This window comes from Hemitrygon akajei, chromosome 2 (genome assembly GCF_048418815.1).
Source record: "Hemitrygon akajei chromosome 2, sHemAka1.3, whole genome shotgun sequence".
Lineage (NCBI taxonomy): Eukaryota > Metazoa > Chordata > Chondrichthyes > Myliobatiformes > Dasyatidae > Hemitrygon > Hemitrygon akajei.
Window position 1 is genome coordinate 192,015,532 of NC_133125.1, and position 60,948 is coordinate 192,076,479.

Consider the following 60,948-nt stretch of genomic DNA (forward strand, 5'->3'; position numbering starts at 1 on the left):
ATTCCGCCACCTGCTGGCCGGACGGGGAAATGCACCTTCTTCTCCAGCAGTCTCCCAGATTTGGCTGTGAAGCTCAGAGGATTTCAGAATTATTTTGAGAACAGAAGTATAATTAGGGAAATTAAAATGTTCCCTTCAGGATCAGTATCTGTGTGTGGAGCTATGGGAGATTGCTGAGGTCTGATTACTTGCCTGTGTTTAAAGTGAAGATGGGTGTGGGAGCTGGGGAACTTGTTGAATTTTCCATCTCCTCTGATGTCCTATTGCTTTGTAAAACGGTAGTATATCGTTTAAATGTCCTGAATTCAGGACTCCGTCAATCCAGCTGATAGATATCCGGAAGTTCGGTTCGTGCCGCCTTCGAATGGAGGATGGGGATGATATGCAGAAGATTTGTGGTTTTGTGTCGCAGAATAAGATCATAACACCATAAGATATAGGAGCAGAAGTAGGCCGTTCGGCCCACCGAGTTGGCTCTGCCATTCAATCATGGGCTATCCAATTTTTCAAATCATCCCCACTCCCCTGGCTTCTCCCCATACCCTCTGATGCCCTGGCTAATCAAGAACCTATCTATCTCTGCCTTAAATGCACCCAATGACTTGGCCTTCACAACAGCTTGTGGCAACAAATTTCACAGATTTGCCACCCTCTGACTAAAGTAATTTCTCTGCATCTCTGTTCTAAATGGACATCCTTCAATCCTGAAGTTGTGCCCTCTTGTCCTGGACTCCCCTACCATGGGAAGTAACTTTGCCATATCTAACCTAGTCAGGCCTTTTAACATTTGTAGCGTATCTATGAGATCACCTCTCATTCTCCTGAGCTCCTGGGAATACAGCCCAAGAGCTGCCGGACGTTCCTCATATGGTAACCCTTTCATTCCTGTAATCATTCTCGGGAATCTTCTCTGAACCCTCTCCAATGTGTCACGTACCCCGTGACCGGGTTAAAGAACCAGCAGAAATGGAAAACACTTGGGAGTCTGGCATTACTATAAACTAATAGTGTTTATTAGGAACTAAGCAATACAGTAATATAAATTCAAATATATTGAACCGGTTAGCAATTTATATATATATATATATATATATGTATATAAATATATATGTGGAAATAGGAACAAAACTAGGCTCTTTCAAACCCAGCAGTAATTAGGTACAGTCTTACGATGATGAAGAGAGTTCAGTTCAGTTCGTGGTATTTAGTTGAGTAACGTTGGAGAGAGAGAGAGAGGTGAGAGGTGATGCCGTCGATCTTTCCGTTGTTTTCCGAAGTCCCGTTGTAGTCACCGAGTATGACCAGAGCACGTACGACCGTTCTTCAGTGGTGGAATTATCACCCAGGCAAGGGAGGACACACAAATAATTCCCCACCGGTCGCACCTTTTCACACTGTGAGCCACTGATTGATTTCCCCGAATCGATCCTCCAAAACCCCACCTTCGTGTGGGTGCAACAAAGCTCATTCAGTGTCTGACACTGTGTGTGTGTCGTGGTTCGCCCTCGGTGTGTCTGTCTGTGGCCCAGCGAGTCTACTTTTTATCTCCACATGCTGGACACCAGCTGTCCATCAACCGGCTCCGCCATTTGCTTTCTGCAGGAATTCTACAAGCAGGCAAGTACTTGGGAAAAGGTAAACACGCTGGCAGAGAACCATAACAATCAACCTTTCGGGCAGTTTCAGTCTCTCTCTCTCTCTCTCATTGCTCTGGACGCCTCCCCCCTTCTCTCTCTTAATAGCAGCACAGTTCATAGGGTCTCTTCTGGACCCCTTTCCTAACTAGGGTGATCCTTAACAAATGTCAGTATATGCTTTCTAAAATAAGGAGCCCAAACCTGCACACAATACTCCAAGTGTGGTCTTACGAGTGGCTATACAGCCTCAACATCACATCCCTGCTCTTATATTCTATACTTTTAGAAATGAATGCCAACATTGCATTTTCCTTCTTCACCACCGACTCGACCGAGAGGTTAACCTTTAGGGTATCCTGCACAAGGACCCCCAAGTCCCTTTACATCTCGGCATTTTGAATCATCTCCCCATCTAAATAATAGTCTGCCCGTTTATTTCTTCCACCAAAGTGCATGACCATACACTTTCCAACATTGTATTTCATTTGCCACTTCTTTGCCCATTTCCCTAAACTATCTAAGTCTCTCTGTTTCCTCAACACTACCAGCTCCCCCCATCTACTTTTGTACCATCATCAAATTTAGCCAGAATTCCATTAATCCCATAGTCCAAATCATTGACATACATCGTAAAAAGCAGCAGTCCCAACACCAACCACTGTGGAACTCCACTAGTAACTGGCAGCCAGCCAGAATAGGATCCCTTTATTCCCACTCTGTTTTTTGCCGATCATCCAATGCTCGACCCATGCTAGTAATTCCCCTGTAATTCCATGGGATCTTATCTTGCTAAGCAGCCTCATGTGCGGCAACTTGTCAATGTCCTCTGAAAACCCAAGTACACCACGTCTACTGCGTCTCCTTTGTCTACCCTGCTTGTAATTTCCTCAAGAAATTGTAGTAGGTTAGTCAGGCAGGATTTTCCTTTCAGGAAACCATTCTGGGTTTGGTCTATCTTGTCATGTGCCTCCACGTACTCTGTTATCTCATCCCTAACAATCGGTCCCAACAACTTCCCAACCACTAATGTCAGACTTCCACCCTTCTTAACTAGCGGAGTAACATTTGCACTTTCCCAGTCAATGATGGAATCTATCAATTCTTTAAAGATCATTTTTAATTCCTCCACAGTCTCTCCAGCTACTTCCTTCAGAACCCGAGGGTGCATTCCGTCAGATCCAAGAGATTTATCCACCCTCAGACCATTAAGGTTCCTGAGCATCTTCTCAGTCATAATTTTCACCGCACATACTTCACTTCCCTGACACTCTTGAATGTCCGGTATACTGCAGATGTCTTCCACTGTGATGACTGATGTAAAATACACATTCAGTTCCTCTGCCATCTTTGTTTTTTCCATTACCAAGGTGATCCAAGGGGACATTATTTTGTGGATCCAGAACTGGCTTGTCCACAGAAGGAAAAGAGTGGTTGTAGATGGGCCATATTCCGCATGGAGGTTGGTGATCAGTGGTGTGCCTCAGGGATCTGTTCTGGGACCCCTACTCTTCGTGATATTTATAAATGACCTGGATGAGGAAGTGGAGGGATGGGTTAGTAAATTTGCTGATGACACAAAAGTTGGGAGTGTTGTTGATAGTGTGGAGGGCTGTCAGAGGTTAGAACAGGACATTGATAGGATGCAAAACTGGGCTGAGAGGTGGCAGATGGCGTTCAACCCAGATAAGTGTGAGGTGGTTCATTTTGGTAGGTCAAATATGATGGCAGAATATAGTATTAATGGTAGGACTTTTGGCAGTGTGGAAGATCAGGGGGATCTTGGGGTCCGAGTCCATAGGACACTCAAAGCTGCTACACAGGTTGACTCTGTGGTTAAGAAGGCATACAGTGCATTGAGCTTCATTAATCGTGGGATTGAGTTTAAGAGCTGAGAGGTAATGTTGCAGCTGTATAGGACCCTGGTCAGACCACACTTGGAGTACTGTGCTCAGTTCTGGTCGCCTCACTACAGGAAGGACGTGGAAACCATAGAAAGGGTGCAGATGAGATTTACAAGGATGTTGTCTGGATTGGGGAGAATGTCTTATGAGAACAGGTTGAGTGAACTTGGCCTTTTCTCCTTGGAGCGACGGAGGATGAGAGGTGACCTGATAGAGGTGTACAAGCTAATGACAGGCATTGATTGTGTGGATAGTCAGAGGCTTTTCCCAGGGCTGAATTGGCTACCTCAAGAGAGCATAGTTTTAAGGTGCTTGGAAGTAGGTACAGAGGAAATGTCAGGGGCAAGTTTTTTCCGCAGAGAGTGGTAAGTGCATGGAATGGGCTGCCATTGTGGAGGCAGAAATGATAGGGTTTTTTAAAGAGACTCCTGGATGGCTACATGGAGCTTAGAAAAATAGAGGCTATAGGTAAAGCCTGGGTAGTTCTAAGGTAGTGGCATGTTCAGCACAGCTTTGTGGGCAGAAGGGCCTGTATTGTGTTGTATGTTTTCTATGTTTCTATGTTACAAGACCTCCAGCGTCATTTTCTATTGGTCCTATATCTACCCTCAGCTCTCTTTTACCCGTTATATACTTAAAAAAAGCTTTTCGTTTCTTCTTTGCTGGTGTCACCACCTGCTGTTGTAAACTGGTACTGCAGGAAGGGTCAGAATAAAATGCTGCAACCCTCAGCTTGATCAAAGTTCAATGTAAATTTATTGTCAGTGTTTACAGCAAAATAAAGAAATTCAATAGAATTTAGGGAAAGATATACGTAATCAAAAAGAAGCACAAAAGGAGATCATTGCTGCTAATAGGTATAAACTCACAGAGAACTACAGCAGGCAAACAGGCCCTTCGGTCCATCTAGTCCGTGTCAAACTGATATTCCAAATCAGGCATCCCCAATGTTTTATACACCTTCAGCAGCACATCCCAACTCCTGTACTCAGTAAATACTTTGATTCCGAAAAGGGCAATATGCCAAAAATTCCCTTCACAACCTTTCTACTTGTGATGCTACTTTCAGGGAATTCTGGATCTGTGTTCCCAGATCCCTCTGTTCTACAACACTCAGTGCACTGGTGAAAGTCCTACCCTGGTTTGTCCTCCAAAATGGGCACCACCTCAGCTGTTTGCATTAAATTCCATCTTTCAGGTCCCGCTGGAAGCCTCTGATATTCCTTTCCACTACGTCCCATTCTTAGTGTAGTCTGCAAATTTGATTAGTCGGTTGACCATACTATCATCCAGATTGTTGATGTTGAAGACAAACTTTATTTCCCTCAATCGCAGGACTCTGAAGACAGTGGTGTGGACAGCCCAACGCATCTGTAGATGCAAACTTTCCACTATTCAGGACATTTACAGAGACAAGCGATTAAAAAGGGCCCACAGGATCACTGGGGACCCGAGTTACCCAACCACAAACTGTTCCAGATCCCACCATCTGGGAAAAAGTAGTGCAGTATTAAAGCCAGGACCAAAAGTCTCCGGGACAGCTTCTTCCACCGGGCCATCAGACTGACTAACTCACGCTGATACAATTGTATTTCTATGCTATATTGACTGTACTGTTGTACATAATATTTACTCCTACTATTTATTACAAATTACTATAAACTGCACATTGCACGTTTAGACAGAGACGTAACGTAAAGATTTTTACTCCTCGTGTATGTGAAGGATGTAAGAAATAAAGTCAGTTCAATTCATTTCAATTCATTCTCTCTGCTTCAGGTTTCCTTTCCCCAGGAAAAGGGTTCTGGCTGATTAACATATCGGCCGTTCCTTCATTGTCGCAGAGTGCAAATCTTGCTGTCGAGCAACAGTTTGCGAACTCGTTCACCACGCAGTAAATGTTGGTCCTGCTGACGACGTCCACATTCCATAAAAAGTAATTTCTTGGTTCTGTTCCAGTCCAGAGTTAACAGCATTTTGGTTCTGCTCCTCCTGCAGTACTGGTTTTCAGCAGCAGGTGCGGCCCTGCACCGTGAAACTATATATCTCTTTGTGATCGAGACGCTGTGAACCGATTGTCCGAATGGTTACGCTCTCAAATACATTAAGTACTTGCACAGAAAGAGAACATCAGAGTTCCGTAGAGATCTTTTCCTGCACTTTACGTAAGGATCGCTCTCTACGTAACTCCCTTGTGCACTCGTCCACCATCACTAATCTCCCCACCTGCAAGCGGGACAATTGCGACACCTGCCCCTGCCCCTCTTCCCTCACCGCCATTCATGACCAAGCAGTTACACTTCACCTGTGAGTGACACCTGTCGGGGTCACCCACTGTATCCGGTGCTCCTGGTGGAACCTCCTCTGCATCAGCGAGACCCGGCGTAGATTATGCCTCCCCCCCCCCACCCCCCACCCCCCCCAGATGCGCTGAACAAATTCCACACTCATTCTGAGGCGGAAAATGACATGGTGGCGACCATCCGTCCTCCCAATGACCAGGTGATGTGTCTCACCGTGGCCGATGTAAGAAAAACTCTATGCAGGGTCAACTCACAGAAGGCTGCTGGACCAGACAATATTCCTGGCAGAGTGCTCAGATGATGTGCAGACCAATTGGCAGATGTTCTCACTGACATCTTCAACATTTCCCTGAGCAGCGCCACCGTTCCAACGTGCTTCAAGGCCGCCACCATCGTCCTTGTGCCGAAGAAGCCTTCAATGTCCTGCCTCAATGACTACCGTCCCATTGCACTTACATCCATCATCATGAAGTGTTTCGAGAGGCTCATCATGAGGCACATCAAGACCCTGCTGCCTCCCTCACTGGACCCCCTGCAGTTCGCATATTGTCCCGACCGTTCAACAGAAAACGCCATTGCCATCACCCTCCACCTGGCCCTAACCCACCCGGACAAAAAAGTCACATACGTTCGGATGCTGTTCATAGACTTCAGTTCAGCATTCAACACAATCATCCCTCAGAAACTGATTGGAAAGCTGAGCCTGCTGGGTCTGGACACCTCCCTCTGCAACTGGATCCTAGACTTCCTGACTAGGAGACCTCAGTCAGTCCAGATTGGGAGTAGATCGGGATCTCCAACACCATCACACTGAGCACAGGGGCTCCCCAGGGTTGTGTGCTCAGTCCACTGGTGTTCACTCTGCTGACCCACGACTGTGCTGCAACACACAGCTCGAACCACATCATCAAGTTCGCCAATGACACGACCGTGGTGGGTCTCATCAGCAAGAACGATGAGTCCGCTTACAAAGAAGAGGTGCAGTGGCTAACGGACTGGTGCAGCAGCCAACAACCTGTCTCTGAATGTGAACGAAACAAAAGATATGGTTGTAGACTTCAGGAGATCACGGAGCGACCACTCTCCGCTGTACATCGAAGTCTCCTCGGTAGAGATCGTTAAGAACGCCAAATTTCTTAATGTTCACCTGGCAGAGAATCTCACCTGGTCCCTCAACACCAGCTCCATAGCCAAAAAAGCCCAGCAGCGTCTCCACTTTCTGCGAAGGCTGAGGAAAGTCCATCTCCCACCCCCCATCCTCACCATGTTCTACAGAGGATGTATCGAGAGTATTCTGAGCAGCTGCATCACTGCCTGGTTTAGAAATTGCACCGTCTCGGATCGCAGACCCTGCAGCGGATAGTGAGGTCAGCTGAGAAGATCATTGGGGTCTCTCTTCCCACCATTACAGACATTTACACTGCACGCTGCATCCACAAATCGAACAGCATTATGAAGGACCCCACGCACCCTTCATACAAACTCTTCTCCCTCCTGCCGTCTGGCAAAAGGTACCGAAGCATTCGGGCTCTCACAACCAGACTGTGTAACAGTTTCGTCCCCCAAGCCATCAGACTCGTCAATACCCAGAGTCTAGTCAGACACCAACACACACACACACACACACACACACACACACACACACACACACACACACACACACACACACACACACACACACACACACACACACACACACACACACACACACACACACACACACACACACACACACCACTCCCTTTGCAATTTTTGCTCATTTCTTTCTCAATTTCTGCTAAAACATTGTTTACATATACATTTACATCATTTATTATTATATTGTAATTTGTCTTCTACTGTGCCTATTGTCTTGTTTATTAATTATTGTACTGTCTTGCACTATTTTGTGCACTTTATGTAGTCCCATGTAGATCTGAAGTCTAGTGTAGTTTTGTGTTGTTTCAGGTAGTCTGGTGTAGCTTGTATTATTTCATGTAGCACCATAGTCCTGGAGGATCATTGTTTCGTTTTTACTGTGTACTGTACCAGCAGTTATGGTTGAAATGACAATAAAAGGCGACTTGACTTGACTTGATTTCTGATGAAGTGCCTCAGTCTGAAATGTCGACTGTTTATTCCCCTCCATAGATTCTGCTTGACTTGTTGATTTCCTCCAGCACTTTCTGTGTGTTGTTCAGTGTTTATAGCATCTGCAGAATCTCTTGTGTCAGATACATTTTGTTGTCTGAATCAGATGTTTGAAGAACTAAAATAAAGCGGAACAGTTGAAACCCGCAGCAGGTCAGGCAGCATTTGAAACAATTCTGTGAAGGTTATCCATGGTAACGCGAACCCTGTTCCTTCCCCAATGGACCCTGACTGACCTGATGCACCTTTCATGTATTTCCTCTGAATTAGATGGGCTCAAAATTGAAGAGAAGATTATCTGCGGGAATCCCAGCTCAATTTGTCACTCCCCACTGAACTACCAGGCACTCATTCCTGAAAATGGGACAAGTGTTAAACCTCCCTCCTCTCCACCATTCAGACCCCAAAACAGTCTTTCCAGCCAAGGTGCTACCTGACCAGTGAGTCTGAATCCGGTGTGGCATCCTCGACATCAGTGAGGGACCGTTTCACAAAGCATTTTTGCTCCATCCGTCACGGAGAGCGGGATTTATCCATGGCTATCCATTTCAATTCGACTTGCCATTCCGATCCTAATATGTCTGTCCAGAACCTCCTCAACTGCTATGATGAGGCCACACTCAGGTTGGAGGAGCAACTCTTCATATTCTGTCTGGGTAGCCTCCAACTGAAGGACATGATATTCTCTTCTCCTCACCTACCCATCACCTCCTCCTGCTCTTTCCCTATCTCCCATGGTTCACTGTCCTCTCCCACAAATTCCTTCTTCAGCACGTTATCTCTTCCACCCATCACCTCCCAGTTCCTACCCACCCTTCTACACCAGTCTTCTCCACTCTTACTTCCAGCCCAGATAAAGAACATCGAGCCCAACCGGTCCATTTGTCCATTTCCCTATGTCGATGTTGCCTGAATACTTTACCCGTGAAGGAATGGGCCGTATCCACTACTTTTGTAGGATTTTCTATTCATGGGCTTTGGTGATTCCATACCAGGCCATAATGGAACCACTGAACATATCTCTCACCATACATGTGCCGAAGTTTGTCAGGGGTTTAGATGCCATGATGTATCTTCACAAGCCTTTAAGGAAGTAGAGACTCTGCTGTGCTTTCTTCATAACTACAATTACATGCGAGGCCCAGGGCAGATCTTCTGAAACGATAACAATGAGGAATATAAGGTGGCTGACCCTCTCCTCCTGAAGTCAATAATCAGCTCCTTCCTCTTACTGACATTGAATATGAGGTTGCTGTCGTGACTCCACTCAGCCAGACTTTTACTCTCCCTCTCATAACTCACCCCATGGCTACGGCCTGCAGTCATCGGGCTCCTGAACCAGTTTCCCTCGCCTCAGTCAATGTGCCAGTGAATCGTGACCACAGCTGTGCTTGAGCTGAAATTGATCCTCAGACTCTGAAAATTAAGCAAGGAATCCTGAATGGTTTGACAGCAGAGAAAACAAGTGTGGATTCCAGGTATTGATTGTACTTCCAGACTTTGAAATTACTCTCCTCCATTGCTGGGTCGTTGCTGATTCATAGCTTCCATCACTCCACCGCTGGCGTTCCTACCCTCAGGGTCTGGTTAGATCCCAAGCCCTGGAATTCTGCCCCTTAACTATACCACTTCTGCATCCTCCGGAATCTGATTCTCTTTATCTTCTGATCATCTGGAGAACAGTATCATCTGGAGAACAGTATCACTGGGTCCCTCCTGTAACTAATAAAGTGGCCACAGAGTGTATGTTCATGGTCTTCTGCTGCTGTAGCCCATCCACTTCAAGCGTTGACGTGATATCCATTCAGAGATGCTCTTCTGCACACTGCTGTTGTAACGTGGTTATCTTTACTGTCTCCTCCCTGTCAGCTTGAACCAGTCTGCAAGTCTCCTCTCCCTCTCTCATTAACAAGGTGTTTCACTTACGGAACTGATGTTCACTGAATGTTTTTTTGCGTCATTCCCTGAAATCTCCGGGGACTGTTGTGTATGGAAATCGCAGATCAGCAGTTTCTAGACGGTCAAACCACCCCATCTGACACCAACAATCATTCCACAGTCAAATTCGTTAACATCACATTTCTTTCCCATTCTGGCGTTTGGTCTGAACAACAACTGAACCTCTTGACCATGTCTGCATGCTTTTATGCATTGAGTTGCTGCCACACCATTGGCTGATTAGATATTTGCATAAACAAGCAGGTGTACAGGTGTACTTGATGAAGTTGTCACTGAGTGGATTTTAACAGGAATTGGTTGTTCTGTGAACCAGTGAAATTCATGATTCCATTTGAAAAAGGACTGGGTATTTGCCCAGTGTTCTGAGTCGTATCAACCCCTCAATCAGTTTTGATTAAGCAAATATCCATATCTCTGTATAAATAAAATACAGCATTTGCAGATTGTTACATTATAGTTACGATAGTTACGACAGTAGATTGATAACTTTGTTCCTACATCCCACATCCATGGCAGCGGCTTTAAGATCCTTCATCGAAAATCTCACTGGAACATCGAATTAGATGGGAAAGGTTCCATAAAATACACACTTCCTGTCTTAAGCCCATCACGCCTTCTGGCCATTGGCAGCCGATAACAGATCGCCAGACTCCTCTGTCCTGGGACAGTCTTTCAATCTTTTATGGCAAAGATCAGTCCTCCTGGAGGGAAGCAGCCATGTAGCATCCACGCCAGAACCACCAGGCTCAAGAACAGTTACTTTCCCCGGCAGTAAGACTGATCACCACCTCCACCCACTAACTGTACCACTGCTATATCATTTCCCATCAGACACCTCATGTAGGGCCTTGAGTCACTTTATGGACATACAAACAATCTCTGTATTTACTGTGTCTTGTTTTAGTATGATTATTATTAAAGTCATAGTAAAGTACAGCACAGAAACAGGCCCTTTGACCCATCTAGACTGTACCAAACCATTTAAACTGCCTTCACCCGTCGACCTGCTCCCGGTCCATAGCCCTCCATACTCCAGCCATCCATGTACCCATCCAAACCTCTTAAACATTGAGATTGAGCTTGCAAGCACCATTCGTGTTGGCAATTCCTTCAACACTCCCACCATCCTTTGAGTGAAGATGTTTCCCCTCAGTTCCCCGAAACCTTTCACCTTTCACCCTTAACCCATGACGTCAACTGGTAATCACACACAACCTCAGAGGAAACAGCCTGATTCTATTTACCCTATCTGTACCCCTCAGAATTTTATGTACCTCCATCAAATCTGCCCCCAATCCTCTACGTTCCAAGGAATAAAGTCCTAACCTATTCAATTTTTCTTTATAATGCAGATCCTCCAGCCCCGGCAACATCCTTGTAAATTTTCTCCAGTCTTTCAAACTTAATATTCCTGTCTCACACAATACTGCAAAGTAAGCCTCAGCAACATCTTATAGAGCTTCAATATTACATCCCGTTTTCTGTACCCAGTACTTTGATTTAGGAAGGCCAATGTGCCAAAAGCTTTCGTTATGACCCTATTGACCTGTGAGGCCACTTCAATGAGTTATGGACCTGTATTCCCGGATCCCTTTATCTGCCCACTCCTCAGTGCCCGACTGTTCACTGTGTAATATCTACCCTGGATGGCCGTACCAAAGTGCAACACATCGCACTTCTCTCTAATAGATTCCACCTTCCATTTTCCAGTCCATTTTCCCAGCCAGTCCAGATCCCGCTACAAGCCATGGTAGCCTTCATTGTCCATTACACACACAATCTTGGTGTCATCCGCAAATTTGCTGATCCAGTTAACCACGTTATCATCCAGATCACTGATAGAGGTGACAAACAACAACAGACCCAGTACTGATCCTTGCTGCACACCACGAGTCACAGGCATCCAGTCAGAGGCAACCATCTACTACCACTCTCTGGCTTCTCCTACAGAGCCAATGTCTAATCCAATTTACTGCCTCACCCTGAACGCTGAGCGACTGAACCTTCTTGACCAACCTCCCATGCAGGATCTTCTTGAATGTCTTCCTAAAGTCCCCGTAGACAACATCCTGCCCTTCCTTCATCAACTTCCCTGGTAACTTCTTCAAAAATCTTGATAAGATTGGTCAAACACAACACCATCATGAACAAAGCCATGCTGACTGTTTGGAATCAAATACTCATATACCCAGTGCTCTAACCTTCCAATATCTTACCCACAAAGGATGTCAGGTTCATCGGACTATAAATTCCTGTTTTATTTATAGAGCCTTTCTTAAACACCGGAGCAATATTAGCTATCCTCTAATCCTCCTCCGATACCTCACCTGTTGTTAAGAATGATGTAAATATCTCTGATCGGGCCCCTATAATTTCTGCACTTGTATCCCACAGGGTCCAAGGGAACACTCTGTCAGGTCCTGGGGATTCAGCCACCATAGTTTGCCTCAAAGACAGCAAACACCTCCTCCTCTTCAATCTGCATAGGGTCAATGAACTCGATGCTGCTTTGCCTCACTTCTATAGACGCTTGTGGTCTTCTGAGTAAATATGGATGCAATAATTCCATTTCAGATCTCCCCCATCTCGTTTTGCTCCACACATGGATTAACATTCTGATCTTGGAGCAGACCAATTTGCTCTTCGCATATGTGCAGAAACCCTGAGGATTCTCCTTCATTTTGTCTGCTAGAGCAACCTCATGCCTTCTTTTAGCCTCCTGATTTCTTTCTTGGGTTCTCTTGCATTTCTTATGCTCCACACATGCTTGTTCCTGCTTGCCTTTACCTGCTATGCACCTCTTTTTTTTCCTTAACCAGGACCCCGATATCTCTTGGAAACCAAGGTTCCCGAAGGCAATTATCTTTACCTTTTATTCTGACAGGCACACACAAACTTTGTACTTTCAAAATTTCACTTTTAAAGACTGACCACTCACCAAATACACCATTGCCAGAAAACAGTCTGTCCCAATCCACACTTGCCCTCTCCTTTCTGACAGCATCAAAATTAGTCTTTCACCAGTTTAGAATCTCAACCCGAGGACCAGACCGATCTATTTCCATATTTACTTTGAAACTAATGGCATTATGATCCGTAGATGAAGTCTTCCCGTACACAAAGATCTATCACTCACCCTGTCTCATTCCTTAATAGCAGATCCAGTATCTCACGCTCTCTCGTTGGGACTTCCCTGTTCTGATAAAGGAAACTTTCCTGAACACACTTGACAAACTCTATCCTATATAGTCCTTTAACAGTATGGGAGCCACAGTCAATATGTGGAAAGTTAAAGTAATCTACTTTAACAACCTTATGTTTCCTGCAACAGTCTGTGATCTCTAGAAATCTGATCGTCTGAATCCCATGGACTACTTGGTGGTATGTAATACAGGCCCACTAATGTGGTCATACATTTCTTATTCCTCTATTCCACTCATAAAGCCTCACTCAAAGTTCTCCAGTCTGTCCTGGCTGAGCACTGTCCGGACATTTTCCCTGACTAATGACACCATTCCTCCTCCTTTAATCCCTCCCGCTCTGTCATGTGTAAAACAACAGAAACCCAGTTTAGTGAGCTGCCAGTCCTTTCCCTCCTGCAAATAAGTCTCACTAACGGCTACAATATCGTAATTCCATGTGTTGATCTAAGCCCTGAGTTCACCTACCTTTCCTACGATACTTCCTGCATTGAAATATCCACACCTCAGGACATTAGACGCACCATGCTCAACCTTTTGATTCCTGACTTTGTCTGAGGATTTAGGAACATCTATCTCCACAATCTGGTTCCCATTCCCCTGTAACTCTAGTTTAAACTACCCCCACCCTCCACCCCACCCCGTGCAGCACTAGAAAACTATCTACTGCGATATTAGTCCCTTCCAGCTCAGGAGCAAAGCGTTTCTTCTGTACGTTCCCACATTCCCTGTAAGAGTGCCCATTGGTCGAAAAATCTGATGACCTTCCTCCTGCACAAACTCCTTCTGCCCTCACGAGCACATTGCACAGGTAGCATTCCTGAGATCACGACCCTGCAGTTCCTGCCCTTTAACTCCCTGAACTCACCTGGCAGAAGCTCGTCACTCTTTGTGCCTCTGTCATTGGTACCTACGTAGACCACGACCTCTGGCTGCTCACCCTCCCACTCAGTCTGAGATGTCCCAGGCCCGGCATCCAGGAGGCAACATATCACCTGGCAATCTTGTTCTCATCCACAGACCACTTCCTGTTCCCCCCAAAAATGGATCTAAATCCCCAAACAGGAGGATGAGAAGCAGTCAGGAGGGAAGCTCCCCAGTTTCACGTGTTTTAACTGTGGGAAGACCGGTCACATCGCTTCTAAGAGTTTTGCTCCAAAAAGAGAGAAAGGAAAGGGAAAGGCGACAACCCCGACTGCCTGCGTTACGCCGGCTGAAATTCCGCTAAGGGAGGAGGGGTCAAGCCGAGTTCAGGAAGGATGCGAGAGGTTTATTTCGAATGGGTTGGTATCGGTAAAGGAGGGGGCACCCCAGTTCCAGTGAGTATCTGGAGAGACACTGGGACTTTTCAGTCCTTAATCCTAAAAAAGGAGTTGGAATTCAGTGCTGAGACAGAGATTGGTGACTTGGATGTGATAGATGGTATTGGGAAAGGGACCGAGGCCGTATTGTTGCATAAAATATTTTTGAAATGTGACTTGGTATCCGGGCCAGTCACGATAGGGGTGCGGTCTGCGGATGTGGATGTCTTACTTGGGAATGACCTGGCAGGTGGGGATGTGTACTCAGCCGTTCAGCTCACAAGCAAGCCTGCAAGTGCTGAGGACCCGCCCATAGATTCTGAAGTTTATCCCGCCCGCATGGCGAGAAACGCTGCTGAGACAAACAATGATCTCTCCGAGAATTTCTTACCGTCCCTGTACCAACAGGATTTAGGGGACAGTAAAGCTGAGGAGAGGAAGGGGAACGAGGTCGATTTATCGTTGTTAAGGAAAGGCTTTGTGAAGGAACAGAACAAAGATGCAGAACTCCTGACTTTGAAAGAGACAGCTCTCTCCGAGGAGGGAATTCAGAGTGAGCCAGTGGGATACTACATTAAAGATGGAGTATTAATGAGAAAGTGGAGGCCGGCTACAGTGCCCGCAAATGAAGATTGGGCGATTGTACACCAGGTGGTGGTTCTGAAGGTTTATCGGGATGAAATTTTGAACCTGGCCCACAGGATACCCCTAGGTGGACATTTTGGAATAAAGAAAACGGTACATAGAGTTATAAGGGAATTCTATTGGCCGAACATGAGGAGAGATATTGTTAATTATTGTAGAAGGTGTCACACGTGCCAGGTGGTGGGCAAGCCGAATCAGGCCATCCCCAGGGCACCCCTGCGACCGATACCTGCTTTCGCGGAACCATTTTCCCGAGTCGTTGTGGACTGTGTGGGACCCTTGCCAAAGACTACGGCTGGTCGTCAGTATGTGCTGACCATTATGTCTGCTGCCTCTAGATTCCCAGAGGCTGTCCCTCTTGGGAGCATAAAAGCCCACATTGTGGTTAAGGCACTGTCAAGTTTTTCACCATGGTAGGGTTGCCTAAGGAGATTCAATCAGATCAGGGGAGTACTTTCACATCCCGCACATTCCAGCAGATGGTTTCTGAGCTGGGAGTTAAACAAATTGTGTCCTCCGCATATCACCCGGCGTCTCAAGGGGCTTTGGAGTGGTTCCACTCGACTTTGAAAACTATGATTAAAACCTACCGTCAGGAGAATGTTAGAGACTGAGATGATGGATTACCTCTCTTGCTGTTCGCTGTGAGAGACATGGTTCAGGAGTCTCTGGGGTTCAGCCCTTTTGAGCTCGTTTTCGGTCATAGGCCCAGGGGACCTCTGACCCTACTTAAAGAGCAACAGTCTAACCCGACAGTGCATGTCAATGTGATTGACTATGTTTTGAAATTCCGGGAGAGTCTTAGTAAGATCTGCGACCTTGCAAAGAAAAATCTACAAGACTCCCAAGTCAAAATGAAGCAGTGGTATGATAAACGAGCATGAGAACAGGTGTTTCAGGTTGGCGATAAGGTCCTGGTTTTATTCCCTTTAATGAGCAACCCCCTCCGAGTGAGATTCCAGGGTCCATACAAGGTGATTAAGAATACTGACTCTTTGAACTATGCTATTGAAACCCCTGATAGACGCAAGCCTAATCAATTAGTCCACGTAAATATGCTTAACCCTTATTATGACCCCAAGGCAGTAGTAGTCGGTGCTTTCATGAAAACAAATGAGGTTGTGGAATCTGATAATGAGGGGCAAGAGCATCTTAATAAGTTAAATATTGTGTCCGCCAGACTGGAGAATTCTGTTATTTTGACCAACTTTACTGATAAGGTCCGTCACTTAGAGACCACACAAAGAGAGCAGCTGACAAAGTTAATTAACCGGCATACAGATTTATGTCCAGATGTCCCGAGGCGATGCACGGTCGCAGTACGTGATGTAATTGTAACATCAGCTCAGCCAATTAAGCAACATCCCTATATAATGAATTTAGAAAAGAGCAAATTAGAGGAAAGAGAAATTGAGCACATGCTAGCTGCAGGTATTATTTGGAGATCTACCTCAGATTGGGCGTCGCCGTGCGTGATTGTGCCGAAGCCCAACGGTAGTGTGAGATTACAGAAAAGTAAATGGCATCACAAAGACCGATGCCTATCCTATCCCGCAGATAAATGATTGCATTGATAGAGTGGGGAAGGCTAGGGTACATCACGAAGATTGACTTGCTGAAGGGGTATTGGTGTGTCCCTTTAACTGACAGGGCGAGGGAAATCTCTGCGTTTGTAACACCGTCAGGGCTGTATGAGTATAATGTTTTACCTTTTGGAATGAAAAATGCTCCAGGGACATTCCAAAGGATGATTGACTCAGTGATCAGAGGGTTACAAAACACAGGCGCTTATATCGATGATTTAATGGTCTGGAGTGACACGTGGGACGAGCACATTGTGGCTGTGGAAAAACTGTCCGAACGGCTGTCTGAACCTAATCTAACAGTGAACCTCGCCAAAAGTGAGTTTGAACACCCCGGAGCTTATTTCTCCCGAAAATTCAATGTACACCAGAAGAACTATTCCATTGCAGAGAAAGAATTACTGTCACTTATTCTGGCACTGCAGCATTTTGAGGTTTACATTTGTCCGGCACAGAAGCCACTAATAGTTTATATTGACCACAATACGTTGATATTTCTGACTAACATGAAAGATAAAAATCGAAGGTTGCTGAGTTGGAGTCTGGTATTGCAAGAGTTTGACCTCAAAATAAAACATATAAAGGGTATTGATAACGTGATATTGTTTGTCCAGATGTTAAGTTTGAATTATACCTGTGTTACTCTGTAAAGTGATGATTACCTATGTATTGTATGAGGCTCTGTAATGTGCATTCACGTTTGAATTTTTACCCCCCCCCCCGCAAAAATTTCCTAAAGGGGGGGTGTGATGGGCAAACCAAGTTTGAGAAGGGGTCCAGCATTGAACTATGCTGCTAATGAGAGAGAGAGAGAGAGAGAGAGAGAGAGAGAGAGAGAGAGAGAGAGAGAGAGAGAGAGAGAGAGAGAGAGAGAGAGAGAGAGAGAGAGAGAGAGAGAGAGAGAGAGAGATATATTATGGCTCCTCGGCTGATTGTTTACCTTATCTTCAAGGACTTTGCCTGCTTGTTAAGATTCTTGCAGAGATGGCGGGGAGGAGCTGATTGATAGACAGTTGGTATCCAGAATGGGAGATAAAAAGCAGGTTTGTTGAGACACAGTCAGACACACCACGAGACACTGAACGAGCTTTGCTGCATCCACGAGTAGGTGGGGGTTTTGGAGGATCGATTCGGGGAATCGATCAGTGGCTCACAGTGTGAGAAGGTGCAGCCGGTGGGGAACTGTTTGTGTGCCCACCCTCACCTGGGTGACAGGTCCACCACTGAAGAACGGTCGTACATGTCCTGGTCCTAGTCGGGGACCATAACAAGACATCGGGAGACACCGGGAAGATCGACGGCAACAGCATCACCTCTCATCACCTCTCATCACCTCTCTCTCTCTCCAACGATACTCAAACAACTACCTCGAACTGAACTGAACTGTCTTCATCATATCGTAAGACTGTATCCATTTACCCCCTAGCTCTGAAAGAGCCTGGTTTTGGTTCCTATTTCCCCACGTCTGTAGATATCATTGCTAACCTGTTTCATATATTTGCATTTATAGTACTGTATTACTTAGTTTACTAATAAACATTATTAGCTTACAGTAATAAAAGACTCCAAAGTGTTTTCCATTTCTGCTGGTTCTTTAACCCGGTCATGGGGTATGTGACAGTACTGTTGAGGGAAATGGCGATGATGATACTCTTGAGGGAAATGGCGACGGTGATACTCTTGAGGGAGATGGCCCCGGTGATACTCTTGAGGGAGATGGTCACGGTGGTACTCTTGAGGGAGATGGCCACGGTGATACTCTTGAGGGAAATGGCCACAGTGATACTCTTGAGGGAGATTGTCACAATGATACTCTTGAGGGAGATGGTCACAGTGGTACACTTGAGGGAGATGGTCACGGTGATACTCTTGAGGGAGATTGTCACAATGATACTCTTGAGGGAGATGGTCACAGTGGTACTCTTGAGGGAGATGGCCACGGTGATACTCTTGAGGGAGATGGTCACGGTGATACACTTGAGGGAGATTGTCACAATGATACTCTACTTGAGGGAGATGGTCACAGTGATAGTCTTGTGGGTGATGGCCACGGTGATACTTTTGGGGGAGATGACCACAGTGATAATCTTGGGGGAGAAGGCCACAGTGGTACTCTTGAGAGAGATGGCCATGGTGATACACTTGAGGGAGATTGTCACAATGATACTCTACTTGAGGGAGATGGTCACAGTGATAGTCTTGCGGGTGATGGCCACGGTGATACTTTTGGGGGAGATGACCACAGTGATAATCTTGGGGGAGAAGGCCACAGTGGTACTCTTGAGAGAGATGGCCATGGTGATACTCTTGAGGGAGATTGTCACAATGATACTCTTGAGGGAGATAGTCACAGTGGTACACTTGAGGGAGATGGTCACAGTGGGATAGTCTTGAGGGAGGTGGCCACGGTAATACTCTTGAGGGAGATGGTCACAGTGATACAAGGGAGGTGGCCACGGTGGTACTCCCATTGAGCCAATGTCTAATCCAATTTACTACCTCACCATGTATACCTAGCAACTGAATCTTCCTAACTAACCTCCCATGCAGGACCTTGTCAAAGGCCACACTGAAGTCCATGTAGACAACATCTATTGCCTTCCCTTCATCCACTTTCCTTCTAAAGACTGACTCTTTGAACTATGTTATCGAAACCCCTGATAGACGCAAGCCTAATCAATTAGTCCACGTAAATATGCTTAACCCTTATTATGACCCCAAGGGAGTAGTAGTCGGTGCTGTCATGAAAACAAATGAGGTTGTGGAATCTGATAATGAGGGGCAAGAGCATCTTAATAAGTTAAATATTGTGTCCGCCAGACTGGAGAATTCTGTTATTTTGACCAACTTTACTGATAAGGTCCGTCACTTAGAGACCACACAAAGAGAGCAGCTGACAAAGTTAATTAACCGGCATACAGATTTATGTCCAGATGTCCCGAGGCGATGCACGGTCACAGTACTTGACGTAATTGTAACATCAGCTCAGCCAATTAAGCAGCATCCCTATATAATGAATTTAGAAAAGAGCAAATTAGAGGAAAGAGAAATTGAGCACATGCTAGCTGCAGGTATTATTTGGAGATCTACCTCGGATTGGGCGTCGCCGTGCATGATTGTGCCGAAGCCCAACGGTAGTGCGAGATTACAGAAAAGTAAATGCCATCACAAAGACCGATGCCTATCCTATCCTGCGGATAAATGATTGCATTGATAGAGTGGAGAAGGCTAGGTACATCACGAAGATTGACTTGCTGAAGGGGTATTGGTGTGTCCCTTTAACTGACAGGGCGAGGGAAATCTCTGCGTTTGTAACACCGTCAGGGCTGTATGAGTATAATGTTTTACCTTTCGGAATGAAAAATGCTCCAGGGACATTCCAACGGATGATTGACTCAGTGATCAGAGGGTTAGAAAACACAGGGGCTTATATCGATGCCCCCCTACACCAGTTCCTCAGCCACGAGTTCATCCTCCAGAGCATCCTATTCTTACCCTCACCGGCACGTGGCACAGGTAGCAATCCTGAGATTACCACCCTCGAGGTCCTGCTTTTTAACTTCCTACCATGCTCTCTATATTCACTCTTCAGGACCTCCTCACTCTTTCTTCCTACATCATTGGTACCGATGTGTACCACGACATCTGGCTGATCACCCTCCCATTTCAGAATGCTGTGCACGCGGTCAGAGACAACCCTGCCCCTGGCACCCAGGAGGCAACAAACCATCCGGGAGTCTCTGTCACGACCACAGAACCTCCTGTCTGTACCTCTAACTATCGAGTCCCCTATCACTACGACTCTCCTCTTCTTCCCCCCTCCCATCTGCACTGCAGAACCAGACTCAGTGCCAGAGATCCAGCTGCTGCAGCTTGTCCCAGGTAAGCCATCCCCCCCAACAGTATCCAAATCGGTATACCTGTTCTGGAGGGGAATGGCCACAGGGGAACCCTGCACTACCTGCCCTTTCCTCTCCCCTCACCTGACGGTAACCCAATTAACTGTGCGCTGCTCCTTTGGCGCAACTGCCTCCCTGTAGCTACTATTTATAAGCTCCTCATTCTCCCGAATGATCCGGAGGTCATCCAGCTCCTGCTCCAGTTCCCTAACGTGGTCTGTTAGGAGCTGCAGCTGGATGCACTTCCTGCAGGTGTCATTGTCAGGGAGACCGGAGTTCTCCAAGGGGAGCATTCCAACATCCTGCCTGGCATTCTCTCTACCTTAAACAAAACAAATCTTACTGGACAAACACGAGGAAATCTGCAGATTCAAACAACACACACAAAATGCTGGTGGAACACAGCAGGCTAGGCAGCATCTATAGGGAGAAGCACTGTCGACGTTTCGGGCCGAGACCCCTTGTCAGGACTAACTGAAAGGAAAGATACTAAGAGATTTGAAAGTAGGAGGGGGAGGGGGAAATGCGAAATGATAGGAGAAGACCGAGGGTGTGGGATGAAGCTAAGAGCTGGAAAGGTGATTGGCGAAAGTGATACAGAGCTGGAGAAGGGAAAGGACGGGAGGCCTAGGGAGAAAGAAAGGGAGAGGGGAGCACCAGATGGAGATGAAGAACAGGCAGAGTGATGGGCAGAGAGAGAAAAAAACAACTAAATATGTCAGGGATGGGGTAAGAAGGGGAGGAGGGGCATTAATGGACGTTAGAGAAGTCAATGTTCATGCCATCAGGTTGGAGGCTACCCAGCCGGTATATAAGGTGTTGTTCCTCCATCCTGAGTGTGGCTTCATCTTGACAGTAGAGGAGGCCATGGATAGACATATCAGAATGGGAATGGGACGTGGAATTAAAATGTGTGGCCACTGGGAGATCCTGCTTTCGCTGGCAGACAGAGCGTAGGTGTTCAGCGAAACGGTCTCCCAGTCTGTGTCGGGTCTCACCAATATATAAAAGGCCACACCGGGAGCACCGGACGCAGTATACCACACCAGCCGACTCACAGGTGAAGTGTCGCCTCACCTGGAAGGACTGTCTGGGGCCCTGAATGGTGGTGAGAGAGGAAGTGTAAGGGCAGGTGTAGCACTTGTTCCACTTACAAGGATAAGTGCCAGGAGGGAGATCGGTGGGAAGGGATGGGGGGGGGGGACGAATGGACAAGGGAGTTGCGTAGGAAGCGATCCCTGTGGAAAGCAGAAAGGGGGTGGGGGGAGGGAAAGATGTGCTTGGTAGTGGGATCCCGTTGGAGGTGGCAGAAGTTACAGAGAATTATACGTTGGATCTGGAGGCTGGTGGGGTGGTAGGTGAGGACAAGGGGAACCCTATCCCGAGTGGGGTGGCGGGTGGATGGGGTGAGGGCAGATGTGCGGGAAATGGGAGAGATGCGTTTGAAAGCAGAGTTGATGGTGGACGAAGGGAAGCCCCTTTGTTTAAAAAAGGAAGACATCTCCTTCGTCCTGGAATGAAAAGCCTCATCCTGAGAGCAGATGCGGCGGAGACGGAGGAATTGTGAGAAGGGGATAGCATTTTTGCAAGAGACAGGGTGGGAAGAGGAATAGTCCAGGTAGCTGTGAGAGTCTGTAGGCTTATAGTTGATATCAGTAGATAAGCCGTCTCCAGAGATGGAGATAGAAAGATCAAGAAAGGGGAGGGAGGTGTCAGAAATGGACCAGGTAAATTTGAGGGCAAGGTGAAAGTTGGAGGCAAAGTTAATGAAATCAACTTACCGGAACCTACCCTCGCCTCTGCCTGTTCACGCCGAAGCCTGCTGAGCCAAAGCCGGTCCACTCCGACGATGGCCGCTGTATACGGCGGTCTTTTCTTTAAACCTTTGGCGTGCTACGTCACGCGCCTGCGCAGTCTAGCCTCCTTTCTCCGATCAGTTAAAAAAAAGACTTCTCTCCGAGATGCCTTTACTTCTTCACTCTCCGCCTCTTGCTTCGATTGCTCCCCCTGCTGGTTTCACCAATCACCTGGTGTTTCTCTCTCCCCTCCCCCCAAACTTTACAATCTGCTCCTCAGCTTTTATTTCTCCAGTCCTGCTGAAGAGACTCGACCCAAAACCGCGACTGTGCTTTACCCTCCAGCATTTTGTGTGGTGAAGTCAGCGGCCATGCAGCATCTATGGAAAGGAATACAGTCAGCGTTTCGGGCTGAAACCCTTCAACAGGATTGGAAAGGAAGGGGAGAAGGTGGGGAATGTGTGGAAGATGTACAAGGTGGCAGGTGATAGGTGGAGACTCCAGGAGAGGGAATTGCCATTGAATACAAACTCCATGGATTCGGACTGATGTGATGCACGTTTCCTGCATTTCCTCGAACAAAAATGGGTTCAAAACCAACTAACTGATTCCTGCTGGGATCCCGGTTCTATTTGTCTCGTTCTGTCTGGGCAGCCTGCAACCTAGCGACATGAACATCAAATTCTCAAACTTCCCGTATTTACTCCATCACCCTCTCTGTCACTTTTCCTTTTTAATTCTCTCTGCCCTCCTGATCCACCAACCCCCATCACCCTCTCTCTTTCTGCCCATCCCCCAAACACTCCCCCACCTCGTTCCCTTTATTCTGGGCTCTACTTTCCTCTCCTAACAGATTCCATCATTTTTGTCACTGCCACCTCTCACCTCCCAGCTTCTGTCAAATTTCCAAAATCTACCCCTCCCTCATCTGTCTATCACCCCTTCATCTGGATCCACCCACCACCAGCCAGCTCTTACCCCACCCTTCCCTTCATCATTCCACACCGGTCACCTCTCCTTTTCTTTTCAGCCCAATTGAAGGGAACGGGAACCAAAATGTCAATTACCCACTTCCCTCTATAGATGCTGCCTGACACGCTGAGATTCTCCAGCCTGTTACCATCACGTGTCCCACCTCTGCAAGAGTCACCTTGGCCTCCCTGTCCCTGTCAGCATCACCCCCACTTGTCCCACTTCACCTGTCTCGGTGCGGGTGGACTTTAGCACCCGGGGGAGCCGGGGAGCTCAGGACCCGCCGCCCGCGGCTGCTGCTGAATCCGCAGTGTTTCTGTTCCGTTGACAGATGCGGTGAACGGGTTAAAATTAATGGATCGATAATTCTCACGTCGTGTTTATTTCACTCTCTGCACATTTATATGTAACCCCCTCGCTCAGCTCGTTCTTGTCTAGGGGGAGCAGCCTTCGGCCCCGCCCAACTGGGTAATCAGCTTGTGTGGATGTTGTGTGATGTCCCCACCTCGCCAAAGAACAAACAGGACACCATATGCGATTAAATTATTACAATTTATAAAGATTACTATAACTGATTAATAACCATACAATATATATGAAGGAAAAGAAAATAAAGAAAAGGCACCAAACTTATCAAAGTCCAAACCACTTCGTGCACAACCGTTGGAGCTCAATTACTGAATCTTCTGGCCTCCATTCGATCCCCTCCGAACTCCTCGACTCGCAGCTCAGGACCACCCGAAGTGGTCAACCAAGCACATCTATCTTCGTCTCCTCTCCTCGGGGTACCTCCTGGCCTCGGACCCCCGCTTGGGGTCCGTTCCTCGCCCAGTTTACAGCATCGCGTCCTCTCTCTCTCTCACCCCCTCACGCCGATCTCCCCAAAATGCCCGCCAACAATAGCTTACAGACTCAGAAGAAAGAACAACATTAATCCCAATTGGTTAACAAAGGAATACAATTCTCGTTATCAGTAAATTTTAACCCAAACAAGCTTCCAGCACTCTCTCGCAACAAAGAAGCATTCCTACTTTTAACAAAACAAATGTCATTTTGATTAACATACGCAGTAACATATAACATTTATCTACTCTGACTTACTCCTGACGCCGGTCTCGGGATCCGACACGTTTACAGATCCGGAGCGGAACCGGAGCAGATTCTCAGCCACTCGTTTACATTCCAACTCCAGAAGAAAGGATAAAGTTTCTCCGTGAATTTATTCCCAGTGAAGGTGTGCAGATGAGATTTGGTCTCCGCGTTGTAAAATGAAACTGTCCCGGACTCGTAACTGAGATAAACTCCCACCCTCCCGGGGATGGGACCGGCAGGGAGACGGGACTCAGGGGAGGTGAAACCCCACATCCCGCCATCACACAGTTCAGGTGGCATGCCCAGACGAATAATTGTTGGGGCAGGGAGATAGTATTCAGGGGACCCGAAAACCCACGGCATGCCATAATGCGGCTCATGAGAGATAAACGGACTCTCCATGGACTCTGGGGCACGGAGATGGGACCCAGGGGAGGTGAAAACCCGCATCTCGTTATCACGCCGCCCGATGATCCAGAATCCGGTCTCCGGACTCGGTCTGACCCCTCTCTTCCTCTCCACAGACTCTGCAGCGACTCCCAGACACCAGCGCCGATTCCCCGTCACCTCCACCTCCCAGTAATGTCTTCCCGATATGAATCCCTCCGATCCCAGCACACAAGGCCGGTCTGTGAATCTCTTCCCAGTGTCAGGGAGATTCCTCTGGGTCCCGGTCCGTTTCACACTCTTCAGATCCTCAGACACCTTGAGCCGCGGATGTGCCGTTTCCACATCCAGGGTGACAGAGACTGGGGGGAGAAGCAGAGAATTAGAGAGTCCCCGGGGATCGGGGGGAGACTCGGGCAGCGTGGCCCCGGGATCGGGAGAGACTCGGGCAGCGTGTCCCCGGGGATCGGGGGGGAGACTCGGGCAGCGCGTCCCCGGGGATCGCGGGAGACTCGGGCAGCACGGCCCCGGGAATCGGGGGGAGACTCGGGCAGCGCGGGCCCCGGGTCCGGGGATTGGGGGGAGAGGCCGCTGGGCCTCAGGTTCAGTCGGGTTGCCGACAGGACCCTTTTCCGGGGTTTTACCCAACTACAGCGGATGGCAACCAGCATCTTCCCGAGGTTTTTCCTCGACATGGAGAGTGGATTTTTCCCGATGAACACACAAAATTCTGGAGGATCTCAGCGGGTCAAGCGGCCTGTGTTAAGGGAGATGTCCACTCGATGTGTCAAGCAGAGACCTTTCCTCAAAATAGGAAAGAAAGACGGGAGTTAGCAGTGGAAATGGGTATGAGGAAGGGGTGGAGCAACAACTGGATCCAGATGAGGATGGGGTGAGTAAACACTGGAGGCATTTAAAGAGGCAGAATTCATCCGTGCCGACCAACTCGCTTTAATGAACTAGTTCCATTTACCTGTATTTGCCCATTATTCCTTTAAAACTTTCCTAACCACGTACCCGTCCAGGTGTATTTTAAATCGTTGTAACTGTATCCACCTCCACGGTTTCCTTTGGCAGCCTCCTGAGCTCCAGGAAAAAGACCAAGAATATTCAGCCTCTCCTTATAACCCAAACCCTCCCGTCCCAGTAACATCCTTGTAAATCTGTTTTATACCCTCTCAGTTTAATGACATTCTTCCTGTAGAAAGGTCACCAGCACTGGACAGAGTGATCCAAATCATAAAGACAAGAAAATCTGCAGGTGCTGGAAATCCAAAGCAACACACACAAAACCTTCTCCCAAATCATTGAGTGTTTATTCATATCCAGAGCTGCTGCCTGACCTGCTGAGTTCCTCCAGCAGTTTGTGTGTGTTACTCTGCTCCAAATGTGGCCTTCCCAATGTCTTGTACACTCATAACGTGACGTCCCAGATCCTGTACTCAGTATTCTGACTGATGCAGGCAATCACCTCCTGGTCTCTCTGTTCCACAACACTCTCCAGGGCCCCACTGATTCCTGTGTAAATCCTGTCCTGGTTTGCCTTCCCAAAACCCGTATCTCTCTGAATTAAAATCAATTTCCAACCAATGGCCCAGAGACCCAATTAATCAAGATCTCGTTGTAATCTTGGATAAATCATGAGCAATGGGTTATGTATTAGATAACACAATACTGTTGCACCTCGGGGCGATCCGGAGTTCAGAGTTCAATTCCGACACCATCTGTAAGGAGTTTGTACTTTCTCCCCAGGACCTCGTGCCTTTCCAATGAGTGCTCCCGATTCATCCCTCAGATTGGGGAGGAGTGGACAGCGAGGAAGACCATCATTGCTTGCAGTGGGATCTGGGGCAGCTGGGAAAATGGGCTGAAAAGTGTCAGCTGGAATTTAATGCAGACAAGTGTGAGCTGTTGCTCTTCGGTAGGACCCCGGTGTAGGTCTTTCACAGTGAATGGTCGGGCACTGAGGACTCTGTTCTACAGCAGATCTGGGAACACAGGTCCAGAATACACTGAAAGTGGTGTTACAGGTAGATAGGGTCATTAAAAAAGCTTTTCTTTGGCCTTCATAAATCAAAGTATTGAGTACAGGAGATGGATGTTATGTTGAAGTTGTATGAGATGTTGGTGAGGCCTAATCTGGGGTATTGTGTGCAGTTTCGGTCACCTTCCTACAGGAAGGATGTAAACAAGTTTGAAAGAGTACAGAGAAAATTTCCAGGGATGTTGCTGGGACTGGAGGACCTGAGTCATAAGGAAAGATTGAATAGCTTAGGACTTTATTTCAGTAACATAGAAGACTGAGGGGAGATTTGATAGAGGTATACTAAATTATGAGGGGTATAGATTGGGTAAATGCAAGCAGGCTTTTTCCATTGAGGTTGGGTGGGATTACTACCAGAGGTCATGGGTTAAGGGTGAAAGATTTAAGGGGAATATGAGGGGAAACTTCTTCATTCAGAAGGTTGTGAGAGTGTGGAACGAGCTGCGAGCACAAGTGGTGCATGCAAGCTCGATTGAAACACTTGAGAGAAGTTTGGACAGGTACATGGATGGTCGGAGTTGGAGGACCATGATCCCGGTGCAGGTTGATGGGAGCAGGTAGTTTAAATGCTTCTGTATAGACCAGGTGGGCTGAATGGCCTGTGCTGTTAGTTTCTATCACTCTGTGAAGCTCGTACAAAGACATAACGGCTTGTAGGTTAAATGGTCATTGTACCGTGATTAGGCTGGTTTTAAATAGTTGGGGTGCTGGGTGGAGCGGGTCATTGGTCTGTGATGGCCTGTTTCACACTGTCTCTACATAAATAAATAACCTCTTCACTATCCATGAAACCACCAATTTCAGAGTCCATCACAAACCTACTAAACACGTCACCTACATTCTCCCCAAATCATTCATATGAATGATGAAAAACAGTGGACCCAGCACCGATCCCTGCATCACAACCACTGGTCACAGGACTCCACCCAGACAACTCTGTATCCTATTCCAGATCGTACTGTATCCCATGTGATCAAACTCTGCTACCTTGTCAAATCCCTCGCTAAACTACATGGAGACGATGTCTACTGTACTTTCATCAGCTGTAATTTATTTATTGAGATACAGCACGGAATAGGCCCTTCCGGCCCCCACCACCCAGCAACCCCTGATTTAATCCGAGCCTGACCATGGGACAAGTTACAATGACCCCCACCACCCAGCAACCCCTGATTTAATCCGAGCTTGACCATGGTACAAGTCACATTGACCCCCACCAACCAGCAACCCCTGATTTAATCCGAGCCTGACCATGGGACAAGTTACAATGACCCCCCCACCACCCAACAACCCCTGATTTAATCCGAGCCTGACCATAGGACAAGTTACAATGACCCCCCACCTGCCAACTGGTACGGGTTTGGACTGTGAAACCGGAGAACCCAGAGGAAATCCACACGGTCACGGGGAGAACGTACAAACTCCTTACAGGCAGTGACGGGACAAGAACCCAGGTCACTGGTACTGTAAAGCGTCGTGCTAACCAGGCTTTTCCCAACAGCCTGTCTTCAATAAAGTTTCAACATTAGTCTCCCTCCAGTCTTCTGGCCTCTCACCCACAGCTATCAATGACACACATATCTCCAAAAGGGCTCCACACTTTCCTCCTGAACTTCCCACAATGTCCTGGGATACTCTTGATCAGGACCTGGGGATTAATCGACCTTTCTGCATTTTAGGACCTGCAGCACATTTGCTTCTGTAATGTGGTAGAAAATGAGGTCGATCATCTTCTGTAACACAGGGGGATTGAGGGCCCTGTGGAACTGGCACAGAAGAGGAATTGAGACCTGGGATAGAGAAATGATGACAGGGAAGGTTTAGAAGGATACGAGCCAAATGCAGGTAAATGGGCCGATGGGTGATTTGCCAGAAATATATAAGGTTATGAGGGAAGTAGATTGAGCAGATGGTTGAAATCTTCTTCCCACAGGAGGGGGATCAAATACAAGAGCTCACATGTCTGAGGTGAGAGGAAGGAGTTTAAAGGTGAGTTTATTTGAACAGTGAGTGGTTGATGTTGGAACTTGCTGCCAGAGGAGGCGATGGAATCAGATACAATCACTGTGTTTAAGAGACACTCAGACAGACACTTCAATAGACAAGGCACAGATGGAGACTGACCTAAATAGGTCAGAACAGAGGTGATGGGCCAAAGGACCTTTTTCTCTGCTGTACCACGATGACTCTGTGACTTTAAATGAACTGAATGTCTGAGACCCCCAGCCTCCGGTGTAGAGAATTCCAGATACACCATCCTCTGAGGGTTCACCCATCCTGAGACAGTGACCCCTGACCCTCGACCCCTCAGATAGGGGAAACATCCTCCCTTCATCCTGCCTGTTGCACTTGGAAAGACAAGGACAAATCAGGGACAGTCAGCACGGCATTTGTGCAATGTCTCACAAATTCCAGTTTGTTGCAGAGGTAACAGAGAGGATTGACCAGGACAGGGTGGTAGACATTGTCCACATGAACCTCACCAAGGCTGTTGATGTTGATCATAGACCACACGTGGAGTATTGTGTGCATTTCTGGTTCCCCGACTCTGGGAAGATGTCATTACACCGGTCAGGAAGCTTCAGGAGGCTGTAACAATGGCTGGACGACTCGGGTTAAAAGGAGAGACTGGATATGCTGGGGACATTTCCCTGGAGTGATGGATGTTGAGGGGGGACCCTTTACCGAGGTATATAAAATCAGGGGCAGATGTAAAGTCATGGTCTTTTCCCCCAGAAAGGGGGAGTCCAAAACCAGAGGGCAGAGAGGGAAGGTGAGAGGGGAAAGTTTTTTAAGGGAGCTGCAGGGCAACCAGTGACCAATCGGCATCTGGGATTGATCAGTAAGAGCAAATTCAAGGAAGACGGGCAAGCACAGCAGACATCGTCAGAATGGACATCGTCCGAGTGGACACCATCCGAGTGGACATCGTCAGAGTGGACATCATCAGAGTGGACATCGTCAGAGTGGACATCGTCCGAGTGGACACCGTCTGAGTGGACACCGGAGTGGACACCGTCAGAGTGGACACCGTCAGAGTGGACATCGTCAGAGTGGTGACCTTCAGGCTTTAGATCTTCGAGGATCCACACAGAGAAAGCAAAGGAAAGAAAAGCTCAAATTGATTCCTTCTCTTCTTTTTATCTGCTCAGCCAGGACGGTAGAGATGCCAGGCAGGACAGTCAAATGCTCCTCTTGCGGGATGTGGGAAGGCAGGGAGACCTCCAGTGTCCCTGATGACTACAACTGTGAGATGTGCATCCAGCTGCAGCTTCTAACAAACCACGTTAAAGTTGTAGCTGGAACTGGGTGAACTCCAGATCATTCGGGAGCCTGAACGGATGAGAGACAGGACACATAGAGAGGTAGTTACACCCAAGGTGCAGGACACGGAAACTGGGTGATAGTCAGGAAGAGGAAAGGGTTTAGAGAGCCAGTGCAGAGTACCTCTGTGGCTCTCCCCCTCAACAACATGTATATCACCTTGGATACTGTCCGGGGGCGGGGGATGACCTAACAGAGGAAAGTCACAGTGGTCAGGTCCCTGGTACTGAGTCTGTCTCTGTGACTCAGGAGGGAAGGGGAGAGAAGAGGCATGCTGTGGTGATAGGGGATTTTTTAGTTGGGGGAAAGGACAGGAGGCTCTGTGGGTGAGAATGAGATTTCCGGATGGGATGTTGCCTCTCGGGTGCACGGTCTGGGATATCTCGGATTGAGTCATCAGCATGTGAGGGTGAACAGCCAGAAGTCGTGGTCCTTATTGGTACCAAAGACATGGGTAGGATGAGTGATGAGGTTTTGCAAAGAGAGTTCAAGGCTGAGTTAAGTGCTGAGTTGAAGGGCAGGACCTCTAGGGTTGTGATCTCAGGATTGCTATCCGTGTCACGTGCTGTTTGGGCCGGAACAAGCAAGGTTATACAGTTTAATATGTGACTGAGGAGTTGGTGTAGGGGGGAGGGGATAAGATTTTTGGATCATTGGGCTCCTTCCAGGGAAAGTGGGACCTGTACTGAAGGGATAGTTTGCACCTGAACTGGAGGGGACTAATATCCTAGTGGGAAGGTTTGTTAATGTCGCACGTGATGAAGACCATGGAGCGGCTGATAATACAGAATCTGAGGCCACAAACCAGGCACGCCCAGGATCCTCTTCAGTTTGCATATAAGGAGAAGGTGGGAGTGGAGGATGCTATCACGTATTTGCTGCACAAATCACTCTCTCACTTAGTTGTGCTGTGAGGATTACATTCCTTGACTTCTCTAGTGCCTTTAACACCATCCAGCCCAAGATCTTAAGGCACAAACTAACGGAGATGGGAGTAGACTCTCACATGGTGGATTGGATAGTGGACTACTTGACAGATAGACCTCAGTATGTGCGGTTGGGAGACTGTAGGTCTGACACGGTGGTCAGCAGCACAGGGGCGCCGCAGGGAACCGTACTCTCTCCGGTCCTGTTCACCCTGTACACATCAGACTTCCAATATGACTCAGAGTCCTGCCATGTGCAGAAGTTCGCTGATGACACGGCCATAGTGGGGTGTGTCAGGAATGGACAGGAGGAGGAGTATAGGAAACTGATACAGGACTTTGTGATATGGTGCAACTCAAACTACCTGCGTCTCAATATCACCAAGACCAAGGAGATGGTGGTGGACTTTGGGAGATCTAGGCCTCATATGGAGCCAGTGATCATTAATGGAGAACGTGTGGAGCAGGTTAAGACCTACAAGTATCTGGGAGTACAGTTAGACGAGAAGCTTGACTGGACTGCCAACACAGATGCCTTGTGCAGGAAGGCACAGAGTCGAATGTACTTCCTAAGAAGGTTGGCGTCATTCAATGTCTGCAGTGAGATGCTGAAGATGTTCTATAGGTCAGTTGTGGAGAGCGCCCTCTTCTTTGTGGTGGCGTGTTGGGGAGGAAGCATTAAGAAGAGGGACGCCTCACGTCTTAATAAGCTGGTAAGGAAGGCGGGCTCTGTCGTGGGCAAAGGACTGGAGAGTTTAACATCGGTAGCTGAGCGAAGGGCGCTGAGTAGGCTACGGTCAATTATGGAAAACTCTGAACATCCTCTACATAGCACCATCCAGAGACAGAGAAGCAGTTTCAGTGACAGGTTACTATCGATGCAATGCTCCTCAGACAGGATGAAGAGGTCAATACTCCCCAATGCCATTAGGCTTTACAATTCTACCTCCAGGACTTAAGAACTTTTTAAAAGCTATTAATGCTTTTTGAGACGGTGATTTAGATGCATATCATATTTTTTTTTTTACTGAGTTAAGTATTGTATGTAATTAGTTTTGCTACAGCAAGTGTATGGGACATTGGAAAAAAAAAAGTTGAATTTCCCCATGGGGATGAATAAAGTATCTATCTATCTATCTATCTATCTATCTATCTATCTATCAGTGGAGTTTAAACTGGAGTTGTAAGGGATGGGAACCAGAGTGCCAGAACAGTTAGTCGAGAGGTTGTGGAGGTAAGAACTCAGACAAAGTTAGGAATCAAAAGGTTGAGCACGGTGCAATAGTGTCCTGAGCTGCGTCTATTTCAATGCAGGAAGTATTGTAGGAAAGGTGGATAATAGTGTTGAAGATGAGGTAGCTGGTTTACAAACAGAGGCAATGAGTAGTGAGGAGAGGCTGTTGATAGGGCAAAATTGTATTCAACAGGATGAGTTGCAACGTAAAATTGAAAAAGTACTGAAGGTGTTGTAACTGAATACACGCAGTATACGGAATACGGTAGATGAAATTGCAGTACAGTTGCAGATTGGCAGGTATGATGTTGTAAGCATCACTGAATCATGGCTGAAAGATTACAGCAAGGAGCTTAACATCCAAGGATAAACATTGTATCGACAGGACAGGCAGGAAGGGAAATGGGGGTGCCAAGACTTAGGGACATGTGATCATAATATGATCAAATTCACCCTGGAATTTGCAGGGAAGCTAAAGTCAGATATATCAGGATGACAGTGTAGTAAAGGGAATTACAGAGGCATGAGAGAGAAGTTGGCCAGAATTGATTGGAAAAGAACACTGGCAGGGACATTGGCAGAGCAGGAATGGCTGGAACTTCGGGAAGCAATTCAGAAGGCACAGGATATAGACAATTCTATCTCCTTTACCATAGCATTGGAGAGGGATAGAAGCAGACAAGTTACAAAAGTGTTTAATTGAGTAAGGGGAAATATGAGGCTATCAGGCAGGAACTTGAAAGCATAAATTGGGAACATATGTTCTCAGGGAAATGTACGACAGAAATGTGGCAAACGTTCAGGGGATGTTTGAGCGCAATTCTGCATAAGTGCGTTCCAATGAGACAGTGAAAGGATGGTAGAGTACAGGAGCCGTGGTGTATAAAGGCTGTTGTAAATCTAGTCAAGAAGAAAAGCTTACGAAAGGTTCAAAAAACTAGTTAATGTTAGAGATCTAGAAGATTATAAAGGCTAGCAGGAAGGAGTTTAAGAAGGAAATTAGGAGAGCCAGAAGTGGCCATGAGAAGGCCTTGGTGCCTTAAGGATTCAGGAAAACCCCAAGGCAGTCTACAAGTATGTAAAGAGGAAGAGATAAGACGTGAGAGAATAGGACCAATCAAGAGTGACAGTGGAAAAGTCTGTATGGAACCGGAGGAGATAGCGGAGGTACTGAATGAATACATTGCTTCAGTATTCACTACACAGAAGGATCTTGGCGATTGTAGGGATGACTTACAGCAAACTGAAAAGCTTGAGCATATAGATATTAAGAAAGAGGATGTGCTGGATATTTTGGAAAGCATCAAGTTGCATCACTGACACCAGACGAGATGCACCCCAGTCTACTGTGGGAAGCGAGGGAGGAGATTGCTGAGCCTCTGGCAATGATCTTTGCATCATCAATGAGGATGGGAGAGGTTCAGGAGGATTGGAGGGTTGCGGATGTTGTTCCCTTATTCAAGAAAGAGAATATAGATAGCCCAGGAAATTATAGACCAGTGAGTCTTACTTCAGTGGTTAGTAAATTGATGGAAAAGATCCTGAGAGGCAGGATTTATGAACATTTGGAGAGGCATAATATGATTAGGAATAGTCAGAATGGCTTTGTCAAAAGCAGGTTGTGCTTTACAAGCCTGATTGATTTTTTTGAAGATGTGACTAAACACATTGATGAAAGTAGAGCAGTAGATGTAGTGTATATGGATTTCAGCAAGACATTTGATAAGATACCTCATGCACAGCTGACTGAGAAAGTAAGGAGGCAAAGTGTGGTTGTAGACGGGTCATATTCTGCATGGAGTTGGTGACCAGTGGTGTGCCTCACGGATCTGTTCTGGGACCCCTACTCTTCGTGATTTTTATAAATGACCTGCATGAGGCAGTGGAGGGTTGGGTTAGTAAATTTGCTGATCACACAAAGGTTGGGGGTGTTGTGGATAGTATGGAGGGCTGTCAGAGGTTACAGCGGGACATTGATAGGATGCAAATCTGGGATGAGAATCGGGCATATAGAGTTCAACCCAGATAGGTGTGAGGTGGTTCATTTTGGTAGGTCAAATATGACGGCAGAATATAGTATTAATGGTAAGACTCTTGGCAATGTGGTGGATCAGAGGGATCTTGGGGTCTGAGTCCATAGGACGCTCAAAGCTGCTGCGTAGGTTGACTCTGTGGTTAAGAAGGCATACGGTGTATTGGCCTTCATCAATCAAGGGGTTGAGTTTAGGAGCGGAGAGGTAATGTTGCAACTATATAGAATCCTGGTCAGACCCCACTTGGAATATTGTGCTCAGTTCTGGTCACCTCACTACAGGAAGGATGTGGAAGCCATAGAAAGGGTGCAGAAGAGATTTACAACGATTTTGCCTGGATTGGGAAGCATGCCTTATGAGAATAGGTTGAGTGAACTCGGCCTGTTCTCCTTGGAGCAATGGGGGATGAGGGGTGACCTGAGAGAGGTGTTTAAGATGATGAGAGGCATTGATTGTGTGGATAGTCAGAGGCTTTTTCCCAGGTCTTAAATGGTTAATACGAGATGGCACAGTTTTAAGGTGCCTGGAAATAGGTACAGGGGAAATGTCAGGGGTAAGTTTTTTACACAGAGAGTGGTGAGTTTGAGGAATGGGCTGCCGGCAATGGTGGTGGAGGCGGATATGATAGGGTCTTTTAAAAGACTCCTGGACAGGTATATGGAGCTCAGAAAAATAGAGGGCTATGGGTAACCCTAGGTAAATTCTCAGGTAAGGACATGTTCAGCACAGCTTCGTGGGCTGAACGGCCTGTATTGTGCTGCAAGGCTATGTTTCAATGTTTCTACATCCCAAAGAAGTATTTTAAAGGGTATATGATATAACTGTGGCTAACAAGAGAAGTCAAAGCCAACATAAAAGCCAAAGAGAGGACATATAATAGGGTAAAAAGTAGTGGGCAGTTAGAGGATTGGAAAACTTTTAAAACCAACAGAAGCCAACTAAAAAGTTAGAAGGAAGGAAAAGATGGAATACAAAATTAAGTTAGCCAATAATATTAAACAGGTTAACAAAGGTTTCTTCAGATACATAAAGAGTGAAAGACTATAAGACACAGGAGCAGAATTAGGCCACCTGCCCATCGACTCTACTCATCCATTCAATCATGGCTGATCTTTTTTTTCTCCTCCTCAATCCCAGTTCTCAACCTTCTCCCCGTAACCTTTGAAACCATGTCCATTTAAGAACCTAGCAATCTCTGCCTTCAATACACCCAACAACCTTGCCTCCACAGCTGCATGTGGCAACAAATTCAACAAACTCACCACTCTTTGGCTGAAGAAATTTCTCAGCATTTCTGTTTTGAAAGGGCGCCCCTCCATCCTGAGGCTGTGCATTCTTGTCCTGGACTCTCCCGCCATGGGAAAAATCCTTTCCACATCTACTCTGTCTAGGCCTTTCAACATTCGAAAGGTTTCAATGAGATTCCCCCTCATCCATCTGAAATTCAGACACAGAGCCATCAAACATTCCTTTTGTGATAACCCTTCATCCTGGAATCATCCTTGTGAACCTCCTCCGGACCCTCTCCAATGCCAGTACATCTTGAGGAGTCCAAAACTATTCACAATACTCAATGTGAGTCTTCACCAGTGCCTTATAAAGCCTCAGCATCACATCCCTGCTCTTGTATTCTAGACCTCTTGAAATGAATGCTAACATGGCATTTGCCTTCTTCATCACTGGCTCAACCTGCAAGTTAACCTTTAGGGTGTTCTGTACAAGGACTCCCAAGTCCTTGTGCATCTCAGATTCTTGGATTTTCTCCCTGTTTAGAAAATAGTCTGCACATTTATTTCTACTACCAATGTGCATGACCATTCATATTCCAACATTATATTTCATTTGTCACTTTCTTGCCCATTCTCCTAATCTGTCTAAGTCCTTCTGCATCCTACCTGTTTCCTCAACACTACCTGCACATCCACCAATCTTAGTATCATCTGCAAACTTGGCAACAAAACCATCTATTCCATCATCTAAATCATTTATACACAGTGTAAAAATAAGTGGTCTCAACACTGACCCCTGTAAAACACCACTAGTCACTGGCACCCAACCAGAAAAGGATCATTTCATTCCCACTCACTGCCAAGCAGCCTCATGTATGGCACATTTGTCAAAGGCTTCTGAAAATCTAAATATACAACAGCTCATGTCCCCATCTACATCAATGGAGCTGTAGTGGAGCGTGTATCAACCTTCAAATTCCTTGGTGTCCACATTTCCGATGATCTCACCCTGTCCCTGAACTCCTCGATCCTGATCAAAAAGTCGCAACAACGCCTTTATTTCCTGCGGAGCATCAAAGCTCACCTCTGTCCCAGGATACTGGCGGACTTTTACCACTGTACCATTGAGGGTGTACTCACCAACTGCATCTCAGTGTGGTATGGCAATTGTCCCGTATCGGACCGCAAAGCACTTCAGCGGGTGGTGAAAACTGCCCAGTGGATTATCAGCACCCAGTTGCCCACCATTGAGAACATCTACCATAAACGCTGCCTAGGCAGGGCGAAAAGCATTATCAAGTATGCATCTCACCCTAACCATGGACTTTTTACTCTCCTCCCATCCGGTAGGCGCTACAGGAGCCTCCGCTCCTGCACCAGCAGGCACAGGGAGAGCTTCTTCCTTGAGGCTGTGACCCTGCTGAACCTCACATCACAGCGCTAAGCAGTATTGCACCCAAATTGGACTGTCTCAGTACTTCTATATTTGTCTGCTGTAGCACTTACTTTTTATTCACAGTTATTTTGTAAATAACACTATTCTTTTGCACTTCTGGTTAGATGCTAATTGCAATTCATTGGCTTTGTATCTGTACTCGGCACAGTGACAATAAAGTCGAATCTAATCTAATGTAATCCTCTGCATCCCCTTTATCTATCCTACTTGTAATCTCCTCAAAGAATTCCAACAGGTTCGACAGGCAGGATTTTCCCCATGCTGACTTTATACTATCTTGTCCTGTGTCACCAACTACTCCATCACCTCATCCTTAACGATTGACTCCAATATCTTCCCAACCACTGAGGTCCGGCTAACTGGTCTATAATTTCCTTTCTGCTGACTCCCTCCTTTCTTAAAGAGTGGAGTGACATTTGCAATTTTCCAGTCCTCTGCCACCATGCCAGAGTCCAATCATTTTTGAAAGGTCATTTCTAATGCCACCACAATCTCTAACACTACCTCTTTCAGAACCCTAGGGTGCAGTTCATCTGGTCCGGGTGACTTAGGTACCAAAGTGAAGACTGATGCAAAATAGTCATTCAGCTCACCAGCCATCTCCTTGTCCCCTGTTATAATTTCTCCTGCCTCATTTTCTAGCAGTCCTATATCCACTCTAGGCCCTATTTCTCTTTTATTTTTAACATATTTGAAAAAAACTTTTACCATCCACTTTGATATTAATTGCGAGCTTGCTTTCATATTTCATCTTTTTCCTTCCAATGATTTTTTTTAGTTGCTCTCTGTAGGTTTTTAAAAACTTCCCAATCCACTATCATCCCACTAATTTTTGCTTTGTTGTATGTCCTTTCTTTTGCTTTTACAATAGCTTTGATTTCCTTTGTCAGCCATGGTTGTACTATTTTACCATTTGAGTATTTCTTCATTGTTGGAAGAAATGAAGAAATCCTCATATCCTGCACCTTCCTCATTTTTCCCAGAAACACACACCAATGCTGCTCTGCTGACATACCTGCCAGCAGCTCTTTCCAATTTACTTTGGTCAGCTCCTCTCTCAAACCACGGTAATTTCCCTGACACCAATGAAATACTGCTACATCAGACTTTACTTTCTCCCAATCAAATTTCAAGTTGAACTCAATCATACTGTGATCACTGGTTCCTCAGAGTTCTTTTACCTTAAGCTCCCTAATCACCTCCGGTTCATTACATGACAGCCAATCTAGTATAGCTGATCCCCTAGTAGGCTCAATGACATACTGCTCTAAAAAGCCATCTCTCCGGCATTCAGCAAACTCACTCTCTTGAGATCCATTACCAACCAGATTTTCCCAATTGACCTGATGTTAAAATCTCCCATGACTACCATAACATTGCCCTTTTGACACACCTTTTCTATTTCCTGCTGTAATCTGTGGTCCACCTCCCACATCTGTTGGGTGGCCTGTCTATAACTGCCATCAGGGTCCTTTTACCCTTGCAGTTTCTTAACTCAACCTACAAGTATTCAACATCTTCCGATCCTCTGTCATATCCTTCTAACCATTTGATGTCATTCTTTACCAGTAGAGCCACACTACAACCATCCTTCAGCCACAATTCAGTAATGGCCACAACATCATACCTGGCAATCTGTAATCGTGCAGCAAGATCATCCACTTTATTTCTTATACTACGTATTTAGATACATCTTGAGTACCGTATTTGCTATCCTTTCTGATTCTGCATCCCTAATGTTTTGATACTCAGCCTGTTGGCTGCAACTGAGTCCCATCACCTGCCTACCCTTCCTGACAGTCTGACTGCAGGCTATCATTACCATTTTTACCATCCATCCTATCCCGAGTCCCTTCACTCCAGTTACCACCCCCCTGCCGAATTAGTTTAAACCCTCCCCAATAGCTCTAACAAACCTACGCATGAGAACATTGATCCCCCTTGGGTTCAGGAGCAACCCATCACTTCTGAACAGGTCATTCCTCCTCCTGAAGAGATCCCAATGATCCAAGAATCTGAAGCCCTGCCCCTGCACCAGCTTCTCAGCCACACATTGATCTGCCAAATCATCCTGTTTCTACCCTCATTGGCACAGGCACGGGCAGCGATCCAGAAATTACTACCCGGGAGGTCCTAATTTCTGGATTAGAGAGAGGCAAGAGTGGATATCGGACTGCTGGAAAACAATGCTGGAGAGGTAGTAATGGGGGACAATGAAAGGGTGGAGAAACTGAAGAAATATTTTGCACCAGTCTTCACTGTGGAAGAGACGAGCAGTATGGTGGAAGTTCCAGGTGTCAGGGGGCATGATGTGTGTGAAGTTGCCATTACCAGACAGAAAGTTCTTGGGAAACTTAAAGATCTTAAGGTAGCTGTCACCTGGACTAGATGGTGTACATGCCAGAGTTCTGAAAGAGATGGCTGAAGAGATCATGGAGGCATTAGTAATGATCCTTCAGGAATCACCAGATGCTAGAATGGTTCTGGAAGACTGGAAATTTGAAAATGTCACTCCACTGTTCAAGAAGAGAGAGGCAGAATAAAGGAAACTCTAGGCCAGTTAGTCTGACCTCAGTGGCTGGGAAGATGTTGAAGTTGATTATTAAGGAGGAGTTGTCAGGGTACTTGGAGGCACATGATAAGATAGTCTGTAGTCAACATGGTTTCCTCAAGGGAAAATCTTGCCTGACAAATCTGTTGGAATTGTTTGAAGAAATAACAAGCCAGATAAACAAAGGAGAATCAGTTGATGTTGTGTACTTGGATTTTCAGGAAGCCTTTGACAAGGTGCCACACATGAGGCTACTTAACAAGCTATGAGCCCACAGTATTACAGGAAAGATCCCAGCATAGACAAAGCAGTGGCAGATTGGCAGGAAACAAAGAGTGGGAATAAAGGGAGCCTTTTTTGGCTGGCTGCCAGTGGCTAGTGGTGTTCCACAGGGGTCTGTGTTTGGACTGATTCTTTTTACATTGTATGTCAATTATTTGGATGATAGAATTGATGGTTTTTTTGAAAAGTTTGCAGACGATATGAAGATAGGTGGAAGGGCAGGTACTTTTGAGGAAGTAGCGAAGCTACAGAAGGACTTAGACAGTTTTGGAGAATAGGCAAAGAAATGACAGATGGAATACAGTGTCAGGAAGTGTATGGTCATGAACCTTGGTAGAAGAAATGTAAGGTTTGACTATTTTCTAAATGGAGAGAAAATATTAAAAAAAACTGAGGTGCAAAGGGACTTTGGAGTCCTTGTGCAGGATTCCCTGAATGTTAATTTGCAGATTGAGTCTGTGGTGGGGAAGGTAAATGTGACTTTAGGATTCATTTCAAGAAGACTAGAACATAAAAGCAAGGATGTAATGTTGAAACTTTATAAAGCACTGGTCAGGCCTCATTTGGAGTATTGTGAGCAGGTTTGGGCCGATTACCTTAGAAAGGATGAGCTGGAACTGGAGAGAGTTCAAACGAGGTTCATGAAAATGATTCCAGGGTTGAATGGCTTGTCATATGAAGAATGTTTGATGGCTCTGGGCCTGTATTCACTGGAATTCAAAAGGATGAGGAGTGATCTCATTGAAACCTATTGAATGGTGAAAGGCTTTGATAGAGTGGATATGGAGAGGATGTTTTCTCTGGTGGGAGAGTCTAAGGCCAGAGGACACAGTCTCAAAATGGGGAAGCATTCTTTTAGGATAGAGATGTGGAGGAATTTCTTTAGCCAGACAGTGGTGAATCTGTGGAATTCTTTGCCACAGGCAGCTGTGGAGGCCAAGTCTTTATGTATATTTAAGGCAGGTTCTTGATTGGTCGGGGTATGAAGGGATATGGGATGCTGGCAGGAGATTCGAGCTAAGAGGAAAATTGGATCAGCTACGATGAAATGGTGGAACAGACTCGATAGGCCAAATGGCCTAATTCTGCTCCTATATCTTAGTCTTATGGTCTATAGTATAATTAAAATATTTTCAAATATATTTAGACAGGCACACGGATAGGAAATGGTTAGAGGGATATGGGACAAAAACACGGTGATGGGACTTACTCAAGAAGACATCTTAGCCTGGATGGATGAGTTGGGCCATGGGTTCAACATCTACCAAACCCCTTCCCAGATCATCCTCCTGAGGAATCTCACCCTGGAGTCTGTCTGTGAACTGTTGGTGTGACGTCAGTTCAGCGCCACAGAAACAGGCAGATTGGATAAAGGTGGCAGATTTCATTCTTAAATGTAAATTTGTGTCTGTGTCTCTGACAATGTGTGTGCGCGTGTGTGTGTGTGTGTGTGTGTGTGTGTGTGTGCGTGCGTGCGTGCGTGCGTGTGTGTGTGTGTGTGTGAGACTAACAATGTGCAATGTTGAGGCTCTGACTACACTCTAGCAATCGTCCTTCTGCATGTGTGTGAGGGAGATTTGCCAGTGTGGTTACATGATCTTCTCCCATTGTTCACCGAGGTCAATGCTGGTTGGTGTGTCTGGGTTCAGTCTGACGATGCTTCAATGTGGTGGGACTCGCGAGTCCAGCAGGGGGCAGAGCTGAGTCAATCAGACTGCGGTCACGGACAGGTCAGACAGGGTGAGTGTGGCACAAAGGACTGCTGTATTTTTCTGGGTAAGCTTCTGTTATGGTTCTCTTTTTTTGCTCTCACTGTACCTAGTGCAGCAAATGGCTGTTGTGTGTTCTGCATGCCAGATGTTGAAGTCCTGGGAGACCCAGAGTCTCCCAGTCAATATCATCTGTGTGAAGTGCATCTGTCTCCAGCTCCTTGAAGACCATATTAGAGCACAAGACCATAAGACATAGGAGCAGAATTAGGCCATCTGGCCCATCGAGTCTGGTCCACCATTCAATCATGGCTGATCCTTTTTTTCTCCTCCTCAACCCCAGGTTCCGGCTTTCTCCCCATAACCTTTGATGCCATGTCCAATCAAGAATCTATCTATCTCTACCTTAAATACACCCAACAACCTGGCCTCCACAGTTGCACTTGGCAACAAATTCACCACCCTTTGGCGAAAGAAATTTCTCTGCATCTCTGTTTTGAAAGGGCACCCCTTTATCCTGAGGCTGTGCCCTCTTGTCTTAGACCCTCCCACTATGGGAAACATCCATTCCACATCTACTCTGTCTAGGCCTTCCAACATTCAAAAGGTTTCAATGAGATCCACCCTCATCCTTCTGAATTCCAGTGAGTACAGACCCAAAGCCATCAAACGTCACTCATGTGATAACCCTTTCATTCCCGGAATCATTCATGTAAACCTCGTCTGGACCCTCTCCAATGCCAGCACAACTTTTCTAAATTGAGGGGCCCAAAACTGTTCACAATACTCAAGGTAAGGCCTCACCAGTGCCTTATAAATCCTCAGCATCACATCCATGCTCTTGTATTCTAGACCTTTTGAAAGGAATGCTAACATTGCATTTGCCTTCCTCACCACCGACTCAACCTGCAAGGTAACCTTGAGGGTGTTCTGCACAATGATTGTCAAGTCCTTGGGGATGTTGGGGATCTGGAGCAGCAGCTGGATGACCTTTGGATTGTAGAGGAGAGTGAGGAGATCATTGATCAGAGTTACAGGGAAGTAGTCACCCTGAAGCTGCAGGAGGCGAGTAGCTGGGAGACTGTCGGAGAAATGGAAATGTGAATAGGCAGTGAGCGCAGAGCAAAGAGGTCCTGAAAAGAGAATTTAGAGAGCTAGGAAGAAAGCTGAGAAGCAGGACCTCCCGGGAAGGAATTTCTGGATTGCTGCATGTGCCACACATCAGTGAGGGTAGAAACAGGATGATTTAACAAATTCTGGAGGAACTCAGCGGGCCACGCAGCATCTATGCAAAAAAGTACAGTCAACGTTTCGGGCCAAATCCCTTCAGCAGGACTGGAGGAAAAAAGCTGAGGAGTAGATTTGGAAGGTGGGGGGAGGGGAGAGAGAAACACCAGGTGATGGGTGAAACTCGGCAGGGGAGGGATGAAGCAAATTGCTAGGAAGTTGATTGGTGAAAGAGACAGAGGCCGTGGAAAAAAGAAGGCTGGGGGAATACGGGGAAAAGCAACAGAGGGAGGCAGTGGGCAGGCAAGGAGATACCATGGGAGAGGGAAAAGGGATGGGAAATGGTGAAGGGGGGTGGAGGCATTACTGGAAGTTTGAGAAATCGATGTTCATGCCATCAGGTTGAAGGCTACCCAAATGGTGTTGTTTCTCTGACATAAGTGTGGCCTTTTCCCGACAGTGGAGAGGGCCATCGACAGACACATAGGAATGGGAAGTGGAATTCAAAACATAGAAAACCTACAGCACAATACAGGCCCAACATAGTTGTGCCAAATATTTCCCTACTGTAGAAATTACTAGGCTTACCTATAGCTCTCTATTTTACTAAGCTCCGTGTACCTATCTAGAAGTCTCTTAAAAGACCCTATCGTATCTGGCTCCACCACCATTGCCGGCAGCCCATTCCACGCACTCACCACTCTCTGAGTAAAAAACTTACCCCTGACATCTCCTCTGTACCTACTCCCCAGCATCTTAAACCTATGTCCTCTTGTGGCAACCATTTCAGCACTGGAAAAAAGCCTCTGACTATCCACATGATCAATGCCTCTCATCATCTTATACACCTCTATCAGGTCACCTCTCATCCTCCGTCGCTCCAAGGAGAAAGGGCTGAGTTCACTCAACTTATTCTCATAAGGCATGCTCCCCAATCCAGGCAACATCCTTGTAAATCTCCTCTGCACCCTTTCTATGGCTTCCACATCCTTCCTGTAGTGAGGTGACCAGAACTGAGAACAGTATTCCAAGTGGGTTCTGACCAGGGTCCTATATAGCTGCAACATTACCTCTCAGCTCCAAAATTCAATTCCATGATTGATGAAGGCCAATACACCGTACGTCTTCTTAACCACAGTCAACCTGCACAGCTGCTTTGAGTGTCCTATGCACCTGGACCCCAAAATCCCTCTGATCCTCCTCACTGCCAAGAGTATTACCATTAATACCATATTCTGCCATCATATTTGGCCCAGCAAAATGAACCACTTCATACTTACCTGGGTTGAACTCCATCTGCCACTTTTCTGCCCAGTTTTGCATCCTATCAATGTCTCACTGTAACCTCTGACAGCCCTCCACACTATCCACAACACCCCCAACCTTTGTGTCATCAGCAAACTTACTGACCCATCCGTCCACTTCCTCATCCAGGTCATTTATAAAAATCACCAAGAGTAAGGGTCCCAGAACAGATCCCTGAGGCACTCCACTGGTGACTGACCTCCATGCAGAATATGACCCGTCTGCAACCACTCTTTGCTTTCTGTGGGCAAGCCAGTTCTGGATCCACAAAGCAACGTCCCCTTGGATCCTATGCCTCCTTTATTTCTCAATAAGCCTTGCATGGGGTACCTTATCAAATGCCTTGTAGAAATCCATATACACTACATCTACGGATCTTCCTTCATCAATATGTTCAGTCACATCCTCAAAAAATTCAATCAGGCTCGTAAGGCATGACCTGCCCTTGACAAAGCCATGCTGACTACTCCTAATCATATTATACCTCTCTAAATCTTCATAAATCCTGCCTCTCAGGATCTTCTCCATCAACTTACCAACCACTGAAGTAAGACTCACTGGTCTATAATTTCCTGGGCTATCTATACTCCCTTTCCTGAATAAAGGAACAACATCTGCAACCCTCCAATCCTCCGGAACCTCTCATGTCCCCATTGATGATGCAAAGATCATCGCCAGAGGCTCAGCAATCTCCTCCCTCACCTCCCACAGTAGCCTGGGGTACACATCTTCCTTTCCCGGCGACTTATCCAAATTGATGCTTTCCAAAAACTCCAGCACATCCTCTTTCTTAATATCTACATGCTCAAGCTTTTCAGTCTGCTGCAAGTCATCACTACAATCACCAAGGTCCTTTTCCATAGTGAATATTGAAGTAAAGTATTTATTAAGTACCTCTGCTATTTCCTCCGGTTCCATACACACTTTCCCACTGTCACACTTGATAGGTCCTATTCTTTCACATCTTATTGCTCCTGCTCTTCACATACTTGTAGAATACCTTGTGGTTTTCCTTAATCCTGCCCACCAAGGCCTTCTCATGGCCCCTTCTGGCTCTCCTAATTTCCTTCTTAATCTCCTTCCTGTTAGCCTTATAATCTTCTAGCTCTCTAACATTACCTAGCTCTCTGAACCTTTCGTAAGCTTTTCTTTTCTACTTGACTAGATTTATTACAGCCTTTGTTTGTAAACCACCGTTCCTGTACCCTACCATAACTTCTCTGTCTCATTGGAACGTAGCTATACAGAACTCCACACAAATATCCCCTGAATATTTGCCACATTTCTTCCATACTTTTCCCTGAGAACATCTGTTTTCAATTTAGGCCTCCAATGTCCTGCCTGATAGCCTCATAATTCCCCTTACTCCAATTAAACACTTTTCTAACTCGTCTGTTCCTATCTCTCTCCCATGTTATTGTAAAGGAGATAGAACTATGATCACTATCTCCAAAATGCTCTCCTACTGAGAGATCTGACAACAGACCAGGTTCATTTCCCAATACCAAATCAAGTACAGCCTCTCCTCTTGTTGGCTTATCTACATATTATGTCAAAAAACCTTCCTGAACACACCTAACAAACTCCACCCCATCTAAACCCCTTGCTCTAGGGAGATGCCAATTGATATTTGGGAAATTAAAATCTCCCATCACAACAACTGTTATTAGTATACCCTTCCAGGATCTGTTTCCCTTTCTGCTCCTCGATGTTACTATTGGGCGGCCTATAAAAAACACCCAGTAAAGTTATTGACCCCTTCCTGTTCCTAACCTCCACCCACAGAGACTCTGTAGACAATCCTTTCATGGCGTCCACTGTTTCTGCAGCCGTGATACTATCTCTGATCAACAGTGCCACTCCCCCACCTCTTTTGCCTCCCTCCCTGTCCTTTCTGAAACATCTAAAACCCGGCACTTTAAGTAACCATTCCTGTCCTGGAGCCATCCGAGTCTCTGTAATGGCCACCACATAATATCTCCAAGTGCTGATCCACACTCTAAGTTCATTTGCTTTGTTCATAACACTCCTTGCGTTAAAATAGACACATCTCAAACCTTCGGTCTGAGCATATCCCTTCTCTATCACCTGCCTATCCTCCCTCTCGCACTGTCTACAAGGTTTCTCTATTTCTGAGCTAACCTCCTCTTCCCCAGTCTCTTCAGTTTGGTTCCCACCGCCCAACAATTCTAGTTTAAACTCTCCCCAGGAGCCTTAGCAAACCTCCTTGCCAGGATGTTGGTCCACCTGGGATTCAACTGCAACCCGTCCTTTTTGTACAGGTCACACCTGCCCCAAAAGAGGTCCCAATGATCCAGAAATCAGAATCCCTGCTCCCTGCTCCAATCCCTCAGTCACACATTTATCTTCCACCTCATTCTATTCATATTCTCACTGTCGCGTGGCATAGGCAGTAATCCCGAGATTACTACCTTTGTGGTCCTGTTTCTCAACTTCCTTCCTAACTCCCTGTAGTCTGTTTTCAGGACCTCTTCCCTTTTCCTACCTATGTCATTAGTACCAATATGTACCACGACCTCTGGCTGTTCTCTCTCCCACTGCAGGATACCTTGGACGCAATCTGAAACATCCCAGACCCTGGCACCTGGGAGGCAAACTACCATCCCAGTTTCTTTCCTGCATCCCTAGAATCGTCTGTCTGAACCCCTGACTATAGAGTTCCCTATCACTGCTGCCATCCTCTTCCTTTCCCTACCCTTCTGAGCCACAGGGCCAGACTCTGTGCCAGAGGCACGGCTACTGTCGCTTCCCCCAGGTAGGCTGTCCCCACCAACAGTACTCAAACAGGAGTACTTATTGTCAAAGGGTACAGCCACAGGGGTACTCTCTAGTACCTGACACTTCCCCTTCCCTCTCCTGACTGTGACCCACTTGTCTGCCTCCTGTGGACCCGGTGTGACCACCTGCCTATAGCTCCTCTCTATCACCTCCTCACTCTCCCTGACCAGGTGAAGGTCATCGAGCTGCATCTCCAGTCCCATAACTCGGTCTCTCGGGAGCTGCAGCTCGACAAACCTGGTGCAGATATGTCCATCCGGGAGGCTGGGAGATACCAGGACCTCCCACATCTGACACTGAGCACACATACTTCCTCCTTACCACAAATAACACAGGTAAACCTACCTCGCCTCGTCCCGTTACTGCCTAGGCCCGTTGAGCCGAAACCCTATCACTCTGCTGCCCGTTGAGCCGAAACCCTATCACTCTGCTGCCCGCTGGATATGGCGGTCTCTTTTTTAACACTTTCATGCACTACTGGATGACATCACGCGCCTGCGCAGTCTCACCTCTCATTTACTCCAAGTAGTAAAAAAACTCCCTTCGCTCTGAAAAATCAGCATTCACTCGCAGCCTTCTTGCTCCGAATTAAAATGGGTGGCTCTGGGAGATCACGCTTGTTCTGGCAGACGGAGCATAGATGCTCGGCGAAGTGGTCTCCAGTCACCTGGAGTGTCACCTCACCTGTTTGGGGCCCTGAACGGTAGTGAGGGAGGAGGTGTAGGGGCAGGTGTAGCACTTGTTCTGCTTGCAAGGATAAGAGCCAGGAGGGACAAATGGACAAGGGAATCATGCAGGGAGCGATCCCTCTGGAAAGCAGAAACTGGGGGGGGAGAGGGACAGATGTGTTTGGAGGTGGGATCCAGATGGACATGGTGGAAGTTTAGGAGAATTACATGCTGGACGCGGAGGCTGGTGGGGTGGTAGGACAAGAGGAACCCTATCACTGGTAGCGTGGCCGGAGGATGGGGTAAGAGCAGACATGCGTGAAATGGAAGAGATGCAGTTGAGAGCAGTGTTGATAGTGGAGGAAGGGAAGCCCCTTTCTTTGGAAAAGGAGGACCTCTCCTTCGTTCTGGAATGAAAAGCCTTATCCTGAGAACAGGTGCAGTGGACACGGAGGAATTGAGAGAAGGAGATGGCGTTTTTAAAGTAGGAGGGTGGGTCGAGGTATAGTCCAGCTAGTTGTGAGAGTCTGTTGATTTATAACAAACATCGGTGGATAAGCTGTCTCCGGAGATAGAGACAGTGAGATCGAGAAAGGGAAAGGAGGTTTCGGAAATGGACCAGGTGAATTTGAGGGCAGGGTGGAAATTGGAGGCAAAGTGGATGAAAGCGACAAGTTCAGCACAGGTGCAGGAAGCAGCACCAATACAGCTGTTGGTGTAGTGTAATAAACTGTTCCAGGTTCCCAGCAAACAGGCAGGCATGGCTGGGACCCATGTGAGTGCCCATGGCTACCCCTTTTGTTTGAAGGAAGTGGGAGGACTTGAATGAGAAGTTATTTAGAGTGAAGATGTTCTGCTAGGTGGAGGAGAGTGGTGGTGGAGGGGAATGGATATGTCCATCCATGGTTGGGACAGGTATCCAGAAAAAGACGGAGAGCTTTGAGGCCTTCCTGGTGGGGGATGGAGGTGTATAGGGACTGGACATCCAGAGTAAAAATTAGATGATGGGGGCCAGGGAACCTGAAAAATCAAGAGCGTGTGAGGTGTCATGGATGTAGGTGGGAAGGGACTGAACCATGGGAGATAAAAAATTGTCTAGAACTGCAGATATGAGTTCAGTGGGGCAGGAACAAGCTGAAACAATGGGTCTACCTGGACAAGCAGGTTTGTGGATTTTGGGTAAGATGTAGAAACAGGAAATGTGTGATGTGGGCTGTGAGAGTCTGTTGGTTTACAATAGACATCGGTTCCCTTCCTCCACCATCAACCGCATCTCTTCCATTTCACACACGTCTGCACTTACCCCATCCTCCTGCCACACCACCAGGGATAGGGTTCCTTTTATCCTCACTTACACCCCACCAGCATCTGCATCCAGCACATACTCCTCTGAAACTTCCACCATGTCCAACGGGATCCCACCATCAAACACATATTTCCCTACCCACCCCAACTTTCCGCAGGGATCACTCCCTATGCGACTCCCTTGTCCATCTGTCCCTCCCCACTGACCTCTCTCCTGGCACTTAACCTTGCAAACAGAAAGGTGATTCACCCACCCCTACATCTCCTCCCTCACTTACATTCAGAGCCCCAAACAGTCCTTCCAGGTCAGGAGACAATTCACCTGTGAGTCTGTTAGGGTCATATGCTGTGTTCGGTGCTCCCGGTGTGGCCTCTTGTATATCGGTGAGACCCGACATAGACTGCTTCGTCAAGCATCTATGCTCCCTCTGCTGGAAAAAGCAGTGGCCACCCATTTAAATTCCACTTCCCATTCCCAAATGTCCATCCACGGCCTCCACCACCGTCATGATAAGGCCACAGTTAGGTTGAAGGAACAACACCTTATATTCTGTTTGGGTAGCCTCCAACCTGATGGCATGAACATTGATTTCTCAAACTTCCAGTAATGCTTCCACCTACCCCCCCTTCACCATTTCCCATCCCCTTTCCCTCTCTCATGTTATCTCCTTGTCCGCCCATCGCCTCCCTCCGGTTCTCCTCCCCCACCACTTTCTTCTTCTTTCTTCCATGACTTTCTGTCTTTCACCAATCAACTTCCGAGCACTTTGCTTCATCCCTCCATCACCTATCTCCTGGCATTTCTCTCTCACCTCCCCCCACCTTTCAAATTTACTCCTCAGCTTTTTCACTCCAGTCCTGCCAAAGGATTTCAGACCAAAACGTCAACTGTACTTTTTTCCATAGATTTTGCCTGGCCTGCTGAGTTCCTCCAGCATTTTGTTTGTGTTGCTCGGATTTCCAGCATCTGCAGAATTCCTCTTGCTTGTGATTTGGCAAATTAATGTGTGGCTGAGAAGCTGGTTCAGGGGGCAGGGCTTCAGGTTCTTGGATCATTGGGATCTCTTCTGGGGGAGGTATGACATGTTCAAAAGGGACAGGTTGCACCTGGGACCAAGTGGGACCAATATTCTCACGGGCAGGTTTGTTAGAGCTGTTGGGGAGCGTTGAAACTAATTTGGCAGGAGGTGTGAGCCAGAGTGAAGGGACAGGATAGGAAGTACGGTAAAAAACCAAAGATAGCCTACAGTCAGACTGTCAGGAAGGGTAGGCAGGTGATGGGACATAGTCTCAGCCAACAGGGTGAGTATCAGTACTTTAGGAACACAGAATCAAAAAGGGTAGCAAATACAGTACTCAAAGTGTTATATCTCAATGCACAGAGGATAAGAAATGAGATGTATGATCTTGCACTATTACAGATAGTTGGGTATGAAGTTCAGCCATCACTGAATCGTGGCTGAAGGATGGTTACAGTTGGGAGATGCACGTCCAGGGTTACACATTGTATCGGAGGGATAGGAAAGTAGGCAGAGGTGGTGGCGTGGCTCTGCTGGTAAAGAATGACATAATTTCTAAGGCAAGGACATGTTCACAACAGCTTTGTGGGCCGAAGGGCCTGTATTGTGCTGTAGGTTTTCTATGTTTCTAAATCAGTAGAAAGATGTAACATAGGATTGGAAGGTGTTGAATCCTTGTGGGTTGAGTCAAGAAACTGCAAGGGTATATACAGGCCTCCCAATAGTAGCTGGGATGTGAACCATAGATTACAACAGGATATGGAAAAGGAGTGTCAAAAGGGTAATGTTCTGACAGTCATGGGAGATTTCAACATGCAGGACAATTGGGAAAATCAGGTTGGAAATGGATCTCAAGTGAGTGAGTTTGCTGAATGCCTGTGAGATGGCTTTTTAGAGCAGTTTGTCATTGAGCCTACTAGGGGATCAGCAATATTGGATTGGGTGTTATGGAATGAACTGGGGGTGTTTAGGGCGATTAGGGTGTTTAAGGTAAAAGAACCCTTTGGAGGCAGTGATCACAAAATGATTGACTTCAACTTGAAATTTGATAGGGAGAAAGTAAAGTCTGACATAGCAGTAATACAGTGGAATAAGGGAATTTACAGTGATATGTGAAAGGAGTTGGCCAGAATAATTTGGAAGGAGATGCTGGCAGGGATGACAGCAGAGCAGCAATGGAGTGAGTTTCTGGGGAAAATGAGAAGGTGCAGGATGGATGTATTCCAAAAACAAAGAAAATGGAAAAATAGTACAAGTGAAGTCAAAAGCTAATGTAAAAGCAAAGGAAAGGGTATAAAACAGAGCAAAAATTAGTGGGAAGAAAGGATTGAAAAGCTTTTAAAAACTACGGAACACAACTAAAAGAATCATTAGGAGGAAAAAGATGAAATATGAAAGCAAGGTAGCAAACAATATCAAAGCAGATAGTAAAAGCTTTTTCAAGTATGTAAAAGTAAAAGAGAGATTAGTGTGGATGTAGGATTACTAGAAAATGAAACTAGAAGAATTATAACGGAGGCTAGGGAGGTGGCAGATGAACTCAGTGAGTGCACATAATTTTACAAGAGAGAAGCAGCTCAAAAAGCTGGAAGACCTAAGGGTACATAATAGACAGACAGACAGACAGACTTTATTGATCTTGAGGGAAATTAGGTTTCGTTACAGCCGCACCACCAAGAATAGTGAGGAAATATAGCAATATAAAACCATAAATAATTAAATAATAACAAGTTAATCATGCCAAGTGGAAATAAGTCCAGGACCAGCCTATTGGCTCAGGGTGTCTGACACTCTGAGGGAGGAGTTGTAAAGTTTGATGACCACAGGTAGGAATGACTTCCTATGATGCTCAGTGTTACATCTCGGTGGAATGAGTCTCTGGCTGAATGTACTCCTGTGCCTAACCAGTACATTATGGAGTGGATGGGAGTCATTGTCCAAGATGGCATGCAACTTGGACAGCATCCTCTTTTCAGACACCACCGTCAGAGAGTCCAGTTCCACCCCCACAACATCAGTGGCCTTACGAATGAGGTTGTTGATTCTGTTGGTGTCTGCTACCCTCGGCCTGCTGCCCCAGCACACAACAGCAAACATGATAGCACTGGCCACCTCAGACTCGTAGAACATCCTCAGCATCCTCCAGCAGGTTAAAAGACCTCAGTCTCCTCAGGAAGTAGAGACGGCTCTGACCCTTCTTGTAGATAGCCTCAGTATTCTTTGACAAGTCCAGTTTGTTGTCCACTCGTATCCCCAGGTATTTGTAATCCTCCACCATGTCCACACTGACCCTTTGATGGAAACAGGGGTCACCGGTGCCTTAGTCCTCCTCAGGTCCACCACCAGCTCCTTAGTCTTTTTCACATTAAGCTGCAGATGATTCTGCTCACACCATGTGACAAAGTTTCCCACCGTCGCCCTGTACTCAGCCTCATCTCCCTTGCTGATGCATCCAACTATGGCAGAGTCATCAGAAAACTTCTGAAGAGGGCAAGACTCTGTGTTGTAGTTGAGGTCCGAGGTGTAGATGGTGAAGAGAAAGGGAGACAGGACAGTTCCCTGTGGAGCCCCAGTGCTGCTGACCACTCTGTCTGACACACGGTGTTGCAAGCGCACGTACTGTGGTCTGCCAGTCAGGTAATCAATAATCCATGACACTAGGGAAGCATCCACCTGCATCACTGTCAGCTTCTCACCCAGCAGAGCAGGGCGGATGGTGTTGAACGCACTGGAGAAGTCAAAAAACATGACCCTCACAGTGCTCGCCGGCTTGTCCAGGTGGGCGTAGACACGGTTCAGCAGGTAGACGATGGCATCCTCAACTCCTAGACAGGGCTGGTAGGCGAACTGGAGGGGGTCTAAGTGTGGCCTAACCATAGGCCGGAGCTGCTCTAGAACAAGTCTCTCCAAGGTCTTCATGATGTGGGAGGTCAATGCCACCGGTCTGTAGTCATTGGAGCCACTGGGGCGCGGCGTCTTCTGTACAGGGACGAGGCAGGACATCTTCCACAGCACAGGAACCCTCTGGAGACTCAGGCTCAGGTTGAAGACATGGTGAAGTACTCCACATAGCTGGGGGGCACAGGCTTCGAGCACCCTGGGGCTGACACCATCCGGGCCTGCAGCCTTGCTTGGATGGAGACGTTTCAGCTGTCTTCTCACCTGTTCGGCTGTGAAGCCCACCAGGGTGGTTTCAGATGTGGGAGGGGTGTAGTCACGAGAGCAGGGTGGGGAGCTGTGAGGAGTGGTAGGAGGGGAGAGAGGAGTATGTGTTGGTTGGGGGCCGACAACAGATGAATCATGTGGGGGATGGGCAGGGGTCACAGTGTCAAATCTGTTGAAGAACAGATTAAGTTTGTTGGTCCTGTCCACACTGCCTTCAGCTCCTCTGTTGCTGGTTTGCCGGAACCCAGTGATGGTCCTCATCCCACTCCAGACCTCTCTCATGTTGTTCTGCTGGAGTTTCCACTCAAGCTTCCTCCTATACCTGTCTTTAGCCTCCCTGAACTTGGCTTTCAGGTCCCTCTGTATTGTCCTCGGCTCCTCCCTATTTCCATCTCTAAACGCCCTCTTTTTAGCGTTCAGGATGTCCTTAATGTCCTTTGTTACCCATGGCTTGTTATTTGAATAACAAAGGACAGTTCTTGCTGGAACATTGCAGTCCACACAGAAGTTGATGGAACCACTGATGCACTCTGTGAGCCCATCAATGTCCTCTCCATGTGGCTCACAGAGGGCCTGCCAGTCTGTCGCCTCAAAACAACCCTGGAGTGCCTCATAAGCCTCCCCCGACCATTTCCTCACTGACCTCGAGGTTGCAGGTTTGCTCTTCACCAGAGGCACGTAGCAGGGTTTGAGATGCACCAGGTTGTGATCTGACCTTCCCAGTGGGGGGAGGGGAGAGGAGCTGTAAGTATCCTTAACGTTAGCATACATCAAGTCCAGGGTCCTCTCCCCTCTGGTTGTACAGCTCACATACTGCGTGAAGTTGGGCAGTGTTTTAGCCATGGTAACATGGTTGAAGTCACCCGAGATGGTAATGAGGGCACTCGGGTGCTGGTTTGTAGTCCGGCTATGACGGTGTGAATAATGTTACATGCCAACATCTGGTTGGCAGAGGGAGAGATGTACACAACAACCACAATTGCATGTGAGATTTCCCTTGGCAAATAATATGGCCGGAGTCCAACAGCAAGAAGTTCAATATCCGGGCTACAAACACGTACCTTGATCGTAATATGACCAGGATACCACCATCTGTTGTTAACCAGAACAGCAAGCCCCACTCCTTTACGCTTACCGCTCTCAGTGCAATTCCGATCGGCCCGAACGGTCTGGAAGCCCTCTATGGAAATGCTTTGATCGGGTATGTCCTCGTGCAGCCACGTTTCAGTAAAACACATAACACTGCTCTCCCGAAAAGTCCTCTGACTCCTGGCTAGTGCTGCCAACTCGTCCATTTTATTACCCAGCGATCTCACATTGCCCATAATGAGAGAGGGGAGACACGGCTTATAACTCCTCTTCTCCATAAGTCTCTGTTGCCTCGACCCGGTCCTCCTCCCTCGCCTCTTTGATCCCCCTCTGCATCCTCTGTGTGTTTTCCTCCAGATTTCAGCAGGGGTTTCCGCCGCTCTCTTCGCTAAACCGGCCGGTTTCAGCGCCATCAGCTGGTCCCTGGAATATACAGAATGACCATGCCACTGCTCCGCAAAAGAGAAATGTCCGAAAGTAAATATTTCCAGTACTAAAAACCAGAATAAAACTCTCTCCACCAGCATGTTAGAGAGGGTGCTGCTTCGACGTGTTACCGTGAGAGAAAAAGATACAACAAATAACGTTAAAGTTAGAAAAGTTAGAAAACTAGTCGGAGTGGCTGTAACAGGCTGCATGCATGGCCAGCGCACGCGCACATAAGTCACCCAGACCAGATGAACTGCACTCAGGGTCTGAAAGAGATAGCGTTACATATTGTGGAGGCATTAGAAATTATCTTTCAGACAACTCGAAAATTGCAAATGTCACTCCATTCTTTAAAAGAGGTAGGCAGCAGAAAGGAAATTATGACCAGTTAGCCTGACCTCAGTGGTTGGGAAGGTGTTAGAGTCAATTGTTAAGGTTGAGGTTATGGAATACTTGGTGACACAAGACAAGATAGCACAAAGTCAGCATGATTTCCTTCAGGGAAAATCTTTCATGGCGAACCTGTTGGAATTCTTTCATGAGATTACACATAAGATAGATGAAGAGGATGTTGTATAAATGGACTTTCAGAAGGCCTTTGACAACATGCCACACGAGGCTGCTACCAAGTTAAGAGCCCAGGGTATTACAGGAAAGTTACTGACATGTTTAGAGAGTTGGCTGATTGGTAGGAAGCAGCGACTGGGAATAAAAGGATAATTTTCTAGTTGGCTGCCAGTGACTAGTGGTGTTCTGCAGGGGTCAGTGTTGGGACCAATTCTTTTCATGCTGTATATCAATGATTTAGATGATGGAATAGATGGTTTTGTTGCCAAGTTTGCAGGTGATATGAAGATTGGTGGGAGGGAAGTTAGTATTGAGGAAATAGGTAGGCCACAGAAGGACTTAGACAGATTAGGAGAATGGGCAAGGAAGGAGCAAATGAGATACAATATTGGAAAAAGCATGGTCATGCACTTTGGTAGTAGAATTAAATCTGCAGACTGTATTCTAAGTGGGGAGAAAATCCAAAAATCTGAGATACAATGAGACTTGGGAGTCCTTGTGCAGAATAACCTAAAGGTTAACTTGCAGGTAGAGTCGGTGGTGAGGAAGGCAAATGAAATGTTAGCATTCGATTCACGAGATCTAGAATACAAGAGCAGGGATGTGTTGCTGAGGCTTTATAAGGTACTGATGAGGCTTCACCTTGAGTGTTGTGAACAGTTTTGGGCTCCTGATCTGAGAAAAGATGTGATGGCATTGGAGCGGGTTCAATGGAGGTTCAAAGATGGGCCAAATAGATAATTCTGCTCCTATGTCTTATTGTCTCTAGTTCCCCTTCAGCCCTATTATTACAGCCAAATTCTGCGTCGAATTATAACTTAATTGTGTCTCATGAATAAGGACAAATGAATCTGTATGTTTTACCTCGCTTAATGCTGTCAAGCACTTCTTCCGATGCTATGTCGAGCAAATAGGGATGATCGAATTTTTCAGCCAGTAGGGTACCATCTGTCGCACACAATGTCTCAGTATAATCACTAACACTGTAAATATTACACAGCTGGTTATAAACTGAGCATCAGCGATACTTGAACTATTTTACAAATCCACACAGAGTTTCAGTAAAGACCATGTCCTACCTCCTCTTCTGATGAGCTTCCTCCTGAAATAAAAAAAAAAGATCTCAATTGACTGAGACTGACCATTTACATCCGAACAGCAGGAATCTGAGACAAGTTATTAAAAACTGCTGAAAATTCCCACTTACTCCCACTGACACACATAGAGAAAGAAACACAGAAACATAGAATGCCTACAGCACAATACAGGCCCTTTGGCCTGACCTTAGAAATTACTAGGGTTACCCATATCCCTCTATTTTTCTATGCTCCATGTACCTATCCAAAAGTCTCTTAAAAGACCCTATCGTATCCGCCTCCACCATCATTGCCGGCAGCCCATTCCACGCACTCACCACCCTCTGCGTAAAAAAAACCTACCCCTGACATCTCTTCTGTACCTACTCCCAAGCACCTTAAACTTGTGCCCTCTCGTGGCAGCCATTTCAGCCCTGGGAAAAAGCCTCTGACCATCCACACGATCAATGCCTCTCATCATCCTATACACCTCTATCAGGTCACCTCTCATCCTCCATCGCTCCAAGGAGAAAAGGCTGAGTTCACTCAACCTGTTTTCATAAGGCATGAGAGAGGGACACAGAACCACGGGAGAAAGTTAAAGGAATGTTTATGAAAATTATCCCATAACTGAGAGGATGGAACTTACAGGAGAGACTGGACAGGTTGTGCATTTTTATCTGGGGAGGATCAGATGGAGGAATTTAAGATTCTGAATGGATTTGATGGGGTGGGAGTGGAGAAAATATTTCTCCTTGGGCAGAGACCCAAAGTCAAAGATAAAACATCAGTTGGTCATTAATAAATGCCACCAGAAATGTAGTGAAGAGAACGTGGAACTCACTGCCACAGGAGTGGCTGAAGTGGAACAGCAGAGATTGAATGTAATGGGGAAGCTGCATGAACACATGAGGGACCATGGAGTTCCAGACACTGTGGCTCTGTGTGGCGAATGTGTGGGAGGTTGCTTGTGAAGCAGGGAAATTGATAGGAGAGGAAGGGCTGAAAGACCTGTCTATGATGGAAAATGGAATATAATCTGAGAAAGAATCTGAAAAACAAAACAGATGGTACAAAATTCACCAAAATAATGAACCTGATACAAACCAGATATTGATGGTAAATCTGATGTGTGGGTCACATTCTGCAATTCAACCTCAGTTCCCACTGATCGACAGACAGACCCTCACACCCACCACACCAGACACACTCACAGCCTGTGACTGTAACTGGGTGTTACTCTGAGTCTCAGGGGATATTATACGTGGGAATCACAGAAACGATCACCAGCTCAGTGCTCTGATCAGAGTAACTCATTCCCGAAAAGGTTGCAGACTGTCCTGTGATGTACAGATGTTGTGGGAACTGGGTTGGGGAACGACAACAGTCCGGAACAGTCAAAACATCTGTTTGGTGAAAATCTGTTTACATCTACAGAATTTGTAAATCCCACACTGAGTTAAAATACATCATTTTGTGACTGTGCACTTTTACAGAACCAAACTGAAATCTCTCACCATGAGGAATATCACATTGTCTTTCTGATCCATCCGTGTCTGTAACTTAGAGATTTCCTCCTGAATAGAATTTAAATTCTCTTGAATCTCTCGAAGATTTTTCTCCATTAGATTTATTATCATCTCCTCTTCTTCTCTGAGATCTTGGAGTGCTTGCTGCTCTTTCTCAGTGATAATCCGGCGCAGTTCATCAAACTGGGATGTGATGTGGGACTGAACGCTTTGTGACTGTTCCTGTCGAATGAAAGGAGAGGCTAGTTTATTATTTGGCCCTGATATATTTCCTTATGATATGGAAGGGTCCGTCCAGCCCATTATCATCCAAGAGGACCACAACCTTGCCGTTGGGTTTGGGGCTTGTGTGCCTCAATGACCCAAAGAACTCTGTTGGCTGGAATGTGGGCTTTATGCTTTGACTCTTGGTGGGGTCACCCATGCCAAACAGGTCAAAGGGTAGAGGCCAGAGTAAGAGTGATCTACTGGTCCTCCAGGTTCATGGGTTCAGCTCAGGGCTAACATTACTGACTGGTAAAACAAAACTGTTACGGAAACAATGAAGAGTCTTTCTACATCTGAGTGCCATGTTATTCCTGAGTCTCCACTCAGGACCTGCATGACTGACAGTAGTGAAAACGGAGAAGTAGCTACTGACATGTTGAATGAAGACATGAACACTGCCGGAGATGGAGGACCTTCATTGCTGTCCCAAACTCCAGTGGCATAACAGGCAGCAAGTGAGTGGTTCCCAGATATTCGATCACATTTCCCTCAAACCCAGTCTTCCTCACTGACCCATTAACTCCCACCTGATTCACATACAATACCCCTTCACGGGGTTAATTACAGTTGCCAATTTACAGTTCAACCATGGAATGTTGGCTAAAAGAAGGTACTGGTTACGGAGAGAACATGCAAACTCCACGCAGACAGCTCCAGGAGTCAGGATCGATCCCAGGTTACTGGAGCTGCGTCACTCTGCTATTCTGCATTAAGGGGAACAAAACTACTCAGCGATATTCGAAATTCTGCTCAGGAGCCTCACCCGAACTCCAGAAATCTTCTCTTTCTGTTGCAGCTCCATTTCCTGAAAGTCCGATTTCTTTTTTGTGAGAGAGTCCAGGGAAGATTTAACCCGATCCTGGGAATCAAAGAGTGAATGGATTAGACAAAAAGATGACACTTTTGGATTAGACAAAAAGACGATTGAAAGTGGGTTATTTTTACCTTGTAAATTTTAACGGCTTCGTTAGCCGGCATGAAGCTGTGAAACTTGTGTTCCAGTGCATCTCGACAGATCAGACAGATCAGTTTCCTGTCCGTCTCACAAAACAGCTTCAGTTCTTCCTCATGTTCCTCGCAGTGAAATTTACATTCCTTCTCTTTTAGATTCAGGTTTAATTTTCGAGCTTTCTCAGACAGATTTGCTAAGGCCCGACTAGCTCTGAGGGTGCGGTCTGCAAACACCTCTCTACATTCCGGGCAGGAGTTTCTCTCCTCACTTTCCCAAAACCGTGTGATACAGGAGCGGCAGAAGTTGTGTCCACACGCCAGTGACACCGGATCGGTGAAGAAATCCAGGCAGATGGCACAAATTGCCTCCTCGGTCCAACTCTCGACCTGTCCTTTCGAAGCCATGTTAACTCCCGGTACTTCCTGTTTCAGGATCCTTTCACGTTCGGGAACTGCTGAACCCCTGCAATACCTGGAATGTCCACTAGGGGCGCTGCAGTCTCGGGAATGAACAACGTTGCTCCAAGTGTTCTCTGGGCAGGAATCGCGGCAATTTCCATGTCAGGGTGGGATCAGAAACACATTAGAGAGGTCTGAATATAAATGAACCCGGAGCGCGGAGTATGGTTCAGTGTAAGGCAGAACTGAAAGGGACAATTCCTGAAAAGCGAGACAGACTGCTGGCCTATTGTCCGACCCTGCTCCTGCCCCACTGAACTCGTGTCCTCATACATCGACTCCACTCTATCCCACTCGAGTCAGTCCCTTCCCCCCTACATCCTCGACACTTCTCATGCCCTCAATCTCCTCAGCAGTTTTCAATTCCCAGGCACTGACCACCTCATCTTCACCATGGATGTCCAGTTATAACTTCTATCTCCCATCAAGAAGGCCTTACAGCTCTCCGTTTCTTTCTCAATAAAAGAACAAACCAGTTCCCCTCCATCTGGAAGGACTGGTGCTCATACTCAACAATTTTCCTTCCGCTCCTCCCACTTTCTCCAGTAATGTCTGTCTCTTCGTTGGTGACGTAGAACAGTCCATGTTCCAGGCCTTCCCCAGTAACGCTCCCCAACTCTTCCTCAGAAACATTAATGACTGTATTGGTGCTGCTTCATGCACCCATGCTGAGTTTATCAATTTCATCAACCTTGCCACTAACTTCCACCCTCCACTTGAACTCACTTGGTCCAGTTCAAACACTTCCCTCCCCTTTGCCCTTCTCTCTGCCTCCATCTCTGGAAAAAATCTGTCATCCGACATATTTTATAAACCTACTGATTCCCACAGGTAGCTTGGCTATGCCTCTTCCCACCCTGTCTCCTGTCAAAATGCTATTTCCCCTTCCAGAACATCAGGTATGTCCTCCTCTGTAAAGAACAGGGGTTCCTTTCCTCCACTATTGACGTTGCCCTTACCTGCATCTCCTCCATTTCCTGAACGTCTGTGCTCAACTCATCTTCCCTCTGCCTTAACAGTGATAGAGTTCCTCTTGTCCTAACCTACCACCACATAAGTATCTGCATCCAAAGCATCATCCTCCGAAACCTGCTCCATTTCCAAAGAGATCCTACCACCAAACAAATCTTTACCTCCTCCCTTCTCTACTCTCTGCAGGGATCTTTCCCTCCATGACTCCCTTGTCCAGTCACCCTCCCCACTTATCTCACTCCTGACACTGACCCCTGCAAGCGGCCAAAGTACCTATTCACCTCCTTCCTCACCTCCATTTGAGGACCCAAAATGTCCTTCCAGGTGAGGCAACACTTCATCTGCTGGGGTCATTTATTTGGTCTGCCGCTCCCAATGCAGCCTCCTCTACATTGGTGAGACCTGTTGTAAATTGGGGTTATGTTTCATCAAACTCCTCTGTTCCATCTGCCAAAGATGGAACTTCCTGGTGGCCAAACATTTTAATTCCAATTCTCATTCCCATTCCAACCTGTCAGTCCATGGCCT

The 60,948-nt window shown here is 46.7% G+C and overlaps 1 protein-coding gene across 1 annotated transcript; it reads right to left on the minus strand.

Annotated features, from left to right (window-relative positions):
- Positions 1 to 23,859: 23,859 nt before the first annotated feature.
- Positions 23,860 to 60,052, minus strand: LOC140719432 (zinc-binding protein A33-like). The gene is made up of 6 exons (XM_073034102.1): positions 58,984 to 60,052; positions 58,802 to 58,897; positions 57,760 to 57,993; positions 56,246 to 56,268; positions 56,031 to 56,149; positions 23,860 to 25,167 (listed from the first exon to the last, which is right to left on the minus strand). The coding sequence occupies exons 1-6, from the start codon at positions 59,392 to 59,394 to the stop codon at positions 24,458 to 24,460; spliced, it is 1,593 nt and encodes a 530-aa protein (XP_072890203.1). The 5' UTR covers positions 59,395 to 60,052; the 3' UTR covers positions 23,860 to 24,457.
- Between the last annotated feature and the right edge of the window lie 896 nt (positions 60,053 to 60,948).

What these genes read in the sequence shown, in the direction of transcription:
- LOC140719432 (XM_073034102.1), bottom strand. Translation starts at nt 59,394, where the DNA reads ATGGCTTCGAAAGGACAGGTCGAGAGTTGGACCGAGGAGGCAATTTGT. An exon ending in AAGCCGTTAAAATTTACAAG is followed by an intron (nt 58,898 to 58,983) that starts GTAAAAATAACC and finishes TTTGATTCCCAG; the next exon opens with GATCGGGTTAAATCTTCCCT. An exon ending in GCTTGACAGCATTAAGCGAG is followed by an intron (nt 25,168 to 56,030) that starts GTAAAACATACA and finishes TTCTCCCCCCAG; the next exon opens with TCTCTGTCACCCTGGATGTG.